Source organism: Malania oleifera, chromosome 2, assembly GCF_029873635.1.
Source record: "Malania oleifera isolate guangnan ecotype guangnan chromosome 2, ASM2987363v1, whole genome shotgun sequence".
NCBI lineage: Eukaryota > Viridiplantae > Streptophyta > Magnoliopsida > Santalales > Ximeniaceae > Malania > Malania oleifera.
Window position 1 is genome coordinate 109,539,760 of NC_080418.1, and position 72,089 is coordinate 109,611,848.

General features: G+C 34.8%; 1 protein-coding gene across 1 annotated transcript; it reads right to left on the minus strand.

Annotated features, from left to right (window-relative positions):
- Nucleotides 1-16,046: 16,046 nt before the first annotated feature.
- LOC131149616 (uncharacterized) lies at nt 16,047-55,276 on the minus strand. The gene is made up of 10 exons (XM_058100230.1): nt 54,978-55,276; nt 37,501-37,654; nt 36,350-36,524; nt 30,478-30,593; nt 30,291-30,350; nt 27,880-28,030; nt 26,956-27,022; nt 17,903-17,974; nt 17,677-17,742; nt 16,047-16,331 (listed from the first exon to the last, which is right to left on the minus strand). Exons 1-10 carry the CDS (start codon nt 55,173-55,175, stop codon nt 16,197-16,199), a joined length of 1,194 nt encoding a protein of 397 aa, XP_057956213.1. The 5' UTR covers nt 55,176-55,276; the 3' UTR covers nt 16,047-16,196.
- Nucleotides 55,277-72,089: the final 16,813 nt, after the last annotated feature.

A 72,089-nucleotide genomic window follows, 5' to 3' on the forward strand; every position in this document is an offset into this window, starting at 1 on the left:
GATCAAACTTGAAGCTCAATATGTATGTAACGATACAATCGTTAATGAATGAATATGCTTCAACACACAATTTCCCTTTTTATCAAAACTCCCAAGCAATGATATAATTAAAAGCTTTGGAGAAAATTAGGGTTCTAGTTCACTTTGTGAAAATGCACGAATATCTAATGTGAACTTATCAAAAGCTTTATCTTGAATATTATTTCAATTAAAATCAAAAAGCTTTCTTTCAAATATTCAATCACAACACGATCTTTGTAATATCCAAATATATATGTAATAGACCTATTCTTCCATTCAACTACACCATTCTTTTGTGGTGTTCCAGGAGCCGAAAAATTATGAGCTATTCCTAACAAATTGTATTAGTCTTCCATGCTCTGATTTTTAAATTTTCTACCCTTATCACTTCAAATTTTAGTAATAGTATATCCCTTTTCATTTTGGATTTTCTAGCACAGGTTTATGAATTGTTCACATGCTTCATCTTTGTGACCTAAGAATAGTACCCATGTATATCTTGAAAAATCATCAACTATGACAAATGCGTATGATTTTCCTCCTAAACTCTGAATTGCGTTTATACCAAATAAATCATAGTGTAGCATTTGAAGTGGCCTAGTAGTGGAGATTTCTTTCTTCTTCTTAAATCTTGTTCTTACTTGTTCTCCTAGTTGACAAGCCTCACAAATTTCATCTTTGACGAATTTTGTCTTAGGCAATCCCTTAACTAAGTCTCCCTTAACTAGTTTAGATATTAGGTCCATGTTTTCGTGTCCTAGTCTCCTATGCCAAATCCAACTAATTTCATTCATAGCAGAGAAGCACGTCACACTCTGTGAGGTTAAGCTATCAAAACTAGTGGTATACGTTTTCATGACGCTCAGTAGTGAATAGTATCTTATTATCAGTTTTGTATTCAACAATGCACTTGTCATGTTCAAAAGACACTTTGTAACCTTTATCACACAGTTGGCTTATACTCAATAAGTTGTATTTAAACCATCAACCAATAAAACATCATCTATAATTAGTGATGAATCATTACCAACTTTACCTACACCTGTGATCCTTCCCTTAGCATTATCTCCAAAAGTGACAAATCCTCCATCCTTGGGTGTGATGGATGTGAACTTTGCTTTATCCCCAGTCATGTGACGTGAACATCCTCTATCCATATACCATCTTTCTTTTGAGGAGGATGATCTTAAGCATATCTGCATGACACAATCAGATAACTACTTTGTGACCCTTTTCATTTTGGATTTTCTTGCATAGGTTTATGAATTGTTCACACCCCTCATCTTTGTGACCGAAGAATAGTACCCATGTATATCTTGAAAAATCATCAACTATGACGAATGCATATGATTTTCCTCCTAAACTCTGAATTGCGTTTGGACCAAATAAATCTAAGTGTAGCATTTGAAGTGGCCTAGTAGTGGAGATTTCTTTCTTCTTTTTAAAGTTTGTTCTTGTTTGTTTTCCTAGTTGACAAGCCTCACAAATTTTATCTTCGATGAATTTTGTCTTAGGCAATCCCTTAACTAAGTCTCCCTTAACTAGTTTAGATATTAGGTCCATGTTTGCGTGTCCTAATCTCCTATGCCAAATCCAACTAATTTCATTCATTGCAGAGAAGCATGTCACACTCTATGAGGTTAAGCTATCAAAACTGGTGGTATATACATTTTCATGATGTGTAGTAGTGAATAGTATCTTATTATTAGTTTTGTGTTCAACAATGCACTTGTCATGTTCAAAAGACACTTTGTAACTTTTATCACACAGTTGGCTTACACTCAATAAGTTGTGTTTTAAACCATCAACCAGTAAAACATCATCTATAATTAGTAATGAATCATTACCAATTTTACCTACTCCTGTGATCCTTCCCTTAGCATTATCCCCAAAAGTGACAAATCCTCCATCCTTGGGTGTGATAGACGTGAACTTTGCTTTATCCCCGGTCATGTGACATAAACATCCGCTATCCATATACCATCTATCTTTTAAGGAGGATGATCTTAAGCATATCTGCAAGACAAAATCACATAACTACTTTTGGTACCTAGATTTTCTTGGGTCCATAGGGGTTAGTACTAGATTCTCCTTTGACTTTCCAGACTTTCTTAATTTTGACATCTTTGTTTTTGAAAGGATAGTCAAATTTTAGGTGACCCAGCCTCTTACATTTAAAACATGTAATATTTCTATAATAGTCCTTAGTTGGAACATATGTTTTCGACTATCTTACAAAATATATCATGTAAAGATGTCTCTATTTTAGATTTTCCTTCCCATTAAAACCAAAACCTTCCTTTTCTAGGGAATTTCTTTGAGCTCCTAAGAGTTTTTTAAAATTATTTTGTCCTTCAGTAAATTTATAAATAATCTCAGATTTATCTTTCAATTTCTTTTCTAACTCCTCAATTGTCAAATCCTTGTCTTTCATGAGAGATGCATGAGGTTCATTTTGACGTTCAACTAACCTTGAAAGTTCTTTGACTTTATTTTTCAAATCAAATATTTTCTTAGTTTTATTCTCAAACATTTTAATAGTGTACAAATATTCTTGTTTCAGTTCATCATATGAAAGCATGTCATTCTTATTTTCAGAATCACTAGAATAATAAGAAGATGATGAGAATGAGGATTGTACCTCAAGGTCATCATGTGCCATTAGACACAAATTTGCAATTTCATCATCACTGGATTCAGATTCTGAACAACTTGTGTTGTGGGTATCCCAACCGAATTTTAGAGCCTTCTTCTTTTTCTTGGAGGCTATCATTAGTTTGGGACACTCAAGCTTGATGTGTCCAACTTCTTTGCAGTACTAGCAAGTTGGTGGATCTTCCTTCTTTTTCTTCATGCTTGAATCTCCTCTTTCTGATTTTGAGTTATGGAATTTTCTGTTGAACTTCTTATTCTTCTTCAAGAACTTCCCGAACTTCTTTGTTAGCAAGGCCATGTCATCTTCTGTATCGAAATCAATTCCTTCACTAGAGTTGTTTAACGATGCCTTAAGTGTTGTGGCTTTCTTTGCTTTGCTTTGCTCATTATTCCTCTCATTTATTGCAAGCTCATAGGTGATGAGCGATCCAATAAGTTCGTCAACAAACATCTCCTTGAGATTTCTCTCTTCTACTATTGTCGTAGCTTTCGCTTCCCAAACTGGAGGTAGTCCCCTTAGTATTTTCCTGATCAACTCATAGATAGGGTAAGTTTTTCCAAGTGCATTTAAAGAATTTTTTATGTGTGTGAATCTAGTGTACATGGATTGAATAGATTCATCAGCTGCCATTTTAAATGCTTTATATTCACTGGTGAGCATGTCTATCCTACTATATTTTACTTCCTTAGTGCCTTCATATGTAACTTCTAACTTTTCTTAAATTTCTTTAGCAGAGTTACATGTCATTACCCTATTAAATTCATTTACATCTAATGCACAGAAAAGCAAGTTCATCGCAGTAGCATTTATTTGTACCGATATCTAGTCCACTTTAGTATACTCATCTTTAGTTTTAGGTACATTTACCTTGTCTGATTTCCCTTAGTAACTATTTTCCACACCTTCCAATCTACATTTAACAGGTATATGCTCATCCTACATTTCCAATAGATGTAATTTACACCAAAGAAAATTGGTGGTCTAGTGGAAGAGTGTCCCTCACCGAATGGAGTTACACCGATGTGTGTCATGTGATATTTTTACAAATAAACTATTAAGTCTATGTAAACTCACTCTGATACCAAATGTTGATTTAGGTGTAATCCCAAGAGGGGGGTGAATTGAGTATTTTAAAATTCTTTAAAACCTATTTACCACTTAGTCCCTATTTCTAAATTTAACAAATTACTTATCAAGTTCATGTGAGGTTATTCAACATACATACAAGCAATATGAGTAATGAAGTGCGTTGCAGAAATTAAAAAGATAAGGGAAAAGAGAAGGCAAACACAATTTTACGAGATTCAGCCAACCCGGCCTACATCCTTGCCTTGAGCAACCCACTCAAGGATTCCACTATAATCCCTGCTCCTTAAATTGAGACGGAGCTTCCCTTAGATCCGCTGCTTACAAGAGGTACAACTTCCTCCTACTCCGCTACTTACAAGAGATATAGCTCTCTCCTCAAACCCGGTTTACAACCCGAACTGTGATTACAATATAATTTCCAATCTACAAAACACTCAATGTTGCTTCTAACAAAGCTAGTGAGTACAACTGAAATTCCTACAACATAATTATATGATCAAACTTGAAACTCAATATGTATGTAACGATACAATCGTTAATGAATGAATATGCTTCGACACACAATTTCCCTTTTTATCAAAACTCCCAAGTAATGATATAATTAAAAGCTTTGGAGAAAATTAGGGTTCTAGTTCACTTTGCAAAAATGCACGATTATCTAATGTGAATTTATCAAAAGCTTTATCTTGAATATTATATCAATCAAAATCAAAAAGCTTTCTTTCAAATATTCAATCACAACACGATCTTTGTAATATCCAAATCTATATATATAATATGATTTCCAAAGATCAAAAACTGAATATAAAGTTTTCCAAAAAAAAAAATCCCTCAATAAAATAAATATTTATGAACACCAAGGATATTTAAACAAGTGTTTTTAATATATCTAAAATATAGATCCTTTAATTGAATACACACTTGAATCAAAACTATCTAACCAATGACAAAATCCTTTATCAAGTAGTGATATTATCTAAATAATCTATATGAAAGTATACTCAAGATCAATCACTCAGCTTATTTCAACAATAGATTTTGAGATGATAAGTTCTTTGAAAAATATATATCAATCAAGCAAATCAATTTATATGAAGAACTCTATGAGAAGAAATATCAATGTGCAGATCGATTTACCAAACCTCAATACCAAAATGATTCCACAATGATAGCTAGATTGCCTTTTGAAAAACGAGATAGCCTTAGCTCATATTCAACGTAAGAACTTTGAAATCCCAGGCAAAGGTTTCAGCAGTGTGTTCAAAATTGTGTTAAATGTGCAATCTCTTCAATTGTATGCCAAAAGTTTGTTCTCTTCACTTCTCCTTGGGGCACTAGGGTTTAGATGTTCATTATATAGGTATCTTGCCCTTAGAATGAATCTTAGTTGTTGGATAAAAAATTAGCTCGCATATTCTTTCATTAAAAATTAAATTTTTTAAGCTTTCCCGCAGGTTCAAACGACTGAAGTTAAAGGCCCAGACAACTGAAGTTCCTTAGAGCTTCAAAAAAATTAACCTGGACACAAAGTCAGACGACTGAAGTTGTGGTTCAGTCTTCTAAAGTGTCGAGTTCAGATGACTGAAGTCTGAGTTTAGTCTTCTGAGGTGCTTTTGCCAGGTTCTGTGTTTCACCATAAATTCTTCAGACAACTGAACGTTGAGTTCGGTCTTCTGAAGTGAACATTTCCTGAATTTTTTCTTTTTAATCTCAAAAATTTGTTTTGCTTTCTTTCTTTGCCCTTTTATAAAAATATTTTCTGAGGTTTTGAAAATATATCTAAGTCCATAGATATCCCCTAATGATGTTCATGAAATGTATGAGTCCTAAGGTCATTCTAGGGTATATTTTGAGCCTCAAATTAAATCATATAAAATATGTGAGTATATTAGTTCTAAATACCCATTCCCATGACGATCTTGAACTTGTCGCTTGCATCTTCATTCTTCAACTCTTTTAGTTCCATGGATTTTGCCAAGATGTGTATGCTTTAATCTTCATGACTTCCATGACTTGTTATTTTTCCGTGCATGCTTAATATTGTTCCTATGCACAATCTCAATGCACTAATCAAATACCAAGTGATTTGTCATTATCAAAACCGGATTAGACTTATAGAGTCAACAACATGTACAGAAATTTAGTATGTTATATTATGTTATGTCAAATCATGTTTTATTCAAAAACTATACAAGCAGTTTTACATGTTATACAATTAACTACAGTCCATGTTTATGCCACAATAATACTCATGTTGTCACACATTGATATTAGTTTATCTCCCTTACTGAGAGGTGTCTCACCCCAGCATTACAAACATTTTAGGAAATCCAAGTAGGAGGGAGGATAAAGCCCCGCAGCAATAGAAGTTGACCGAGCTACCCTATCAGAAGGGTAAGTAGTTGAGCTAGGGTCAGATGAGTTTTTGGTTTGAGACCCTAGGATACTTTTTTGGTCTTCTTGTGGATGATTGTATATATATGACATACTTAGTAGAACTCTGGTATTGTGTTTGGTGTTGGATGGCATGTATGTAATTTATGTTATCCGTTGTTTAGGTATCAAGGATGTATAACAGGTATATTCCCGGTTCCCATGGGTCTGGATTGATCATGATTAGTTCAGTTTTAGCAGGTTATCAGGGTTATTTTAAATATTGTTACGTGGAAAAATAATATGTAGCAAAAATAGGTAGGTCGTTACACCGAGTCTCTATAGTGCGTCTCTACCCATTACCCATACCGGTGCAATTTCTCCTACCTCAAATATCCACTTATTAGATGTCTTGGTTGTTCCTCATCTCACCAAAAATCTATTGTCAATTAGTAAATTAATGTCTGATTTTCCTTTATCCGTTGCATTTACTAATAATCTTTTTACTATTCAGAATCGTAAAACAGAAAGGATGGTGGCAACCTGTAAATGAGATGGAGGCTTATATGTGTTAGAGCGCAAAAATTTCACTTTTATTTCTGTCCTTAAAAATAAATATCTTCATGCTTCATATGATCTATGGCATGCAAGACTTGGACATGTGAATCATTCTGTTATTTTCTTCTTGAATAAAAAAAGACATCTTTATCTTACAACTTTATTGTCCTCTCCTATATTATGTAGTACATGTCAACTTGCAAAAAATCAATGTTTGCCTTATTCTCGTAATGAACATAGGTTGTCTAATGTGCTAGATCTTATTCATTGCAATATATGAGACCTTTCCCTCATCAAATCAAATTTGGGTTTCACCTACTATGTCATATTCATTGATGATTATTCACGCTTCACTGGGCTTTACCCTTTGGAATTAAAATATGATTTTTATGATATTTTTATTATATTTCAAAAGTTTGTGGAAAATCAATATTCTGCTCATATCAAAATTTTCCAAAGTGACGGAGGTGCTAAATTTACTAGCACTTGTTTTAAAACTCATCTTCGTAATTCTGGCATTCACCATCAACTCTTTTGTCCTTATACACCTACCCAAAATGGTCGCATAGAAAGAAAACACTGTCATATGACTGAGATGGGATTGGTCCTTCTTTTCCATTCTCACATTTCTCCTCATTTTTTGGTTGACGCCTTCAGCACTGCAACTTACATCATCAATCTCTTGCCCATATCGCTTCTTGGAGGTAAATCACCTTCTGAGGTTTTGTATGGTAAATTATTGAATTATGAAAACTTTCATCCTTTTGGTTGTCGTGTCTACCTTTGTTTACATTATTATATGCCTAACAAAATTTTCACTCACAGTATTCCTTGCATTTTCTTGGGTTACAGTTCCTCCTATAAAGGGTTTCGTTGCCTTGACCCCTCCACCTCTAGGCTATACATCAGTAGACATGTTCAATTTGTTGAAAAACATTTTCCTTTCCTAGATACTTCCTAAGCTCAGCCCATCTCCTTAAAACAATTTTCCAATTTCCTAGAACCCAATCTTCTCCATACAGATCCACCCCGTTCCTCTAAGCCACGTTCCCCACATATTGCTCAATTCAGATCTAGCCTTTGTGTTATGTGTACTGACCTAGTGAATGAGTCCTTGCAGGCCCCTAATTCTCTTACATGCTCCTCTTTGCATCACACGGAGCCTAGCCCACCTCCTTCTAAGCCTAGTGTTGATTCCCATGCTGCTGATTCTACTCTTGCTACAATATTTCCATTGGGTTCTCATCCTATGCTAACAAGAGCTAAAACTGGTATTTTCAAGACTTTTCACCTGGCGAACCTTGGTTTCTTGGGATCCTTTGGTATGCTTCCTACTCTTCAAGCAATTACTGGGCCTAAAGGATTCAAATCTGCTATTAAGAATCCTACTTGGCTTGCAACCATGGATGAAGAAGTTTAAGCACCGCAAAATAATGGTACTTGGATTTTGGTCCCTCAACCCGCCAACACCAACATTGTAGGCTCCAAATGGGTTTTTCGGACCAAATATTTGCCCAATGGACCCATTGAGCGTTTGAAAGCTTGACTTGTTGCCAAGGGCTATACACAAAACCTGGTCTTGACTACACTAACACTTTCAGTCCTATTATCAAGGCTACTACTATCCCTATTGTACTTTCTCTTACTGTAACCAACAAATGGCCCCTTTTCCAACTTGATGTCAAAAATGCATTTCTCAATGGTAATATCACTGAACATGTTTATATGGAACAACCTCCTAGGTACATTGACCCTTGCTTCTCTAATCATGTCTAGCAGCTGAAGAAAGCTCTCTATGGTTTGAAGTAAGCACCTTGTGCCTAGTTTCAATGATTTAGTTCTTTCCTAATCCATCTTGGTTTTTATTGCAGCCGTGCTGACCCATCTCTCTTTATCTTTCATAAGAAGTCTATTATCATTTATTTGCTTCTTTATGTTGACGACATTATTATTACAAACAACAATTCATCTCTCCTTGATAGCTTCACTTGCAAACTCAATTCTAAGTTTGCCACTAAGGACTTGGGTCACCTCAGTTACTTCCTTGGTCTTAAAGCTTCACCCACTATTGATGGTCTCTTCATCAGTCAACTAAAATATGCATAAGATATTCTTACTCGAGCTCAGTTACTTGACAGCAAGCATGTTCACACTCCTATGGTTGTTTTAAGTATCTATCTACCGATGACTCTCCGTTTTATGATCCCACTCTCTATAGATCTCATGTTGGTGCACTTCAGTACTTTACCATCACGTGTCTAGATATTGCTTATGCTATCAACTCTATCAATTAATTTATGCACGCTCCAAATGAAGATCATTTTCTTGTTGTTAAGCATATCCTTTGCTATGTTAAGGGCATACTCCACTTTGGCTTAACATTTATCTGCTTCTCCTGGTTCCATCATTGCTTACTTTGGTGTTGATTGGCCTAGATGTGCGGAGTTTCGTCCTTCCACTTTTGGTTTTCTAATTATCTTGGTGAAATTTTGGTTTCCTAGAGCACCAAGAAGCAACCAAATGTCTTCTATTCCATTATGAATCTGAGTATCGTACTCTTGCCTTCATTGCCGCCGAAATTCTTTGGCTTACACATCTTCTTCGTGACCTCAGGGTTCCCTTTCCACAGCGACTTCTTCTCTAATGCGACAACAAAAGCATGATTTTTTTGAGCTCCAACCTAGTTTCTCATAAGTGGGCCATGCATGTCGAATTAGACTACCATTTCCTCCGCGAACTTGTTGTCATTAGCAAACTTAGCACACTGTCTGTGCCTTCTCACTTTCAGGTTGCCAACATCTTCACAAAAAGTGTCTCTAGACCTCTATTTGACTTGTTTCTATCCAAGCTCCATGTTTGATCCAATCTGATGTTTAGCTTGTGGGGGTGTTGTGGATACTTCACCTCAATCAAAGGCCTCGCATATGTGATATAGACCCTTAATTATAGGCCTTAATTCAAGGAGATTGTCCTCCCTTAATTCTAGGCCCTAATTCTAGGAGATTGTCCTCATTAAATTTTGTATATTCTTGCCATTTCTATTGTAATCACAATTAATGTATACAAACTATAAATCATTATAAATAGAAAATACTCACCACTCTAAAAGTGTGGTGGTTTCATAAAAAATTATAACCAAAGTCAAGTTTGAGAGTATAGTTGTGTGAGAGGAAGATACTAACATCTCCTGCACACCTATTTCTTGAACTGTTACCAAATTGACCTTGTATTGTTTCAAATTGAAGTGAGTAGCACAATTAACTTTCATTTACCATGATTTCCATCCTTAAGTATTGAATTCAATCATTTCCTATTTTGGATTCTATTCAAGGACATAAGCTTCATCTCAAGAAATCGAAAGAGACACAAATGTCCATCTTTAGGTTTCCACTTATGGACTCACTATAGGTTTTTCTTTATTAATTCTACAAGTCCTTCCACATCCCATATGGATTCCGTTCAAGGATGTGTACTTCCATTCATTTCAAGGAACTTGAGGAAACACAATTGTCCCTCCTCAGATATTACATTTTATGGCTTATTCATTATTACTTCTTTTGTCGCACTCATCCATACCTTATCTAGAATTTCATTCAAAGGCATGGACTTGATCTTTTCTAAAAAAATCCTAGAGAGACACAAGTGTCTCTCTTCAATTTTTATTTCAAGGTTTAATAATTGATATTCCTTTGTTGAATCCACTCGTATCTTGTATGGAATTTTGTTCGAAGATATGAGTTCATCTCGCCTAGAGTGTCTGAAGAGATACAATTGTCCCCCTTAGACTCATATCAAATCTCCTCACGTCCTATTTGGAATTCTATTCAAAGATGTGAGCTTCATCTTATAGAACTTGAAAAGACACAAGCATCCCTCTTTAGGCTTTGAATGAGGACTTATGCAACCTTTCTACTGAATTTATTACCCCAAAAGGGGAACTCACAGACCCACAAGCACATGCAACTCAAAATACATGCAAACGACCTATTGAGTTACCGTGCAATCTACTTAGACACACACAATAAAACAAAACATGTAAGAAAGACATATAAACTAAATTATGCGCTGAGAATTAGAAATTATAATATAATTACCTTCAAGTGAACTCAAAGTGGTTCCATTAAACCCTCCATCTCTCAGGAGGTGCTTAAGGATTACATAACCTGATATTATTGAATTTCTCCTTATAGGGTTCACTTAACCTTACGTGGCCATGAACGGGTGTGCTGTGAGCATTGTTGACATTCGGATTTGTCATCGTTAGGTCATGTGGTTAGCCAAATGCTTACCCAATGACACTTAACCATGCGTGGCCATCCGCAGGCATGCTGTGGCCATTGTTGACATTCGAATTTGTCATTGTTGGGTCATGCGGTTAACCAAATGCTTACTCGATGACACTTAACCATGCGTGGCCATGCACGGGCATGGTGTGGGCGTTGTTGACATTCGGATTAGTCTTCGTTGGGTCATGTGATTAGCCAAATGCATACGTGATGACACTTAACCACTCATGGCCATGCGTGGGCGTGGTGTTGGCATTGTTGACATTCGGATTTGTCATCGTTGGGTCATGCGATTAACCAAATGCTTAGCTGATGACATTTAACCATGCATGAGTAAGTTGTTGGCATTGTAAGCGCTCGGATATGTCATCATTGCAAGCCCACACACAAAAGCACGCACACATATAATAAAAGATGCAAATCAAGTAGGAAAAACACACATGCGCACATGCCACATAAACAAACACACATCATATACAAGACAAACATTCAAGCCAATGAACGGATGATTGAACATAAGTACATGACATGCGGAAGAACATGCAAACATGAAAATCACACATATCAAAATAAGAAAGATATGCAAATTAACAAATAAACAAGAAAGCACCAAAACTAAATCCAAACAAGGTGCAAAATGCATAAGGAGTCTTAAAGAGCTAAGAAACTATCAAGAATTTTCTTCTATTTTTCCAATTTTATTTATTTTTTTATAGATTTTTCTCTAATTTTAAGGATTTTCTTGCAAATTTATTCTATTTTTTATATTTTTATCTTTTATGAACAAGTTATTTTTATGAAAATTTTGACTATCTCATTTTTTAGAAATTTTGACACTTTTTTTTTTTTTACTTTTTATTTGAATTTTCTTTTAATTTCCTAGTACTTTTTTTTGGGCATTTTCAATAAAATTTACTTTTTTCTTTATATTAATTTCCCCTCTTTTATGGATGTTTCTACTTTCTAAAATTTTTCTATCATTTTTCTATATTTTTTTGGCCTTTTTCTTATTTTAATTGAATATTAGGCTTGCTTATTATTTACCTATTATTATTATTATTATTATTAGTAAAGAAAGGTTGGCGCCATCAGAACATGGTTGAGCAATCCACTTGGGTGATCAACCGGCCTAGTGTTTTTTTGAATTTTGAATTTTGATCTTATGATTGGTTGATTGTTTTGGTGATGCCATATGTCTCAATCAATGCCATATTTCAGGTAACGAGTGTGGACGTTGGTAGTTGGTTGTGAACAGTTATTTTAGTTTGAATTTGAATTTCAAAATTTAAAACTTAAACTCATTTTCCCTCCTAATTTGCATAGTCTATATAAATAGACCATGCACGAGCCAATTTGGGGTACACCTATAGAGGGGGAAAAGTGTACAATGACAGAGATTTAGAAGGTTTTCGTGCATACTTAAAGGAGATCTCTCATTCTCATCATTTTCATTATTTTCCCATCTTCCTACATTTTTAATCCATCTATCATTGTCAAAATCCATTTCAGTAAGACTTTTTTTCCTTTTGATCTACATTGTAAAGCAATCTTTAGGTCTACAATGGACCCATTTCTATTTTTCTCATCTTAAATATCAAAAGTCTCAATTAAAAAGTTGTAATTCATACACAAAATTCAAATCCCGTCATCTAGCCATAAAGAAAAAAAAAAAAAAATTCTCATAAACCTCGAGCGTAAACTCAATGACTTTTCAAGTCATATTCTTCTGCAATATTACAAAAACAACAATAATATACTTCCTTTTGCTTTATCTTATTCCATAGGATGAATGTAGTTTAAAAGTCTGAATATGAATTTTGAATTTTAATTTTAGGTATAGTAAAATATAATTTTATGTTTTAAATTTGAGATCCTAATTCCAAATACCTGAACACAGGTATCCTCAAGGCTCCTGTAGTAATTTCCAATTGATGGGAACGGGTTAAGAAGAATAAATTAAGAAGAATTTTGCATGATCAATCATTTTCTCTCTTAGCAATCAGCTCTAAGATTCTTTTTTCTTTTTTTCTTTATTTTCTCGAGAAAAGAATAGCATGATAGGTTTTTTTTATGTACAAGTCCTAAAACAACATGGAACATGGAATAACTTCATTAATTAGCATCCAAAAGACCACTTTCCACACCACCAAACAACCCATTATCATTTCATCATCACTCCCTACATTAATTACTCACTTTTTCTAAACAAATATTTCGGGGCGTTAACTTTTTGTAAGGACCAAAATGCCCTCGAATCAGCAGCAGTGACACTTTTGTGATTACCTCCAACTTCAGGGACTCTCTTGGTACTTCAGTTTTGCCAAGCCAACACTAGGGTGACAACTAATTTTGTTAAAAATTAAAAATTAAAAAATTACCAATCTTCATTTTTTAGTTGAATTTTGGTTCAAACTTTTTATAATTTTTTTTCTTACAATTTGATTTTAATTTAATCTTATTAGATTTGCATTTATTTGAATTCGCAAAATATGTAATATAAAATATTATTAAATTTTAGCTAAACGTACACAACTTTAAATTCGAGGTCTCAAATCCGTACTCCAAATACAATGTAAAATTTCTTTTCTCTAATTTGATCTAGGTTTTTCGTACTTATCCATCATATCATACTAAGGCACCCTTTGATTACTTTCGATTTAAAATTCAACTTAAAAGTAATTGTAATAAGGTATGGTCATTTAATTTTTTAAACTATCTCCATAACTACACTTAAACATTACACAAATACTTCTCAACTCCTTTTAATTTAAAGCTCACCTCTACCCACCCCCTAACTATCAATTTCACAATTCAAGCTTTGTTCTTTTATTTGTTTGTTCTGATAGTGTGCATCATAAAACCTTTTTTGCAATTAACATTTCTGATTTGTAATATAATTACTGTTGAACCTCTCTCTCTCTCTCTCTCTCTCTCTCTCTCTCACACACACACACACACATAATAGGGGTTATTAATGTTTCTCAATGCTTTAGGTGTTTCACAAAAGCAAAAACTGAAAAAGTGATTGTGCTTTGGCTTAGGGCCTTAGGCCTTTGGGAGATGGCAGCAATGTTCATTATTAATCATTAAAGGAAAAATTGAAGGGAGGTTGGGCTGGTGAGGCGTCCAGATTGGCGTCGGGAATGGTTTTGCTTTTGCTCCTGTGCCGTCGCCCTCTGTTATTGAATGGGCGGAGAAGCCCACTCTACAGTCTGATGCAGAGTCGCAGTCGGTCTTAAAAGGGTTTCAAGCAATGGAATTTAATGAGGAAACCAACTCACCTTTTGTTGCTCTGGTAGCCACACTCTGCATTTTGTTCTGACTAAAGGGTCCATGCAGTATCTATTCCATTCTTATGTTGCCCTTTTAGTTTTTGAATTTTAAATTTGGTTCTAAAAAAAGGAAGAAAACTGCCGTTACCACTAGTTAAATATTCTTAAGTTAATTTCCAAAATATAATTTTAAAAATTACTTTGAAATTTCTCGTGTCCATCAAAATTTTTTTAAAAAAAAAATGCATTATTTTTGTGAAGACCTAAATTCACCACTAATTAATTATTATTATTTTTTGAACGATGGTGTCTGAGGCCCGTTCGACACTCATCTAATCTACCGGAAATAATGGGCTCGCCCCTCTGCCTTTTTCACTTAAATATCAATGTATTATCTCAAATGGAACGAAATGAAAATTTTAAAATGGTGATCATGACGAAAATAAGTGAAAAATCAATTCCAATCTATTCTTATGTACTGAATGTATAATAATAGTATTATATGATTGGCAGTATTAACTTACATTTTAGTTTTTTTAATCTAACCATTCTTTGGCTAGAAAAAGAGTCGGTATTAATAAGGCAAACAACACAGTTAATCTTTAAAATTGCTTCATTGCACTTCAAATTCAAGACTTTATGACTTCACAATGAAACCAGAGCTTATCCCAGAGGCTTGCACCGAAGAGAGAGAGAAATAGTTCAAGGTGTGAAATTATAATACATTGTTTCCTTGTTACTAGAAGGGAAGTTTGTCAAGTTCATGCTTATTATTACGCATACATATTTCACTCCAGCAAAATTGTTTGAGAGCCTTTGATGGAACCAAATCAAGTTTAATGTACATGCTAGAGACGGTCGGATGTTTGCCCTAAAGACTTAGAAGTTATTATATACATATTGCCCCGGACAAGAGGGTTTTCCTGCAAATTTTGGAGTTTTAAGAAATGTTCCCTCCAGGAGATCTGGACTGGAGTTCAAATAAACCAACCCCATATGTGAAATACTACTTAATGCCTTTGTTTATATGTTTATTAGACCCCACTTGAATAAAAAACTTTTGTTTTTTGAAAATGAAAGGAAAAGAAAATAAGAAGTATACCCACTAATGTTGGAGAAACAAACGGTAGCAAAGGCATTATGTTCGAGAAGCAAATGGTGGCAGAGGTAATGCCGATGATAATGCCAGTTGCATGGTAATAATGTGTCGAAAGAAGTGCTCAACAATTACTCAATTAGTTGTGCATAATGTAAGGCTGTAATGCTCGACTTGTATGCATCATGAATTCGCCATTTGCATGCATTTGGGTTTGATTGAAATTATTTGAAATGTTGAACACTATTGGAATGTATAATGCTTTGTTCAATTGTTTATTTTGAATCTGAGAACTCTATTTAGAGCATTGAATGGTCTTGAACATACATTTGGGAGTTTAATCATTCTAGATTTATATGATTCTTGTGTGGAATCATGAATGGATTTGGAAACGGTTTCTAAAAATTGGTTTTGATCAACTATCAATGCGAGTGTCAAGTGAGCATTGTAAGAATGGGGAAGGAGGAACCAAGAGGCAACGTACTGCAACTGGGATTTTGACTAGGTGCTTGTAATGTGAATATAGGTTCACAAGTTGACGGATGTTGAGTAATCTTACTGAAATAACTTCGTTATGTAAATGCTATAATCTTATATTCTTGGAAATCTTCATGAGCAAACAAAAATAATATTCGGACGGTAAGATTCCTAGTTTCCTAGCTATAATGAAGAAAGTGATTCTGGAGGCATTAGGATAATCCAAAACAAATTGCCCTTAGGAGCAAGGTAAGCCACTGCATACAACTTGAAACTTCAAAAAAATCAAGGAGGATACAATACAACAAAGAACGGATGCACCAAATCAGGTGTGTGCCTCCAATGAAACAATGGGTTTCAGGTATCTGTCATTCTATCTCTTTATCAGATCCAAAGTACAGGGTGCTACATACTGAAATGAAAATAAGTAAACATCCAAAAAGCCTACCAAAAGATGGAGCTATCCTTGATGAACCAATGGTCCATAATTGTGAGATGGCAACCTGAAACAAGAAAATAAGGATGAAGATTTACACAAATTTTAATTGTTTAGAACAAGATTTATATCAGGAAACATATAAGACCACTCTTGCGATGTTCCGCACTTACAGTGGGTACATATCAAAATATGAGAAACTGGCAGATGACCATTCATAGGGAGTACCTGAGTTTGAAATTTTTTTTTTTTTTTTTTAAATCTCCTCCTAAAAAGTCCATCACAGAGGGATTTGTATAAATGCCGATAGCTTATAGAACATACCCATCCCAACAATCCACACCACATCCTTCCAAGGAAAGAAGGAAAAGAACACAAAAACAAAAAGTTGCATCAATATCTCCAGATGCAGCTGTCTGCTAGTGTGCCTGTAACCATGTGCATGAAACCATGAACATGAGCGCTTAGAGAGTTTTAAGCTTAACTCATCATTTCGGGTACTGCACTCGAAAGCCCCACATGTCCAACAATATTGAGCCGTTAGATATGACGTTTCCTTAGAATTAATTCAAACTTAAGCAAGATTATCAAGATCTTACAATCTGAAATATCGTTTAGACTGTACAGTCAAAAGGACTGGAGAAACAATTGTTACAGGGAACAATTTCCTAAAATGGAAACTTGTTCCAAAGTTTGATTGGAGATCTCTTGAAAATTTCATCAAGATCCCTTACAAAATTAGGATTTTAATAATCAAAGGGAATGTCTGATCCTATTTTGTTATATATCAGTTGAAGTAAAAAGTTAGCAACAAACTTTGCATGCCATTTGCCTTAAAATAACACCCTCTTGTTCTTCATAAACTCCTATATCCATATCCAACAGCCTTTCCATTCCCACTACCACATTCTGCAAATCAAATGTAGCTTTGTTTTTTGATTTATTAGGTTCTGATCCTATTTTGTTATATATCAGTTGGAATAAAAAGTTAGCAACAAACTTTGCATGTCATTTGCCTTAAAATAACACCCTCGTCCTTCATAAACTCCTATATCCACATCCAACAGCCTTTTCATTCCCACTACCACATTCCGCAAATCAAATGTAACTTTGTTCTTATATTTATTAGGTTTCCTAACATAATTTTGATTATTATTTGATTGCGTCCTAAAATCACAATCTATAATCTGGATCACCCTTTCTATTTTCAGTTCCATCATCCCCCAGCTTCCAGCTCCCAAACTGATACCTATTTACTTATTTATTTTTTGCTAGGACCAAACTGATGTCTATGGAGAAACTAAAATAGACAAAAATTAGTGCATGCAGGTACAACAATTATGCTTCTAGTTATTTCATTCTGTTAACAAGCGAAACAATAATTTTAAGGACAGTGCTCACAGGAAGAATACCTCAATGTACTGAACATTTGTGACTCTACTAGTTTTCTCAAGATGGAGTCCACGTGCTAAGAATACCTGCAATTCATTGCACACATGTTTAGAAATCCATACAAAACCTCTCCTGACAACGCATAGCTACAAAAAGCAAAAGAAAGTAATGCTCCAGTGCAATGGTTCTTGCATCTTTTTAGGATGTTGAAAAGCATGCAAATAAAATAATAGTTCAGAATAAGACCTCCGCGAAAAAGGCCAATACACCAAGTACAGTCATGAGAAGAAATGAATAAAAACCAGGCAACACAAATTCCTGCAAAAAAGAAGAAAAAACCTCTTAGGGCACAAAACATGTGACACCAAACTGAAGTAAAAGACTGATATTTTGACTCTCAGATTTGCATGCTTACTTGAATAAAAGTGTTCTATTTTAATTTCTTCTTCAAATGATTTTCAATTTAAGCTACCATTAGAGTTAGATATAGTTTTTCCTATTAATTATTTGTTTCCGAACATGCTTAAGAATTTACTAAATGCAATATCTCAAGCTCTACCCACTACCCACTACAGGCCTTGTGTTGGCTCAGTCCCATTCATGTGATGGGATCCACCCAGTTTCAAAATCAATAAAACAAAAATGTGGAAAATCATGTGAAGGAATTGAAAGTTCAGAACCAAAGCATCGCATTTTCCCATGCAAGGGCTATATAATGTCTTTTCCAACGTTTGGTCAATTAAGGCTTATGCTCATCCAAAAAACTAAAACTAAAAAAAATACTATAAATAAAAATAAAAATAAAAAAAAGGGCTTATGCTGCGTGGCTTTGCTAGTTGACCGATTATTGCATGGGTAATTCATGCTTGTTTTGGTTAATGCAGGTTGAATAAAAGCAGCCAACAAAGGGGGCTGAAGTTGGGGCTATTCAAGGAAGAGGTACCTCATGGCCATGTGTGTGCAAGTTGCAAGCAAAAAAAAAGCCAAAGGGTGAGAATCTTGTGAGGGGTTTGCCATAGTTTTTCCTCTTCCACTTCCAAGGATTCATTGGTTCACAACTTGGGAGATAAATGTTGAGCTCCCTCATTGTAATTTTTCTTCTCCATGATAGTAGATTTATTCTCACTCTGTTGCTCGTCGACATCAGCCCACCTGCCCGCCAGATGGGGGGGGGGGGGGGACCAAATAAATTTCTTGTATTTGTCATTGTGCTATTTTCTTTTATTTATTCTGGTTTTATCTCATGCTTTTTCAAATTGAATGAGCATAGCCTAGAGGCCCAACAACTTGGCATTAAAATTGAGGCTTCCATTCAGCAAAGTATTTGACAGAATTTCTTGAAAGGAAAAGATGAAAGCAATGTGGGTAATCAATTTGAGAAACTTGATAGTAAAAGAAACTTTCAACTATGGAAGCCAACGTCCTAAAAGACGAAGGCGTAAGGTGAGACGTTTTAACCCTTAAGAGGCAAAGCGTAAGCCTTAAGTCATTGGGGCATAAGCTTTTTGAGAATTTTATTTAAGATAAAAACATGTAAATAAGTTATATTTATTTTAAAAATAAGGAAAAACTACGAAAATCATAAATTTAATGTAAAAAATTAAAAATTTATACTTTGCAAACTACTTGTTGGTCATTTAAAAATTGCTAACTTGAATACATGAGATAAATCATGACAAAAGATAGCTATACTATTACAAAGTTCAAACTATTTCATGATCTAGGATACAACTCAGTTATTTTGGAAAGGTTAAAAGGTTCAAGAGTTTTAGAAATCAACTCATATTACGACATTCCTTTTAAAAAAACATGTAGTTAAACTTTTTTACCAATTCCAACTTGAGAATCACAAACCCAAAATGCGTAAACCTCAACTAGAAAGGCACAAAAGGCCTGCCTTTTGCAAAATGCGTAAGCCTCGGCCTGTAATGCATTAGCCTTTTTTTGTTGGTATTTTAGATTGATCCTCAAGGCGTTTTAGGCATGTCTTGCCTTAGGCATGCCTTGCCTTGAGGCCGGCCTTGATTGAGCCTTTTAAAAGGAAGCTAAAGGTCCATGGTACAACTTGGGGAGTAGAAAGCCATGCTCAGTAAGCAAAAACAATAGGAGAATATGTTTGATGATGATTGGGAAGAGATGCACATAAGAGCAGTTTCTACAAACTGTACAATAGGAGAATGTTTGACAATGATTGGGAAGAGATGCACATAAGAGCAGTTTCTACAATCTGTTAGTTTCTATTGGATAATATTGTGCCCAAGAAAAGAAAGAAGGCAATTGCCAATTTATAAGAAATATCGGTAAACTTGTATCAAGTTAAGTCTCTCCTCAATCAAGTTCTCAATAGTTTGTAGATGAAAAAAGGTCCCAAGGTTTTAGATCACTTGAATTCTTTCAATGACATCCTAGGTCAATAAGAGGGCATTGGCGCTAGGATGGAATATGAAGACAAGGCAGTGACTTTGCTATGTATGTTGCTGCATAGCTATGATAATCTAGTCATAACCTTGAGTTACTCCAGGGAAGAAAAACCCAAGTTGGATGATGTGACAACCACATTTTTGGCCAATGAACTTCAGAGAGTTTTGGGATCGGTGAAGATGAAACTCTTAACAATGAAAAGACAAACAGATGCGGGAACTGTATATTTTGTCATCTTTCTATACCGACAATGAAAGACAAGCGGATGCGGATCTCCTCAAGAATCTGTTAAAAAAATAAACTAGAATGATAGACCTGTTTGTTGGTGTTGTGGGAAGAGTCATGTGAGTGAGGATTGTTGGTATAGAAAGACGGCAAAATAAAAAGTTCTACTCATGAAACATTAATGACAGTCATCCAATCCATCATATATGATCACATAAATCATAATTTAATTGTTATGATCAGCGTGATAATAATTATGTGATGATGGAAACAGCTTAAATTCTGAAGCGGAGGGAGTTTGTAGTGTCTAGATAAATGTATGATGTAGAGAGAACTCTTAAAAATGCTATGCAGATATTAACCCCAAAAAAGCTCGATTCCACTCTCACAATTCAATTCAAGAGGGTACAACATAATCAGCTAACATGGAACTAAGAAACTTCAAAATGTGCACCAGTGGTGATGAAAGGATTCCAAGTTGGAAAGTGTACAGGTTAACTGGTACCAGGTGAAGAATAAGGATGGTTTTCAAGTGCATGAAGAAAAAGATACTTTATAAGGAGAAGTGAAAGGTAGTGTTGAGTAATAAATGAAAATTTCAATTCAGGAAAAGTATACAATATATTCAAATAGGGAAGGGAATGCCGCATAGAACTTCTCTCCATCTAAAGCCAAGGTAAATTTTTGTGGGCAAGACAATAAGCGGTTTATTTTTCATTTTCTATTATCAAGGTGGAATCTGGGGGCCTGGTGCATGAACATGAGGTGGAATTTGGTGGCACCACATGCGTGTGAGGTGGAGATCAGTTGGATTGACCCTGTCCATGTGGTGGGACTGACCCAGTTCTAATTTATTAAAAGATAAAAATAAAAACATGTGTGGAGGAGTTGAACAGTTGGTCCCATGCATGTTTCAATATCTTTTTCAATGATTGGTCAATTCCAGGGCTTAATGTTGCAAGGCTGGAGCCTGGAAGTACATAAGGCCTGTCTAGTTGGCTGTCTATTGCATGGGTAGTACCAATTTGGACTGTAGGCACCAAAATCAATTGAAGGTTTCAGTTATCCTCATATGTTCAAGTATGCAGAAATAAGGGTAGAAAAAGTGAAGATAAAAACATTATCAACAACACTCACCCACCCCCTCAAGTGAAAGAGTTGAGGAAGGAGTTAGAGCTTTTCCTTAAGAAGCAAGAATCAAATTGTGTAAACAGGGGCTTTGTTATGAAATCGATGAACTTATCCTTAGTAGAAATAAAATTAAAAACTAGATGTTCTTCGCAACATGGTCAACGAAATGAAAATCAACTTCAACGGTCACGGTGCGAACCTCCAAGACAGGACAGGGCAAATAAGCAGGGGGAGAAGAAAGTGAGAAACTGAGCTCGCGCAATAAGGAGGATGACCAAATAGTTTCAATTGTGCTATCAGCACTTGCAATACTCTGCCTCAGTGAATGAGCAAGCAGTCATCAGTTGTTAGTGGGGGTAGAGCAGATCAGGCAAAGAGATTGTTGCCAAAAAAAAAAAATGGCAGTCACTGGTGAAATAACAAGCATCTGGGCAACTGGTCCAATCGGCATCAAAGAAAGAAGTATGAGTAGAGAGTAATAATAAGACCACAAAAGAGAGTGCTTAGTGAAGCATACGCTTGATGGCCTGCCAATGCTCATTGGTTACAAATTGATAGAGCTTATTAACAGCAAAGGATAACTCTGAACAAGGATGGCATGTTGCAACACACCAACACTGTGGTATTGTTGAAAATCAAAGAAGGAACTTTGTGACTCAGGCAAAGGTGGAGTATAGGAATTTTGATAGGTTTGGCACTCTCCATGTTGGTGGGCAGCGAAGTCCGTCCTGGAGATATTTCTCTTGATATAGAAGAATCCCTTGAAAATGGGGAACCATAGAAGTCCAGGAGATAATTCTCGTGAGATGGAAGAATCCATCGAAAATGAGGAACCTCCTCCACAGCAAGGGAAAAAAATGAAATGGACCTAGAAATTATCAATAGCCAAGGAATCATTGCCCATGACAATGCCATCATCCAGATAAAGTGAAAGTAGCATGAATCAACAAATCATCAGGGTTGGGCCATGCAAACATCCTTAATGAGAAACTTATGAAGAATATCCAATTGCCAAAGTAACCAAAGCATATATATAGCGATAGCAAAAAGAGTGCAAACTGTGGTCGCCTAAATAACAAGACTGAGAGTAGCATGATGGTTATGTAAGGAAACCCAGGATTTATTATGGAGTAGGGATTGAGAAGTAGGAGGCCGAGCAAGGGGGACACTGTTAAGAATTAGGACACACAGTGGAAAAGTGCAAGGGGAAAAGATGACAGGATAAAGATGAAGGGAGCATGACGGTACGGAAGCACGGGCAATTGGAGAAGTCGAACTTGAACGCAGTGTTAAAGAAGAGCACACATAAGTAGGAGTATACATACATAAATATGATAAGGATATTTGGGGGATGAAGAAGTGGGAGTAGAGAAAGCATGCTGTGGACATTTTGGAAGGAGACGAAGCATATGGATGGGTAGAAAGAGGATGGAGACTAAATGAAAAAGACAAGGGGGGTGAGGAGAAGCAGCCAACCCAGTGGCAAGGATAATTGCGGAAACTGTGAGCCATGGCATTGCAGAGCAGTGATGCTACATTGAGCATCTGAACTAGAAGCCAACAGAGTCGAAAAAAGAAAACAGGTTTCATTAAACTGAAAATGCAAGGGAACAAAGAGACGACTGGAGGGTTTTTCAATGCTGATAGCCATGATGAGTAGAGTAACCAAGAAATATGCAACATGTGGTACAAAAAGACAACTTAATTACATGCACTTTCCGGACTTAGAAGAGGATAAACAGCACATTCAAAAATTTGCAAAAAAAAATAATCAAGATCAATATGAAGAAGATATCACGGACAACAATGGTCCAATGTCAGGGTGGGCATGCATGCAGCGTCAAAATCAAAGTGCTAATTCAAGAGAACATAACCATGTGGGAGTAAGGTCAAGCCAGAATCCACAAAATGACAAATTTTGCAGTCAGTAGTACCATTTGTTCGGATAAATTATGCCAACTTTCTTAAAATAGGAATTTAACTTTGCATATTCAACACCCTAATCAGACTGAAAGGCTTTGAATTTTAAATTAAAATGTTGCTCAACCATAGCTTGAAAGTTAAAAATGATGGGATAAACATATATTTTGCAGGCAACAGAAAACAACTAAGTAAAATTAGAAAAAATATCAATAAACAAAACTAAAATTAGAACAACCATCAATGAAAAGAACAAAGAAAAATATCCACTAGAAGAAAGCATGGGAACAGCACGTCATGGTGTATACTTTCCAAAGGTTGAGAGATAACATGTTTCTTAGTACAAAAAAAAAAAAACATGAGATAACTTTCCCAATAAACAAGCTTGACACCTATAACCAGGGACCTAGCAAATAGAAGACCAAGGTAGCTGATATTGGGAATCAATTTTATTACAGAATCGAGAATTTGCATGACCCACTCTGGCATGCTAATCTTCAATCTTAGTGACGCCAGCAACAAGAAAATTTGATGGTGGGAGTGCAGTTCCATTCATTTATACAAGTTGTGTTCAATTGGTCCATGAAGAATAGGGACTAGAGTGAAATCCAAAGAAGCAACTAGCATTGTTAGCAATGAACACAAAATAAGGGTTTGACAATCGATGTGACACGCAAAATAGCGGATAAATGAAAGATATTGGAATGACTGGAAAAAGAAGAACTGGGTGGGCAATAGGCAAGTTTTTATTTTTATTTTTCTAAGTGGGCAATAGGTAAACCTTGACCATTATCAATGCCAATGTGGACTTGATTGGAACCCTTGTCGTTTTTTGAAATGCTGAGACTGGAAAGATCAGGAGTTACAATAAGAAGTCCTGTATCTAGTTGCAAGTCAACAATGGATGGAGATATCAAGAAAGCAGCTACACACACAAACACACGCACACAGAGTGCCTAGAAGAAGCTGTATTTGCATAGGAGCAAATGAGTGAAAAAGAAAGGGTTCATAGCATCGTTGACATTTGTCAGCAGTGTGGTTAGTTGTTTAGTCCACAAATTTGGCACATCCCTCTGAGATTACTCCAGCAAGCGATGCTACTGTTACTGCAAGGGGATCAGCCATAGTTACTTTTGACAGATTTAACCATTTTTTATAGCAAAATAAATTTAATAGCAACAAGAGAGAAGAGAAACAAGCAGAAAGAGGATGAGAGGTCTGCAAAAGAAACCAAAACCAAGAAAGAAAAGATAAACCTACAAATTAATTCAAAAACAAACCCCTTCCCACTATAATTTATAGAACACTCCCAACTACCTAATTCATGTTGGCTTTTTTATTATCTTACTCGTCACTCCCTTTGACTAATTCTGAGTATGCTAGGAGAGATTGTCAATAGGAAGGCTTTTGTTTAGAGCACCTCGTAATTGGATTTCATGAACCATGAGTTGCGCATATAACCCAAGGAACAAAAAAGGTGTGGGGCGAATGCTTATAGCAACAACATTGTAAAACTCTTCACCCAAATTGCAATAGAAAATGGCATTAAATTTGGCCAAAGAGATGACTTGCTGAAAGCTACCAATCCATTTTCAGAAGTTTTAGCACATCGAAAATACAGAGTAAATGATTTGTCATCTTTGCATAGCCCTTGCAGCCCTATGTGCAATTCTAGTTGTTGAGCCTAGAAGCAGCTCCAGATGCAAAACTTCATACGAATATGTAGCCCAAGAGCATATGGAAAAGCTTCCTCAGTTGGAAAAAGATAATAACCAACTCATGAGCATCTGGTCTTTGCGAAACCACACAAAATCTTGCAGGTTGGATTCAAGTTGAGAATTTTCAAAGTTGGCAATTTCTTTTGCATGTTCTGGTTCAGACCAATAAATGAATCCTGAAGGCCATGGCAGTTGAAGAGGGGAAGAAATTGCATCTTCCAAGACAAATAATTCTTGGGAGTTAGCATGATGGGAAAAAAATAAAAATGGTGCGCTTGAGTCGAAAGGTTTGTGTAGGACAAATAGACAATGGAGTAAATGATGTCGGTAGAAAATAAGGTGCAAGGAATGCAATGGCTCCAGCAGCAGTAGAGGATGAAGATGGAGAGATTGGGCCACAGCCTGGCCTGGCAACAAAATTTGAATTATAAGCAGCAAAATCAGTTGGCGTGCACTTATCCTTTGGAGTTCAGTGTTTCCGAGCACGTAGAAATATATACAATGAGTGACATGGATTTCAAATTTCAAAGAAGAAATATCAATAAGGACTGAAAACTGAAGATAAGAACAGTGTCCCCAACACTGCCAAGCTTGATTTGATTAACATGATTTGAAAAAAATGGAGCCAAGATGTGATGAAACGTGTGGCTGGTCATTGCGTGCTAATGGGTTTACAAAAGAGAGAGGTGTGTTATGGCTACATGTGTGTGGATGCAAGGAAAAAGCCAGAAAGTGTGCGTCTTGCAAAGGGTTCACCTTTGGTTCTTCCTCCTATACTTTTGTTTCTTGGTTTAGAAAGAGTTTGTCAATTCACAACTTATGGGGAGACAAGATAAGTGTTAAATGCTCTTGTTGTAGTTTTTCTCTACCATGATGGTAGATTTGCTCTGGCTGGATTGCCCATCAACTGAGGCCAACTATTAAACCATGGTAATTGTCTTCTGCTTATGCTATTTTCTTTAATTTCTTACAATTGTGTCTTGTGTTTTATTCAATTGATTGTAGGTGGCCTTGAGGCCTAACACCTTGGTCAACTTACTTTCTATAATTATGTGAAAGAAACATTCCGACTAATTATAATTGCATTATAATTGGCCCAGTTCCTAACATCTTAAGGTCTTGGTATATTTTGTGATATAACATGGTGCCAAAGCTCTGGCTTTGGAAGCTCCTGGTTTCAAGTCTTGTGACCAGTGCCTGTTTCCCCATTACTTTTGTTATAGTGCACTTTGTTTTGTGTATATTTGTGCAATTATTTAAGTTCAATTTGTTCACATCTCTGCATCCTATATGGAGATGTGTAAGGGGAGTATTAGATAGCTTGCTATCCATTGTTCAGTCCAATTCCTCATAGCTTACTGCTTTAGGATAATTGGAGATCTAACTTTATGTAAGCAAGTTACATGGCTCAGGCTTCCAGGATAATGACAAAGGTAGAATATCATGAGAACATTTGAAACTTGATAAATCAAATATGCCAATCTCAGGTGTAAATTTGTACACATAATCTTTCCAATGCACATATATAATAATATATCCTTCACTGAGTCTAAACTAGAGTTCTAGATCGTCAAGTCGATTATTAAATTTACATCTTGCTTATCTTCGATGAAAAAAAAATAAAAAATGACATTCAATATTCAGGTTATTATTATTATTATAGAGAGAGAGAGAGAGAGAGAGAGAGTGGTAAATCATTACACTAAACGCACTCACACACAAACTCCCCTTTGGGAAGTGAAACCATGGCTGTCTTTGTGGGGTTGAAGAGACGAAGCACTGAGCCAAAGTGCCATGCTGATATAAATTTCTTGGAGGAAGTATAAAATACTTTCTGATATTAGAACAACTAATCAGAATACTTTGACCATACTAAGAACTTACTTGGAAGGCAAATGTACATAATGCTGCTGCAGGGCTGGCTAGTATGCTAAATGAAAGCACAGTAAGCCTGAAATAAAGAGAGAATTTAGAAAGGTAATCATTTCTTTTATCTAAAAAGGTTTATTCTTTTGAAGAACAAAAAAAAAAAAAGCATTCCAAGACAAAACAAATGTGTAAACACAGACAGCTGCAAAATTTGTATCTTTCACTCATTTACATGGGACTGATAATTATATCAGCATTTGTGCTCTATTCAATATTACTATCCATATGATGTGTCTATTTAATTTTTCATAAAAGCTAAAACACCATAACAGAACATAAGATGTTCCAAGAGATATTGATGCCAACTTCCTAGATATAGGTTGGTTTCTTCATCCCAAATTATCCAAATTACTCCAATGTGAGCTAATCATGAGGGTTTACAGCCTAAGCACCAGCAAGCTAAAATTTCTCTTCATTTTATTTGCCATGAAATAGATAAGTAATTGAGAATTCAAAATGAAGCTATTACAAACCATGGATGTAATGGTAGTATTTCAATTTCAGTAGTTCCACTAGAACTTGTCAACATATAACAATAAAAATTGTATCGAAGGCTGATTATTAAAAAAGAATGCAACAACCAGCACATAAGGCTCCCATACCATATCAAGGTCTAGGGAGAAATACACGTGGACACTTACCTATAGATTTAGAGAGGTTACTTTCATTGCGACCTTATGGCTTGGGTGTAACACCCTTGCCATTAGGTCAAAGCTTGTTCTCTGACTCTTGATAATTGTAAAATAACAATTCTAGAAGAAAAATTACATTAAATTATTGAGGCGGTAATAGGATTAATGATAAAATATTTGTATCTTTTTTCCTTCTTTAAACAACAAAACTATATTTTAGATCTAAGAAGCAAGTCAATGATCTTACACGGGTTGATCAGATGCCTTTGCACCAGCCCTTATCAGACAATAGCTGATTCCACCAGTTATCGACGAAAATAAGCCACCTAAGACTGCATACGTGTGGTGGCTTCCTGTGACATATGAGCTGCTTTCTTCCCCAGCTCTAGCTAATTCTCCTGCATTAGTTCATAACTAGTGATGCACAATTTGAAGCCATGCTTAAAACAAGGAAAGATAAAAGGTGATTAGCAGTCATAAATTTGTGGCAGTACAACAACAACATGAAGTCAAGCCTAAAGTACCACCCTAGGTGGGTCAACTACATGAATCCTTCTCCGCCAATTCACATGATCATGGGCGATTTCCTCCAATAAATTAGTGGCAATCTTGACACTAAATAATAATTTTAATGTTTAAAAAACACTAAGTCAAGCTGCTTTAACTCTGATTTCTGTCACAGACACATCCAACTTCCTATATATTTATATAAAAACGAGTCCCACACCAAATTGCTGTACTTAATTTCCATTTTTTGTCTACTCTGGGTGTAGTGCCATCATTCTTCGTACACATGGAGGAGATGCCCTGCTGGATAGAAATTCAATTTGATCCTGCACCTTTCTCACTTTTCTATTGTGCAGTATCTCTATATAAATAAAGACATCATAGGAGTGATGAGGAAGCTAGAAGACAATTTGATTAATATAGCAGATCAAATATTGGTAATTCATGATGTGAATGAATGAAAAGAAACTTAACCTGTCATCTGAGGATAATTTTGTTAACGTGAGATTTCCAACTGATCACACAACACACATACGTGCAAACACACGATCTCACAGAGAGAGAGAGAGAGAGAGAGAGAGAGAGCATGATAGTACACATAGATTATTGTTAAATCTAACTTCTTTTGTAGCAATTTAGTTACTTTCTAATAAAACAATAGCATAAGAATACCCAAAACACATGAATGTCTTGATATGAACACATTGTAGGCTGGGGAGTCCATAATGCACAGGCTATATTTACACCAATGGCCTACCCATTTGACCCAAAACCTTAAGTACCAGTTCTTAGGCCCATCTATGTACATTAGTCACTCTTCCCCATCTCTCTTATTCGATGTAAAAATCAAAATAGGAATTTCAAACGATCTCCCAACTTGTGAATATTCTTGCACTCCTCCTTGGGTGGAAGCCATCTCCCTCTTGGAAGCAAGCCTAGTTCTCCAGAAATTGCTGAAGTGGATCTTACCAATGTATGTTACATGCCTTAGATTGCATTCCAGATGCCTCTCAAACGAACCCATCTAACCAGCCTAGATTATCCTTCTTAGTTTACACACTTGGTCCTCCAACTATTAGCATGTTGTGGCACCCCCATTTACGTTGTTAATCGCCTAATCATGAACCATTGGCTGTGAATTTTGATACAATTTTTAGACTAGGAAGTAGGTAGATGAATAGGCTACTAACTTCATCCAAAAGCTTACACCGTTAGGTTTTTGCCCATCCATGTATATCAACCACTTCTTTCCCTCTCTTATTCGCTGTGGGACATCCCCACAATCTCCCATCGCATGTGAGTTTCCTCGCACAGCCCTTCTAAGCGAAAACCATCTTGCAAGGAGGAGCAAGCCTAGTTCTCCAACAGTTGCTCAAGTAATCCTTGCCACCAAATCTTACATGCCTCATTTTCCGTGGATCACTCACCTAGTTAACTATTAGGACATTCCAAGAATAAGCTCTTAGACGCCCATTTAGGCTGCTACTCACCCAATCATGAACCATGAGCTCTAATATACTTGTTACCCCAAGGAGTCATCATGCATGAGCTATATGTACACATGAATGGGCTACCAACTTGACCCAAAACTTAAACCATTCATGTATATTAGTCAGTCCGCCCCTCCTCTTTTATCCAATTTGGAACAACTGAGAAGTGGAATTCGAAACGATCTCCCCCTTACAAGCCATCTACTACTAAGGAGCAAGCCCAATTTTCCAACAGTTGCTCAAGGGCCTTACTATCACACCTTACGTTACTCAAATTACTTCAGTCACACACTTGGTCTTCAAACTATTAGCATGTTAGTAGAATTAGTTTTCACACCCCCATTTACATTGCCAGGAACCATCAGCTTTGATATCATTCGGGGAGTCATTATGCACAAGCTACATGAAAATGAATGGGGCTTTTAGGTTTTGCACTCATACATGCACATTAGCCACTCTTCCCCCTCATCCAATGTTGGACAACTCATAAGTAGAATTCCCGACAACATAAGCAAAAGATTGCCATTGGAAAATATGTATACATGGAATAATTTTACAACATGATTGATGATAAAAATTAAATCAAAGAGAATATTGTAAAATGTCCAAGACATCTATTCCAAACATTTATATAAAAGGATTAATTAACTCACTTCTATACCTTGCGCAGTGAGCAATGGTCGAAAAATAAAGAGCACACCGAAGAAACTGCACGCAAGACCTGAAAAGTGAATGATGGTCAACAAGTATCCATGCTAACAAAAAACATACTCTTATATATAAAGTATGACAACTATAAGGGAAAGTAGAGCAAATATAAGAAATGTTTACCCCATGCATTGCCATACCTCCTATATCAGCAACATTCAACCTCTCATGTAAAATAATTCTTGCCACAATTGAAGCCATAATTGGAGTTGTGAAGCTCAATACAATAGTTTGGGATAGAGGTAGCCTCTGGATGCTGAAAAGAAGAATGATACAATCAGTGGTTTTATAGCGCCAGGACATACTCTAAAGGAAACTTACGAACCATTGGAAATTATTCAAAGCATGGCATGGCAATATCTATGGGGAGTGAAGAGACAAACATGGAGTGCAGATCAACAAGCTAAAAGTTTCAGAGTATCATAGATGGGTGTAGCAACAGCAAAAGCCTCCACTGAAGATGACACATAGACACAGAACAACCACCAATGGTCTCACTTGAAGCCAACATATTCTAGGGTACTGAACAGATAAATTACAAAATGAAACTTCATTCAATTTGTGCCTATGAAAGCTCATGTAACTACTTGACACGTGCAATACATCTCTCACTGCGTGTTCCAAAAATATTACAATGGCAAATGTCATTATAGATCTGCCACGCAATACAGGTACTATTTAACCCATGTCATAGATTTCACATGCATCATTTAGTGAAAATGTCTTATGAACAACTAAGAAAGAGCAAATGAACCTAGCAACAAATGGACTGCTAAGTGTATATTGCATGGCATTCCTTTGAGGGTAAGGTCAACCCTTGAGCAGGAGAAGGCTTTCCTTTTCTCTTGTTGGCCAAAGCTTTAGATGGGCTTCTACCATTGGAGGATGGCCTCACTCTCAACATTATAAATATTCCATCCTAGTCTTATTAGACAAGCTTTTTACCATCAATTTTCACTCAAGACTTTCTCTCACCAGTGCCTCGCTCTAAACCTTAGATCAACCACTGCACTTGCACCTCGAGGACTTTGTAACTCCATCCCTACATCAGCTGACATCCCTCCGCATGCCACCCAACACTCGAGCTCCTAAAGATTTTGGTTGCTTCACCTCTCTAGACCCTATACTTCTTTCCTACTACCTGTACGCCATACCACCTCAAACCTAGGGTCAAGCACCTGAATCTAAATTTTAGGGACAATAGTGATTAGATAGGGTAACAACCTCAAGGATGTTACACTGTTTTATCTGATAAGTTCTTTCTGAATTAGATCTTGACTATAGCATATTCATGACTAAGAAGGAAATATTGAGTATATAGTTAACCTCCATAGCACCAAATTAACTCCAATTGCCACTGGCTAGAACTCATTATGAAAGTTTTGTATGCAAGCATTTTATCCTATTCAAGATGTCGATGCATCCCTGGGGGGAACCGTTCCACCCCCAATGGCACCCAAGCAAGTTGGGGGAGGGGGTGTAAGATTATGAGTTTTCAATATTCAACAAAGTTGTCACTAACCTATCATTTTCCTAGTTGTGGTTCAATCACCTAATTTCAACCAGTTTTTGTCTATAAGCTAAACTTAAGTCTTAGGAAACAATAATCTTGGCCTACCAAACTAAAGTAGGGCTCAGGAGTATGGTTATGTGAGGGGAAGTTACTAACACCCACTATACACCCATTCCATACCTGATTAGCCAATGATTAACCTTCTTGAACTTAATTAATCAAGATTTTTTACTCTTCCATGTTTATTTAATTACTGAACTTTTAACTTTAAATAGCCCCACCATTGCAGAAACTACTCTCACCTCAATAGTCTCAAAAGGATGCCATTGCTCCATTTTCGAGCTATGTCATTGGATTAATTATGCAACAGTAGTTTAACACAGGAAAATGCAAAGAATCATGCAAATGGAAGAGGAAGATGTGGAAATCTTGCAGAAGTACCACATTGTCTAATACAATCACTGAGATGACTAAAGTGATTGAACTAGACAAAAAATTCCCCACATAACTAAATAGGTGAAGCCTAAAATGCCGCATCCATGGTTTTCCATCACCAATGTGTTCACACATGCAAAAAAGTCATAAAATGACAGAAAATGTCACATGAATTCATTTAAATCTGGTTTAAAAGCTAAGTCTATTTTTGTGAGTTTTTCTTCAAATTTTTGAACATGACAATGAAAATAACAGCACTTGAAGACATGAAAACACCTTATAGTATTTTCATTATAATTACAACAAAAATGATGTTAAAAATGTTAAAAACCATGATGTCAGTCAAAAATACATATGCACATTAATACTCATACATGCAAACTCATGCTAACACACCCATGCATGCAAACACACATGCATGCAAGCACACTCAAATGCATACATGCATCTCAACACATGCACTCATGTTTATGCATACATTTAAACATGCAAAATCATATATATGACCACATAAATATGGGCATGCATGCATTCTTACCTAGATACACACCTACACTATATGCATGGACATCCATATACTCATGCACACATATGAACTCAGCTGCATGCATATATATAGTCTATATCACCCATCCATGCTTACATTAATGCATACGAAACTACATGCATGCACTCATTTATCCATGCATATGAACACGCACATGTATGCATGCTAAAAAACTCATGCACATGCATACATGCATGCCACCTACACTCACACACATGCATGTATATATACACACCAAGAGTGCATTTATTCAAATAGACTCATGCATACAAGCACAGATGCAAAATCACATCTTTACTCATATTCACATGCATGCATGCACTTTCATACACTCGCACATCTAGACTCATATGTACATGCATGCATTCACACCTTAGTACATACAAGCACTAACTCCTAAGCACACACATGCATGCACTAACACATGCAGAAATGCACATCCATATCATGCATGCATGCATGCCTATTCACTTATACATTCCCACATGCATTATGCACATATATTCCCCTACATCCATGCATATGGGCGCACACATGCAATCATTCATATATGCAATCTCATGCATACTCGAGCATACACACGTGCACACATGTTCACACGTGCACATTCAAGCATCCCCCTACCATGTACACATACCCATGCATGCCCATATGCATTTACACAATATGTGTTCAAGCATCCACATACAACCATACTTTCTAACATGCTACCATGCTCTCATTCACTCACATGCATTCACATTAACACACTCACATGCATGAATGCATTCACATGTCTATATGCCTACATGTACATTTATCTCCTAACACCCCTACACTGATGCATACATTTCATTCACTTCGATATATGTGTGTATGCCATTATTCATACACATAAAGACACACCCACACGCTTTATGTGATGCATATGCTCACAAGCATGCATTTATATATAACTACACATGCACATAAACTCAATGAAGCCACACACATCGTGAATATTGTATTCGCATGCACAGAAGTTGTGTGTGTGTGTGTGTGTGTGAGAGAGAGAGAGAGAGAGAGACAGACAAACAGACAGACAGACAGAGAGAGAGAGAGTTACAATGGGGGGAGCTCCAATACTAGGGTAGGAGATTCAGAGTAAGAAGGAATAGAAAGAGATGGGAGGAGGGAGAGATAGAGAGGGTAATCTAGATGAGCGACCACAGCTAAGAGAGTCCAGCCCAAGTGCAGCCGAGAGGGTCCACAAATTGAAGGTGTTCGGCCCCTTTTATAAGCAAGAAAGACCAAAGAAGAACAAATAAAGATAAAACTAAAAAAAATGATGGTCAACACTAAAAAAAAAAGGTGGTCAAAAGGGTTGGGTGAAGGATGGGATGGGAGAGGATGGCACGCAACAGGGCTGGCCAAAACAGGGTATAGACCATCAGGAAGGAGGAGAGGGGCTCCCGAATAGAGGGTTGATTGGGCCTTTACATGGATCTGGTGTGCTTGGGAAAAGATGGCAAAAGGGGAGGGAAGATTTTGGCATAAAAATGGAAGGGTGCAACTGCAGACAGTCAAGGGAGGTGTGGGGAGCAGCATGCCATGAGGAGAAAAGACCAGATGGCTGCCAGCAAGAGGAAGAAGAAAGGGGACCAAAATGATATCATTTTGGTCTCCATATATATATATATATATATTAATTTTAAAATAATAAGTGGAATGGTGGCATTTTGGTGTCCAGGCAGGTGCAAGCAAGTGCCTAGCCTTTTTTTTTAAATATATATTTTTTTTCTATGAAAAGGCAATGTTTTTAGGTAGGTTGTGCGCATGTCCGCACACACGTGCACATGGGCAGCCACACATGGGCACATGTGAACATGCGCTAGTCAATTAATTTACCATAATTTTTTTTAGAAAAAATTAATTTACCAAAATGAAGAAAACACAAATTGGGCCGAAGAAAAATACCCAAAAAATCTTGTTTACGCTTGATATACATTGTTGGCCCACAACCTAATAGCTTAAGCTTCTAGGTAAAGTGGTATTCTAACATGGCATCAAAGTTTGGTTGCCAAAATGTTGCGGGCTCTAGTCTTGTTGCCCGCATTTTTTGTCTATTTGTTAAGAACTATCTCTTCCCTGTGATAGGTGTTGTTTATCATTTATTTATCTCTTCACTTGTTGTTAGGCTGCACATGTGGGGGAGTATCAGGGCTTGATATACATTATTGACCCACAACTTAATAGCTTAAGCTTTTAGGTGAAGTGGTATTCTACAATTCTTAAACAATCCAAAGAGGCTAAAAATAGCAAGAAAATGAGAAAAACACTGAAAGATAGGGGTTTTCCCAATATTCATGCAAAAAACCTAAGACTATTCCAAACCATTTAGGACCATTCTAAACCACCTAAGATAGTCAAAAAACTAAATGAGGGTAAAAATGCCTCGGGTAAAAATGCCTCGAAATGAACAAAAAATGGGCATAGGGGGGATCAAGGTTTGTCCTGTCCCAACTTTTTGACGCAATGTTCAGGATTAGCCTGGACAGAATTCAGTGCTGACGTAAGAATTCCTATGTCAGCAGGTAAGAACATGAATTAGCTGCCTTCCTTAAGAATGGAAAGAATTTCACTCATCTTGCTAATGGAAAATCAGCAAGTTACATGAAGTAACTGTCTTCCTTAAGAATGGAGAGAATATCACTCATCTTGCTAAGGGGGTAGAGAGAGAAAAAGAAAAGAGGATAAAATGGTTTAACTTTTACAATGAACATGTAACTATATAGAAGATTGGGGCGTTTGAGAAGGGTTGTGTCCATGAGAAGATTAGTTAGAGGATGTGTTTTGACTTCTAATGTCCCCTTGGTAAGAACTTAAGAAGTAAATACATGGAACATGAGACACAACCAGACACAGACAGACAGAGACAGCAACATAGCAAAATCCATAAAATCATGGTCACGACATAGGATTTACGCAATACTAAAAAATTACATAACTGCATAAATTCAATGCATCGACTATACATGAAATATGTTAATGCTGTAACAAACAATAAAATCAACCTTCAAATTACAAAGACTGTAGAACTAAAAGTGAAAAATAAAATTTAAAGTAGTAGCCTTTCTAGATGAGAAGTGCCAGATTCATGCAAAAAGCCTTCCTAGAGAGTGGAGAAGCTTCCTCCAGAAGCTCTCCTCTCCATAATATATTAAATTTTTAATTTTTTTTTTCCTTTTAACTCACATGTTGTCACTAGAAAAAAAAAAAAGAACCAAACATAACAATTTGTAAGTTGCCAGAGTGTTGAGGACCAGAAATTTATTTTCCCTGACATGAATAGGCATGTGCCAAGGGCCTGTCCATCTTCATCATGCCAGTCAACTGTTGTCAGTGCGTCATTGGTAAGGACAGGTATTACAGTACAAAGAAATATTTAAACATGAAAAGCCAGTGAAGGGGAAATATTCTCAACCTTATACAATTATGTGCTAATAATAAAATAGTCTGTTGCAATAGACAAAATGGTTGCATGTTAAGCACCACTCACCAATACACAAAACTGAATAATGAAAGATACCCAAATAAGGCTCTTGAAACCAACAATTTCCTGACATGCATTGGCCCAAACATTGGTTGTGCGCTCCTTCTCAGCCAAAAATATGACAATATCAAGATAATTGTGCATCTTGCAAATGCTGTCTCAAATAAAGGAATTGACTGAGCTGGCATCACAAAACCAAAAGATGTTACTTGGTGTGGCACAATCTGCAAACTACATTACTAAAATATATAACAGGACAGAAGTCAACATATTTGGACATGGATTGTGGGCTACAATTAAAAGATTTCAAAAAAAAAAATTCTAAATTCTGAAAAAAAAAATAGATAACTTATAAAAACTGAACTAAAAACATAAATACAAAATGAAACATAAAATAATTTGAACATACAGCAGAGCTATGTTATCAATATACTTGAGACTAGAGTAACATAACCCAGCATGAAGATTCAATACTTTACAAGTTATGCAGTTAATGGCCAATAACTCATGATTATTCTTTGCTGCTACAATCTAATTCAACAAAAAGCTCAAGTTATTTCCGTTGGCCATAAAACGCTAGAACTCCATCAGCAATAAGATGCAGTTGGATGTCTAGTAGGGTGAGCAAAAAGATACAGCTATCCCTAATTGATGATTTTTTCGGTATCTAAAAAGTTGGGACATACATCCCACCCATAATTTGTGCAAATTCCATTCCTTTACACTAGCACACGTCTTATGTTCAAATGAGAAGAAAACATTGAGAAGTAAGAAGTGAAAAGTTCAAGTAAATTCTACCATCCATACTGCCAGGGGAAAACTGAAAAAAAATAAAAATAAATAAATAAATGCTATGAATGCATTTCTATCATTTGTTGATGGCCTTCCAGTTAATTACAGTGTTGCTATCCATGAAGAAGCATATCTTCACAAAATCGAGCACAAAAATTATTCAGCATCAAGTATTGAGCCATATTTGCAGCTTTTTAGATATGTACTTTTTAAGTTCTAACTCTAAAAACATACAGTCCAGTCATATCCATATAAATGAATCTCAAAATGTGTTACAGCCTTTTATTTATGGTATGGTATTTCTTTTCAAAAATAGAGTAAGGACATATTTTTAACAAGATAAATAGAGTTAAGAACCCACTAACCAGAGAAAATGTCTGAAATGACTTCCATGATAAAGTAAATAGTGGATGACAAGGCCATGCAGATCAGACCAGAGTACCTGGATCCACTCCACGCCCACAAAATAAACTGGGTGAATGGTGATATCTCCGTTTCAGCTGATCTTGCCGCTTGCTCCTGGACATACAAACATGGCAGGTAAAATTCTATGCTCAAATGGGTCTTAACAGTTAGAACTCAAATTATAATAATTGGAGAACATGGTTAAAAATGAAAAAGGAAATTTTCAGTAGGCATTGAGTTGGCCTCCCTCATTTCAAACTGTTGAATCTATGAGTTAATTTAACCTGTAATGCACTTAATAATACAGCTTGATAGACTTTGATAACATATGCGGAGTTACACTTAGAAGCACTTTAATCTAATGTATTTGCATATTCATATCTTTAGTGATTTAAACATAGTTCTTTTTTCTTTTTTGAGAAAAAGAAAGGAATACAACAAAAAGATCAAAAAGAAAAAATCAGGGAGAATAAATATCCTCCCAATACACAAGGAAAACAAAAAAAAAAAAAAAATACAGCTCTAGTAGAGCAAAGCAATGTACTCCCTCTGTAAATCTGCCATAGGTACATGCCAAAAGCCGCCATTTGCCAAACACCATAACAAAGCAAGAAACACCACTCTACTCCAAAAAGAATTAAGCCTCCATTTGGGAGCACTTAAAAAAAATGCTTATAGCACTAATCACTTAAAATAAGCACTTTTACATAAAAGTACCGTTTGACTTATGCTACAATAAACACTTATAGCAAAAAGTGTTTTTACAAGCCCCCATGGGCATGGCACAGTGATAATGCAGGCGGGTGTAAATTGAGCATCGGAGGTTCGAATCCTGGCGGAGGCAAAGTCTGGGTGCTCTTTGTCGCCCCTCCGGGGGTCCCGTATGCACTTTCTAGGGGGGTCCACAGGAGGAGAGCCACTGCCCGAAAGTCAGCCCAAGAGTGTATAAACTGTGACCGCATCCGGAATTAACCCGGGTGACAAGACCAAGGAGGAGGACGCTACCCCGGGGGTTTGATGCCACACCGGGGGGTCTGAAGGGCTCGTCGATGGCTAGAGTTCCCCATCATTAAAAAAAAAAAGTGCTTTTACAAAATCACTTTTTTGACAACTATTTAAGTGAATTTTGAGAAGCAACCTATGATAATTTTTTAGCCACTTATAAGTGGCACTGTTCATAGGCAAGGTCAATTTTGTGAATATAAGCAAATTTAGTGGCTACTTTATAATTAAAAAATACATTAGAAGATAATCATATATTATTTTACTATGTATTATAATATATTAATTATTAATGAAACATAATTCAATTCTAAAATGAAGAAGAAGAACCATCTATTAATTGAAATTAATATTAAAAATTAAAAATACTAATTTAATTAATAATATTATTTTAACATAAATTAATATGATAATCATTAGTTATAAGTATAAATTAAGAATAATATTATTGTTAATCAAAAAATAATATTATAAGATTTTTATTTAATAAAATTATTTAAATTTTAATTAAAAATAACAGTAAACATAACAATTAGTTAAATTGTTAATTAAAAACTAATCAGACATTATGTTATTATGCATTATAACCTATTAATAATTAATAAAATATAATTAAATTCTGGAATGAATAAAAAGAACCATCTATGAATTTAAATTAACATCAAATAAACTAAAAAATTTAATTTAGTTATCAATACTATTTTTAACATAAATTAATAAGGTTATCATATGTTATAAATATACATTAATAACAAGATTACTTTTAATTAATAAATAATTATTTTATTTTATTTTATTTAACATAAAATATTAATTTTAATTAGAAAATTAATATGATTATCATTTATATTTTTAATTATAAAAATATTAATATTTTTATTTAAAAAGTATATTTAAAAATACGCATTAGTTATTATAATTCAGTTCTAGCTGGAACAAGAACTATTTATTAATTTAAATTAACATTAAATAAATTAAAATCTTAATTTTAATTAATAATATTAGTTTTATCATAATTTAATATGATAGTCATATGTTATAAATATACATTGATAACAAGATTATTATTAATTAAAATAATAAGATTATATTATTTTTTTAATAGAAAATATTTAAACTTTAATTATAAATAATTAAAATAATTATTAATGAAGTTGTTAATTAAAAAATATTAATATTTGTAATTTAAAAAACATTTAAAAATAATCATATAGTGCCCTATAATAAAAGTAAGTATCCAAATACCACTTATTTTAAACACAGCCAAACACCACTCATAACTTATAACAATTTTCCAATTCAGCCCTTATTATCAGTATTGATTAAATTCAGCATTTTTTTTTTTTTGAAAAGCACTTCTGCATAAGTGGTTCCAAACAATCCCTAAGAGAAGTAGCCACACTCATAAAAATTCTGACATTTCTCACCATCCAAATACACCAAATGATAACCATAATCAAGCACTGCCACAAAGCTTCTTTCTCCTTCGTCTTCCCAAATTCTCTACACATTATAGTGCAGAAAGGCCTCCAAAGAGTAGGGCAAACACATTTCTCACCAAAAATATCAAAAAAATTACTCCTAGGAGCCTAGTGGCTTTTTATTATGTGTTTGGAGGTGAATGAGGCTACTGGCCACTTGTTTTTTCATTGTTGAGTGCCACTTGTTTCTTCATTGTTGAGTGTCTAAACAGCTATGGGCTTATTTAATCTTGTTTTTTTAGGAGTCTTTGGTGATGCCATGGACTGTTGATGATTTTTTGTTGGTGCAGCAACAGATATGGGGAGGAGTGAGAAAGGATAGTCTGCCAATGGAGAATCAGAGAGGTGCAGCTTTTGTCTGCTTCAAGGATTTTTAATGAGAAAACAAATATCTTACATGTTCTTTGGGATAGTTTTTTTTTTATTTTTTTTATTTTTTGCTTTTTCAAGGAATTTCATTATTACATCTTCCACAATTGGAAAGGGGCTCTAATGTGATTGTTGTTTTTCTTTTCTTTTCTTTTTATAATAAAAAAGCGTATTAGATGAGAAGGAGAAGTTACAATGTAAGAGGACAATAAATCAGCCCAAAAAATAAACAACAGCAACAGAAAATACAAGAAAGAAATAAAAAAGATAAAACAATAAAAATAAAGATAAAAAAATAAAGCAAAAGGAGCAATTAACCAAGAAAACCCCTTTTCAATCCCTTCCCCTCATAATTCACCAAGCACTTAAGATTTGCTAGCTCCTTTTCACCCTTCTTCGCTTTGTACTTGCACCCAACGAAATGCACTTTCGTTCCTCCAGCATCACAAATTTTCACTTCCAATATCTCTTGGGCTTCTAAATCCTTCCTAGGAATCACCTCCACTAGTGTAGGTAAAACTCCATCATTACACTGCAATTTATTACCCAATCAATTGTTTTCAAAAATAGAAACCCCCTCCAATTGTCCTTTTTATTTCTGCTTTTTTTTTTTTTTTTTTTTACGATGATTAATTATCCTCCACTCTTTGTAATTTTCTCTCTTTTCTATTAACAAAATTTATTTTTCTATCCAAAAAAAAAAAAATACAACTTCAAAGAGCCCAAAAGAAATGCCAGAATTTTTAAGAACATTTTGATTAATTACAAAGGAAGTTAACATGGAATTCACTTAAAATTTGATGATTAAGTGATCCATTCATCCATACCTTGATTAATTTGCATTTATGTCTGTTAATCTTAGATGTAAGTACTTTATTCTGCCAAGCTATTTTTAATAAAGTGGAAATTTGATTATTTTGGAACAATCTCGGCTTTAATGAAGTTTGACAAAACAGGACAAGCTCATATTCTAGAACCTTGCTGGCCATGTGAAATTGAAATTCAAAGTTAAAGTTTGGCATAACATTGTTTATTTGACCAATCTTGATTAGTCAGTTGAAAGTTACAATATCTGAGATTATCTATTAGATTGTAACCTCTTTTTTCTCTCTTAATATACATCCTTTTATTATCTTTAAAAATATTTGGAGTTAATATTGGTTTACCCTTGCTTTATTTGTAAAGAGAACTTGATTATATCTGAAAAATCCTATGAAATATATTTGGTTTAGATATTTATTTGACTTTTGCATTTTGTTAGGAGATTGGGTAGATTTTTTAATGAAGTGAATGTAGATGACACACTCTCTCTCTCTAACAGCTACACTTTGGAGCATATATACGTATACACCTTGTTCAAATTTGAAAATAAGGAAACTGAGCCATGCACAAAAGAGCCTTCCAGCAATTTTTAGCTTATTTGTTTCACTGTGCTTTGGGTATGTGAACTATTGTTCTCAGGTGAAATAATAGGTAAGGATGGGCAGCCTTTGTTTCATTGTACTTTGGGTATGTGAAATATTGTTCTCAGGTGAAATAATGGGTAAGAATGGGTAGCCCTTTTGAGTGCAAGGATGGGCTCCTCATGCAAAGAGGGATTCCTCAGTTGTTTACGATTGGTTTGGTTTTGACCATGAAAAAGATGGTGTTACTTGAATTCTCAAAAAGGTAACTTCAGGAGTGGACATATATTGTCACTCTCCTTTATCTTTAAAATTTTGCATTGTTTATATTGTGCTTACATTGTTTATATTGTGCTTATTGGTGTGGCACAAATCGCATAAATTGGATGCAAACATATTTTGAATGAATCTGCTCATTCTATCCAACGCCATTACACATAATTTAATGCTCTGTGTCTTTGCAAAGAAGGTGAAGGAAAAATGGAGAATCAAAGAAAAGGGAAAGTCAAAACACTATTTCTTCTATTGATTCTATTCTAAGGAAATTGAAGAATTGTATAATATGTCAATAACTTGGCTGAGGTACATCAAATTTTCTGTTATATTCCAAACTCCATTTTGGAATTACAGAACATGCAGAGCTGAGTTGACAAGCAGCATTGAGGAAATATGAAGAAAGGAGAACAAGAGAGAAGATTAATCAAAGTCCTCGTCCCATCACCTATTTATTCTACTTCAGAAGTCTTTCACAAAATATTTAACAGAATTCAACAACTTAACCACCTAACCACATTGAATCTAACAGCTATATAAGACTTCATAATAATAACAAACCCTCCCCCTCCCCCCAAAAAAAAGTAAATAAATAAATAATCAAACAAATAAATAAAACCCTGTCCTCAAGATTTGAAAGAAGGGAACTGCAAATGAAGAAATGTCCAGTCTTCCCACATCACTCTTCCAGTACAGCATCTGGCCACCGGATACACCTAAGGAAACTGCAAATGAAGAAATGTCCAGTCTTCCCACATGACTGTTCAAGTACAGCATCTGGCCACTGGATACACCTAAGTAACAGTGTGATTGCAGAAATGGACCGCAGGCCGTTGCAAAATAGCAATGTGCTCAATCTTGAATTGACCATCATAGTCGACCAAATGCAACGTAGTGCTAGGAACAACCTATCATCCACCCTCCGTTTCAGCAGAAAGACATGAAACATGGTGAACAAGTGAACCTGATGGTACACATAAACAACAGGAGATAGATCCACTCAAGCTACAACGCAGAAGGGCATATTATTTGGAAGAAATCTTTAAATGGCATCGGATAGATACTGATTTCTACTTATAAGGCTATAACTTCATATACACCCATCCTCTGACCTGAAATTGCCTCTCAGAGCTCCCCTTCAACTCCTTCATGCTGTTCTGGGAACACTGCAAATCGTTGCACAGATGTAAAATCAAATGATGATGCTGAGATAGCCAATTGTCCACTGATTCCACCAATACTGGAAATAAGGCCCCAGTGACAACCATTTATGCCACTGGATAGGCAGAGAACTGCACATACATGACAGCTTGCTTTCCAAGATTCAAATTTTCAGCTGACTGTTCGTCTGTGGATGATATGAAGAACTCTTGTAGAGTAGTGCCTTCAGCTTTGAAGAGCTCTTACCAAAACAGACTAAGGAAGATTCTTATTTTGGTCCAACACTTGCCTCTGATTTGGAAAGATCCACTACAGAATCCAAAGAATTATTGCTCCAAGTTCAAGAAGGAATAAAGAAGGTCTGAAGCAACCACAACATATTCAACCTTTTTATTTGGAAAACATCAAACTCTACAACAAATTTATGAACATCAGTAGAAAAGTGGGCCAAAAAGACCATTTGCACATTTTTGAGAATACCCTGTACATCAGAGTGTCCTCCAAGGCCAACGAATGAACTACCTCAACCAAACTGAGTCTTAAATTCTGGTTAGGGCCAACATAAAGCTTGCCTTTGTACCTGACAACTCCTTGCTTGATACTAATATAGGGGATAAGAAGTAGAATTAATCAACAGACCTGCAACAATCTACAGAGCTGAATCATATCCTTCATAGCTGTTATAGATCTCAATGATCCACAGATGCTAGCCTGCTGTAATAGCCAACAACCTGGGTGAATTGTCAGGGATTTTCGAGAGAGCATCTGTGACTTTATTCTCAGAGCCTTTCCTGTATCCAATTGAGTAATCAAAGTCTAGCAGATTGGGGAGCCACTTTGGCAGCAACATGGTTGGGACTTTGTTCCAGCGAGTAATTCAAGCTTTACTGATCTGTACAGATCACAAAATCATGTCCAAGAAGCATAGGATCTCTACTTAGTTACAGCCATGATAACAACTACAAACTCCTTTTAATTGATAAGCTCAGATTTTTAGGACCAAGAAAGTTGCTAAAGAATGCTATAGGTCTGTCCTGGTGCTTAAGAACAGTCCTAATCCCTATATGCTAGCACCTGTTGCAAGTTGCAACTACTAAAGGCTTGGAAAACTCTGGAAAAGCCAATAAAGAATAGGTAATCCTTGCTTCCTCAGACTCTTTTAAAAGCACATCCAGCATCAGAGGTCCTGTCAAAACTATTTTTCTTCAATAAACTTGCTAGAGGCTTAACAATGGAACCAAAACCTAGGGCATATCTTCTTCAATTGCTTTTGAGGCCAAGAAAAACCTGCTCAAGGACTTAACACAAATAGGAATAGGCTGGTTAGGCATTCAATCTATCTTAGAAGGTTCAGCTTTTACTCTTTCCCCACTAATAATATGGCCCAAAAAGTCGATTGGATTCTATCCCAAGGAAAATTTAGATTTCTTTGCTACAACTGATTGGATCTCAAAACCTGCAGGACCTCCCTTTAAGTGCTGCACATGCATCTTCAAAGTAATACTGTAAACTATCACAACTCCTGAGAAATTTTTAAAAACATCATTCCTAAGAGTCAAGAGTTTGAAAGGTTGCAGGGGCACTAGTTAGGCTGAGAAGGCATGACCTTAGGTTCATAATGCCTTAAATGAGTTTTGGATTCATTTTTCGGATTTCCTCTTCCTTCACCCTGATCTGGTGATAACCAGCCCTGATATCTATTTTGGGGAACGCTGAAGCCACATTTAATTAATCCAATAATGCCACTCACCAGAATTGGAGACTTATGTTGAACAAAAACCTGGTTGAGTTGCTGTAATCAACATAAAAATGCCAACAACCATCTCTCTTTTTTTACCAGCAGCACAGTGACGCAAAGTGGGGAGTATTGGGTCTTGTAATACCAAAGTCTAACATATATTCATCCATTGTATTAGCTGTTCTATTTCACTCTTCTGGAAGTACAGATATCAATAAGGACTTTGATTTAAAGGATTACAATTTGGATTATGAAGAAATGGTATATGATGGTCCCTCCACCTAGATAGTCTCTTACATAGCTTCTACTATCTGCTACGAGAGGAGAAAATTTATGAGAGAGAGAAGAATAGCACACTAGGACTTGGTCCTCCTTTACTTAATATCATGGTCTTAAATTTCCACGAAACTGTCAAAATTTCTGATTTCCGTCACCTTCAAAATCAAAATGACAGTCGATTTCCGTCTTGCATAATTTCCTTCAAAATCTCAACGAATCATCCGAAATTTATCGAAACCTCAAAATTTGTCGAAATTTATTACAACCTCGAGAGTGAAGTGAAATTTCTCTTATAATTTATTTTATTTATTTTATTGAAACAAAAGGTTATCACAAGTGCATTTGAAATTATATGAAAAAATGAACTTATAGTAATATTTTATTTAACCATTCATGTCTAAATTATCAAAATTGGTATAATAAATAATATTTAATTGATTTATGAATTTCATTTGCATTAACTAAACATTTTTAATGTACATTATCTTACAAACATGTTTGATACACATACTATTTTACAACTTTTCCACCTCATACAAAGCATAGAAGTATTTAATTTGTAATATATTAGTCTTAAAACTTATATTTTTATGTTTGTTAACCATTTCTAAAGTTTCACAAAGAATTTCATGCTTTACTACTAGTTTCCGTTATTTTTTCAAATTGAAATCGAAATCGAAATTTCTGTACTTTTGGAGCTTCGAAATTTGAGTCGAAATCGAAATTTAAGACCTTGCTTAATATTAAACAAGAATAAAATGACAAGTATACCCTTAACTCACTTAAACACACTGCCTCGAGATACAGCATATATATCACACATCCCAGCTTGTTACAAATATAAATAATTCCCTAAAATTCCTCAAATGACTGGCAAACAAATCTAATCTCACTAACACTGAGTCACATTTTTTACGAGCTTCTCTTGAATTCAATAACCATCAACCTCAGTATTCTTTGTTTGCTCATGTAATTTGGTATCAGATGCAATGTAGACAGTTGCCTAATTATCACACATAAGATTCATGGGTTTGACTACCTAAAACCAAGTCTTCCTACCATATGCCTTGGCCCACTCAACTTACATTAGCGTGAGCTACAGCGTTGTACTCAAACTCAATACTTGATCTAGCAACAACGGTTTCTTTCCTACTTTTACATGACACCAAGTTGCCAGTAACCAACACAAAATACCGATGGTGGATCTTCTATCATCTTGAGATCCATCCCAATTTGTGTCAGTATAACCATCTACCTTAATATGATCACAATTTCCATAAAGCAAACCATGATGGAATGACACTCTTGAGATATCTCAAAATCCAGAAAACTACTTCCGAGTGACTAGTTCACATAGCATAAAGAAACTGACTAACACTTACTGCAAAGAAGAAATTGGCTAGGTAACTGTAAGTTAATTCCATTTTCCAACCAATCTTAATCTATATCATGTACAGTTAGATGACAATTCACCCTCAGAAACAAGAAGTTGGGTTATGATTCATCAGAGAATCTATGGCCATCGACCCCAACATCCTTGTTATCACTTATCAGACAGTAGATCAAAAATATTATTTCTTTGATAGAGAAATCCCATGACAAGATCTACCAACCAATGTCGAAGAAGTATCTCAAGTGACCAAAGCCGTTGGTTTGAAAGGAAAGAGAACAAAATGAGTTGACTAGCCATCATGAAAAGAAGAGTTTCACTGTTACAGATGGCAAGGTTGTATTTAATTTCTATTGACGCTAAGAAGCATGCATTTGCTACTTTTCACTACTACTTTTTTTTAAAAACCTTTCACTACTTTATTTGTTGTAAGTTAAGTTTAAATTAATTATATATAAAAGAGCATACAAGGGCCTCTCTATTGCCTCTAAAACCCTAATCCTAACTTCTTGTGATTTTGAATTAAATAATAAAATAAGATTGGAAGAACCAATAAAAGATTTTTTAAACAATTAAATAAATAAATAATATATTTATTACAATGCCTCACACAATCCAAAACATGCATTTATTGCACTTATTTTACATACACCTTGGACTCATTTTTATTATAAGGGTCCACACAATTTAAGACATGTATTTATTGGGATCTTTTCAAAGGGAAGAGCTATTGACTGACACTCCAAAAAATACCAATGTCACTAACTTTATTTTCTTTATATCAAATGACAATCTAACCCTTGATTTCCCAATGAAATGATGGTGTTGTCCTCTTTTTTCAACTTCATCACTTGCAAAGTGAAATGTCAAAGGATATTGCAAAGTAAAAAGGTTATTGACACTCCAAAAAAATACCATTAGCACTCCACATTTTTTATGTATCAAATGACAACCTTATCCTTGATTTCCCAATGAAACAACAAAATTGTCATTTTTTCTTTTCAATTGCAAAGTGAAAAGTCAAAAGGTAAAAATGTCATTTAATACATGGTGAAATAAACGTGGAGTGCAAGTGGTATTTTTTTGGAGTGCCAATAGTGCCTCTCTTTTGAAAACAAGCATATTCAATAAATACATGGGTAAATATATCAATTAATTGCATGTTTTGTTTTTAAAAAGTCCTAAATGAGTCGATTTAATTTTATATTCTTCATTCAAAATCACAAGTTTCCTAAGTTACAAAATATTAGTTGACACTTGACAGCATGATAACAATATATTTTAGTAATGGTGTTGTTAACATTCCCAACAACTTTACAACACGCATCCCAAGTTCAATATGATGCACTTTTGGGTACCACGCACTAGGATTGAGGGATTATTGAGTGGGACCCAAAAGATTATCACATTGGGTTCGTGATGCAATGTTTGTAAAGCTTTTGGGAAGGCTAGAATTTACCTTTTATCATTTATTTAAATACTGATTAATCAAATTGAATGAGCAAATCGAATAGGAATAATAAAAACAAATTATAAGCATTTACAATTTATTTTTGTTATGTTTTAAATCATATATTTTGTAATAACACATAAATATATATTGTGTAGTGCTTAACAAGTTAAATAGTCAAAATATCATAAGAAAATCATAAACTATATATATATATATATATAATAGAACTAAAGGCTCTATTCAGCTGAAATCGCAATGCTATATTCTGATAATTTTGAATTAAAAAATAAAACAAAATTATAAGAACCAATTTTAATATAATAATGGCCCATACAATTGAAGGTACATATTTATTGGGCTTCTTTCAAAAATAAAACAAATTTATTAAACGCATGGGTTGACACAGTCACATAGATTAACTGCATATTTTCCTGTTTATATTAATTGCATGATTTGGTTTGAAAGCTATCCTAAATTGGTCAATTGAATTTTTTTAATTCATCATTTACAATCCCATACCAAGGTACACATGCCATTAGTTGACATGACAAAAAAATATTTTTAGAAATTTATTAATCAAGTTGAATTTAGCAATTATCTCTTGAGATAGAATAACAGATAGCAAAAAAAAATAAGTTTACAATTTATTTTTGTTATGTTTTAAATTATAATTTCATAAAAATATTTTACTCATAAAGTTGTAAAACATGTATATTTTCCAATGCTTGAAAAATCATAGTCAAATATCCTGTGCATCACATAGGTCTTTTTTAGTATCAAGAAATACAAAATACAGAGTACTCATATGTTGAAAAAAAAAAAACAAAAATGTAAACCAGTATATCGTATTTTCATCTTCAAATTAGGTGACAAAAAATAAAATTAAATACATACTTAATATCAAAGAAATAAACCCAAAAAAGATTTTTTGCCTTTAAAAAAAGTACTAACTAGAGTTGGTAAGCTTCGAAGTAAGGTAAAGAGTGGAAAAAGTGCCAAAAAAAAAAAAGGCAAAAAAAACACAAAAAAAAAAAAAAAAAAAAGATTCAAAAAACCTATTTCAGTAATTCATAGCTAGTCTGACAATGTAACATGTAGAACCTTATGATACCACTTTGGTCAATACAGTTGTTGAGCCAAAGTATCTCCGGAATATCATGTTGTAATCATCCCAAAAGCCACCGATACAATTACATAACAGTTACATAATGGCTGTTACATACATTATGCACTGATTTTTATATCTCTGAAGTAAGCTGTTCTCGTATAATTATCCTCATGGATCATTTAAAAATTTCTCCAAGTATTAGGTTTCTAAGCAAGCTTCTCTTCCCATGCTTCCTTATTCCAAAATGGCATACCCACTGCATGGCTTTCTTCTAGTTCTTTCACTTCTTGGTCATAGGTTATTGATATGGCTGCCACTGATCATATTTCAGGTACAGCTAGCCACTTCTCGCATATTCATTCTTCCTAATCTTTACGTAGCTTTACTATGGTAGATGGTTCAAAAATTTGCCTCTGTTGGATTGGAACTTTGACAATCAACTCTTCCATTTAACCTTTATATATCTTTGTAATTTAACCTTTATGTTTGTTAGTCAACTCACTAAAAGCCTTAATTTTTATTTTTATTTTTATTTTTTATAAACCCAACACTCTTGTTATTTAGGAACATGGTTTTTTAGGTTGGGAAGCATGATTTCTGTGGAATTTGAGCCTTTTCAATTGAAAAGCATCATTTTGTCCCTAATGTCTCTAGAGTTGACAAATAGGCATTAGCCCTTTCAGGTATTCCATTACACCATTCTAATGGTTGGGGTCCACATCATTTTAGGCATTAGGCCCTTTCAGGTATTCCATTGCACTATTCTAATGTTTGGGGTCCATATCCTTTTACTCCCTATTTAGGTTTTATGGTATTCTTCTTCTGACACACAACTGAATTACTGTTCCATAGGCTATCAAAGTCTGCCAGATGGGATGACACGATATCAGCAAAACAACAAACACCACCATGCAAATTCCAATCACAGTTTTAAATTTCAATTCTCACTAAAATTTTGAAGCTTCAAAAGTACAAAAATTTAAAAGTAGATGTCAATTTCAATGTCAATTTTTTAAAAAATGATAGAAAATAGTAGTAAATTGTGGAATTGTTTTATGTAACTTCAGAAACTGTTAATAGGCATACTAATGCAAGATTTAGAACTAAAATATTAAAAAGTAAAATATATTAATGACAAGTATGTGGTGCATAAGGTGCAATATCTATAATACAATAATGATATTAGACAAATTCAATTAATGTAAATGACATTTACAAATCTGTTAAATATTAGTTATTATGCAAATATATCCTTTTTGACCTAAAATTTCAAACAAAATGTTATAAATAGTATCAAAGTTTAATTTTGCATAAAATTTCAAAAGTCTAGAGGTTATCATTCATATCCTCACTGCTAGTCTCTATTTCAAAAAAAGAAAAATAAAAAAGGTTTACTAATAGAAATTTAAATTCTGAGTTTCAAATCTCAATTTTCAATTTCAAGGAAATTTTATTCCATAGTCACACTCTGATGGAAATTTTGTAAAATGGAAATTGTCTATCAATTTCAATTTTGAGGGTGGTGGAAAGTGGAAATCCCAACAATTTCAGAAATTTTCTCAATTTCTTGAAAAGTTAGGACCATGATCCAAACAAGCCTCATGAGTTTGTCCTCCAATACCAAAATGAGTAAATTTGTGCTGGTTCTCGACTTCCATGTCCCCTTCTTCCACCATGATTACCTAAAGTGCAATTTTCGGAGCCACTACCACCATGGACCTTACCACCTAAGGAAGTATGAGAAACTGAGGTTGTCCTATCAACCAAAACACTACCAAAATGATAATTGTCTCGTGGAAAAGCATGCAAAACATGAGCGTGTTTTTTGCAAAAGAAGGGAATTACATAACCTTCCACAACTTGACTTCAAACTAGATAAAAACTTAAGAACAATTAGCCGCTTTCGTTGTTTTGCTCCAAAAATTGGAAGCAATCCGTTCAATGCTTCACATACCTTTTTAAATGCAAAATACTGAATGACAAGTCTTCTCATCTTGTTGTAACCAAAAGTATTCAAGAGATAAATCACACATCCAAGTCACATGACCCGATTCAGCAACCTAACATATTCCCTCCTTGCAAATATCAAGATGCACACATGTAACGGCAACAAAGTGTCTAGAGTATCACAACAAACTAAGTATTTGTACTGTACCCACTCAGCAAGCTTATTGTTCTCACTTTAGGAGCATCATCAGGTGATATTTAACCAGCCAACACATAATGTATACCATTGAGCTAATAAGTAGTATTTTTTTCCCAGTAAAAAGAACTAATAATGGGGCATCAAGGAGATGCACCCCAGAGTACAAGAAGTCAACCACGCTGCAGGGTGTTGCAGAAATAATGAGTAGTACCTTGTCAGAACCAAAAAAAAAACAAAGAAGAAGAAGAACAATAAATAGGTTTAAATTCCATCTTCACCAAACATAACAATTAATCACAAAATAATACCCACTACTGGAGGAACAGAACAATATAGCTGACTGCCACTACACAATCCTACAAGGAGTAATCAATCAACCACAAACATCCACCAAAATCAAGCTGTCCAAAGTCCAAACAATCAATGTATACAGTTCACAAACATGCCAAACACGCCACACACTGCCACAGACAACCACAAATATAAAAAGAAAACTCATCAAATAGCAAGGAGACTTAACAGGAACAGTAGTCATAGAGAATCATTTCTATCAGGAAAAAACAAATCTGGAAAATTATCAACCAACCAATAAAACAAACAACAACTTCTGCTGCAGTAAATTGCCCCTAGTAATCATGAGAATCAAGGCCCAAATCCTCTGACCAGATTCAGACAAAACTTAAATCACGCAAAATTGACATACTGCTGAAAAATCGAGTAATTTGCTAAACAGCTTCAAGCCCGAAACAAACTGCAGATTCTCTTTCTCTGCAGAAACCTGTTCCTGATATCAGCAACCTGTGGTTGTGAGTTTGTTCAGCAACCTGCATTTTGTTCTTCATCTAGATTTCCTTTGATTTTCTGTAGTTTGATGATGATTTAGAAGAGAAAGAATACGGAGGAAAAAGCTAGAGTTTCAGAGAACTAGGATTTTCGTCATTTAATCCACCTTACGTACCATGTTAGTAGAAGAGAGGAAGAGAAATAGAGAGAAAAAAAAGTTTCTCTATTTTGGAGAGAGAGAAATCTGCATAGAACACGAGGGCTGGCTTCTGTTTTATTTATTAAACAAGATTATCCAGATTCCAAATACGCCCTTACGCCTTAACTCACTTAGCAAGACACATCTTGAAATTCAACCAACAATGCATCAATAAAAGGACAAATACTACACAAGTTTCCTGTAACTCAGAATATTGGCACACAAAGTCCATTCTTTGTAGAACTTCCCAATTGATCATATGACAAACAACTTCTGTAGGTTCTTTAGTAAATTAATTTATTGTCCATATTTATTTAAGGTGAATATATAATTATTGAAGTCAAACAACACAAGACTGTACAAGGACATCCCATTTACTCAAAGCATTGTGCCACAACCTCCAAGTTCTATAATCCTCACCGCAAATTCTATACCCTGCATTGTCCACTTGAAATAAACTTTGCACAACTGTTAATCTTATATCCATCTTCCTAGGAGATTTTATTTATTCATCCATTTATTTATTTATTCATTTTCTTTTTAAGATAAGGACACCACTCCCCCAATTCCCAACCCCCCTCCCTTCTAAAACTAGGAGGAATGATAACCCACGGGATCGAACCCTGGACCTTCCCACTGGGAGCCAAGTGATGAACCACTGGGCTCAAGGCTCAGGTTCCATGGAGACTTTAATTGGTTCAGCAGATATAACAGCCAAGTATACTGCTATAACAATTGAGGTTCCAAAAAACTATACATACTTACACTATCAATCAATACAGAAATAATCTGTGTCTTTATAAAACCCCTAACTTTGAAAGTTTTACCAATCATGTTGCCTGTAATAGCATCTAAAGAAATCTCAATGCAATCCACTAACTTCTTCCTTATTATTTCCCTCTGACTGAAGCCCATTTTCCTCTGCAATATATCATTATTCCTCTGCTATTAAACAATTGAACCATCTAACTTTGGATGCATGTTTAGGCATATCAATACACTTAAGCATAACTCTTTTATCTTCTAACTTGGGCATCATATGGACCACTTTTTTTGAATTTACTGGAGGTAGAACTGTAGAAGAGAAGGTTTCAGCACTTCAACTGCTTTTTAAGAAAAATTGATGCTTGAGGAGTTGTTCTAATATGAAGGAGACTTAGTCAGAAAATTAGAGTCAGATTTCTTCCAGCTTGATATTGCAGAAGAAAGATTAAACGTGATAGCTGAAATTTTATTGATAATACCAATATATTTCTTACACAATGCTTCAGTAACTTCATTCTGTAACCTCGCAAATTCAATAGCCCTCGACAATGTAGTGGGTTAACATCCCTATCATAGATCTGATCTCTTCTCTGAGACTACAAAGAAACGCAAAATTCAGAAAGATTCAGACAATCCCCAGGACAGTTGCAGCCACCAGAGACTTCAATTCTTCAAATTTCTCTTCAAAATCTGCTACTGTCCCTGCAGTCTATTAAATTCCTCAACCTCAACCCCATAACATGGATAATCAAATTTTCTACTTACATCTTTGGAAAATCCATACTATGAACAGTTATTTATTGGTGCTCTGCAACCCTTGAAACCATGAATTTGCGATCCCTTCGATATAAAATGACACCAACTCAACCTTCTGCATTTTTTGCACTTGATTGATATGTAAAAATTTCTAACTCCTTTCTTACCCAATACCATGCAATAGTTCCATCAGAAGATGGAAAATCTATTTTTGGGGGTTTGGCAAGCAGTAGCTCATTCTCTCACTTAGTCACACTACAGTCAACCAAAACTCCTCTATGTTTTCTACAAGCTCCATCAATATCTCATCCTCCCTTGAGAATTTCATATAGTTCTTCCAGTTTCAGACATCCAGCTGAGTTTCATCAAACTTCCAACAAGTTTCTTGCATGAATTCCCACATTTCCAAATGCCATGTGATGATAGCTGGTTGGATCTCAGCAAAGTCCTGTAACTTTTTATCTCTATTGATCCTTCATAACCTTGAATTGAATTCCTTCCACCATTTCTTCTTCGCCACCCCAAGGCTCATTAGCTCTGTTACCAAAATTTATGTTCACAACTCTTATTTTGAAATACAGAAAATTTGAACGGGATTGAAAAGAAGAAGAGGAACAAGAAGAGGAAATGTGAGAAAGAAAAAATTCAGAATCAATTGATCTGATTAGGGTCCTGTTCGCATCTCCTATTTATTCTCCTTCACCACAGTATGCTATACAAGCAACCAACAAAATTCAACAACTACCTAACTATTGTGCTGAATTCTAATTCATGGAAGTTTCTTATGATGATTTCATTCTCCAAAATATGGTCAAGAAAGCCTCCTTCAATAAATCCGCAAGCTGCGTCAGGTTTTCTTCCAAAGAACAAGAAAGAAATGAAAGCTTAAATTTTATTTTCTTAATTATTCAAGTAGCCAAACAACCTTAAATGCGTATTTAAGAGAACATTTCACACAAACTGAAAAAACAATAAATTGATACTCTGTTTGGCAGCTGAGACGTCCCGGAAAAGAGAAACAAAGCTCGGAATCTCAGAACCGCGTCAATTATAAAATTTCCTTTTGTTTCCTACAATTTCTCAACAACCAAACAGACCATCACAGGATGATAGAAAGTGCACGGTTCATACCCGAGGCTTTCTTCGAGGATAGGACACAGAGAAGATGTTGATCTTGGGCTTCACATTGTCAGTCAACAGAGGCGTGATCTCATCTGAAGCAGCCGCAGCGACAGCGACAGCGGCATCTGCAGTCGACGCTGTTGCGTTGGTGGGAATCATCTCCACCGCGTGTTCTCCTTCGCCGTCGATCGTCTCCGCAGAGGCCATTGTTGCGTCGAAACACAGCTTCCGCACAACGCAGAGAGAGATACTGAGCTGCAGGCAAGACTACCATAGCACTCATCGTGAGAGAGGAGAGGAGAAGGATCTATTCTCATTGCACTCGTTGAAAGTGACAGCTAAACGGTCAAACTAATAAAAAAAAAAAAAAATAGGTCCAAAAAACCTAACCTCATATGTTGGAGAAATTTGAATTTCTGAATTTGTTTGAAATTCCTATTATTAAAAAAAAAAAAAATCTCCTTTTCTTCATCTGATTTTTAATATTTTTAAAATATTTTATAATCCCCAAATAATATTTTAATTTTTATTTCTTAACTACTCATAAATATTAAAAAAATATCCCACAATCACTTACAAACTACTCAAATAAAAGGCATCTTCTTCTTCCTCTACCCTCCAAGTTAATGCCCTCTACTTCTACTCCTGTCAGTTAACTTTGGGGCTCCTCTCTTGGGATTTTCTTTTGTATTTGTGGTATCTAGTTAGGAGGCATAAGAGTTTTTTATGAAAAATATTAAAAATAAAATAAAATAAAAAATATAAATATGGAGAAAATGGAGAAAAAAATACTAAAATATACCCAACCAACTTTTCAAAAGTCGATTTGAACTTTAAAAAAATAAAAAATTCAGCATCAATCGTCAGTTTGTCAAAAATTTTAAAAAAATGTCAATTGTCAATCAGCCGCAATTAAAAGAAAAAAAAAAAACAAGGGGGCTAGGGGACACACGTCAGCGCTTGCTAGCAGGAGAGAGGGGAGATAGGGTGGAGCCCACATTAAATGAAAAGCAGAAAATGATGGGACAAAAGATGAGAGAGGAGAGAGCACTCGGTAGGAGAGAGAGAGAGAGAGAGAAAGAGAGAAGAGAGGGAGAAAAAATAATGGCTCATAGAAATTTTTTTTTTTTTTTTTTTTAAGGGGTTGGGATGCCTGCACGCATGTGTACGTGAACCATGTGCGTGAATAGTGTCCAAACCGACTTTTGAAAAGTCGGTTTGGTTTTATAAAATTATTTTTGCCTGCTCCTGCATGCATGTGCGTGCGTATACGTAAAAAGATTAAAATTGACTTTCCCAAAGTTGGTTTGGTCACACCAATTCCCTATGCATTCATTAATCAATCCCCCACTATCACTCACTATCACTCATCCTTTCTCTTCTTTCATTTCATTCTTCTTCCTTCATCCTCCAACCTCCTTCACCACCTTGCAGATAAACTCTTGTTGGCCTTATAAGGTTTAAAATCTTATTTTGATGATAACAAATCAAAGGAACTTAACACATTTGGTTAAGTGATGATATTTTAGGATTCAAGTGTGTGAATACAAGATCAAAAACTCACAAGAATCATTGAAAGCTTATACTCCACAAAAAAGATTATCAAATGAAGCTTAAAGAATATTAAGGCATGGATTCAAAGATAATCTAATAAAGCTTAAAGATCATAAGATCATGAATATTAAAGAGAACTTGCTAACAGCTTAAAGTATATTGAAGCTTGAAGACAAGATAAAGTCAAAGAAAGGCAAGCATGAAGGCTTAGGTGCTTAGAATGTCAAAGTTTTAAGAAGTTTTTATGTAAGTACTTCAAACAATTTCAATATAGATACATGAAACTCTTTAGGGGTCATTGTGGACTTAGAAACTTTATTTTACAAAACCCCGGATAAAGTTTTTATAAATCAAAGCAAGAGAGCAAATAGTTTTTGAAAACTAAAACTGAAAAACAAGAATTTTAACTGCCCAGACGACTGAAGTTTATCCTCAGAAAACTGAAGAATTTCCTCAAAAGACTGAAGATTAAGTTCAGTCTACTGAAGAATTTCCTGACGAAATCTTGAAGAGGCAGTATAGCATTAGAAGATTGAACAATGTCAGCCCAGTCGACTGACCCTGTTTCTAGTTAGTTTTTAGTATTTTAAAGAACTTCAGAAAACTGAACCCGATACTTCAATCTTCTAAACATTGTTAACGGCTATATTTCTTTAAAAGTTTTTAAATTCAAATTCTTATTTATTGTGCTTCAAACTTTCTATAAACTTGGGAAACACTCCAAGTCACTTGAGGATCACGAAATAGACTTGATTTTTCATCTATAAATAAACCCCTAAGGCTAAGGATTAAACACACCAAGAAAATACAGCAATCAAGCTTTCTTGCTCTCAAATCTCTCAATTCTCTCAAAGCTCTCATGTGCAATCAATTTCTAAATTTCACTACTGAGATTTTGTTGATTTAAAGGTCACGGTTTTTGTGTTCTTAACTGAGTTTTACAACTAAGAAAGAACCCTAGTGATATCTTCTTGAGTATCTTTCCATATTGTGATTTTGATTGAAGTATATAGATTTCAATTGTACTAATTTACTCTTTTGGAGAGTGTCTTTGTACACCAATATTTGTTTCTTATTTTGTAGACGGTCCAAGTTCATGAATCATTGTTAGACCGAGTTAGGGTATCTCTTGGAGAGGGGGCTCCACCTTGAAGGAGAGATTTGTAAAGGTTTGCTCTGTCCGGAAAGGAGTGGTATAGTGGAAACCTTAGGTGGTATTGGCCTAAGGCAAGGACGTAAGCTGGGTATAAACCGAACCTTGTAAAAAATCTCGGTCTCAGTCTCTTCCCTACTCTCATTTATTTCTTGTTTATATTAACTGCGTGGTTGGATTTTAATTCTTGATCATATATACTATGTGGATTGAAAATTAAATAAACCAAGGTTTAATTTGTTTTTGGGATTGTGGAAACCGAAAGGGAGTACGTTGGTTGATCAATATAAATTGCGAAAACCTCAAAGGGAGTACGTTGATTGGTTAACACTCAAGACAAATTAACCAAAAGTTTATTTAAAGTTTGACGTTTTTGAAGTTTGGGTTGTGGTTTGTGTTGAGGAAACACAATCCATTTATACAGGGCTTGAATCAAATTCATATATATAGGGTGACAAACAAACTCTATTTTGAGATCTTGTAAAAGATGAAAATTGCAAAAGTATTACATATTAAATCTTGATTGAGATATTGTGGTTGAATGGTTTAATGTTTGTTTAATTGATATTGTTGAGAATTATTGGATTGTGTTGATATTTAAGTTGTGGCTAATCTAACTAAGCATTAGAAGTTAAAACAAACTTGTGTGTTCACTAAATTAACAAAAAGGTTGCAAATTTATAATAAGAGTCAAAAGAAAATTTTAATAACCCAATTCACCCCCCTCTTGGGACTACACCTTAACTTTCAATTGGTATCAGAGTCGTGTTGTAACAAATATTAAAAAGTAGTTATATAAAGATCTACATGGCACATGTAGGAGTAGCTCCCTTTGGGGAGGGTCAATCCTCAACTAGACCACCTATCTTTTGTGGACTTAATTACACCTTTTGGAAACAATGAATGATGATTTATCATCAAACTATGGATTGGAAAGGTTGGAAGGTTGTCACAAATGGTGACTTAATTCCTACCAAACTAGTAGACAGCAAAGAGGTTCCTAAGAAAGAAAAAGAGATGACTGAAATGGATCATAAAATGCTGCAAGTCAACTCTAGTGGTATAAAACGTCCTATATTGTGCACTTGACATTAATGAATTCAATAGAGTTATGGCTTGTAAAACAGCAAAGGAAATTTGGAATAAACTTGAAGTAACCTATAAAGGTACCATAGATAACAACAACAACAACAAAATCGAGCCTTAGTCCCACTAAGTGGGGTCGGTTATATGAATCCTTTTCCGCCAATTTATGCGATCATAGACCATTTATTTTGATAGATTCAAAGATATTAAATCCTTACTCACTATCTCCTCCCAAGTTATTTTAGGTCTACCCCTACCCCTTCTACTGCCCCCCACAGTAACTAAGTCACTCTTCCTCATAGGTGCACTATAAGGCCTACGTTGCAAGTGTCCATACCATCTGAGTCGTCCTTCCCTTATCTTATCTTCTATAGGAGCTACATCTAACTTACCACGAATATGTTCATTCCTTAATTTATCTTTCAATGTTATACCACTCATCCATCTAAGCATCCTCATCTCGGCAACTTTTACTTTTTGGATATTATGTTTTTTCGTCGCCCAACATTCTGATCCATATAGTATAGCTGGTCTTATAGCTGTCCTATAAAACTTCCCTTTCAATTTTAAGGGTATTCTACGATCACATAGAACACTTGAAGAACTTCTCTATTTTACCCAACCTGCTTTAACTTTATGCATTGCATCATCTTCAATTTCTCCTTCAGCTTGCATAATAGATCCAAGGTATCGAAATCTACAAGTGCTATTTATTTCTTTATCATCAAGTTTAACTTTGTCTCCAATATTCCTCCTATTATTACTACAATTACATTTCATATATTCTGTTTTATTTCTACTTATCTTAAAGCCTCTAGATTCCAAAGCTTCTCTCCATAATTCTAATTCAACCTCTACTCCATCCCTAGTTTCGTCAATTAATACAATATCATCTACAAACAACATACACCATGGAACCTCCTTTTGAATACTTTTAGTCAATTGGTCCATCACTAAAGTAAAAAGATAAGGACTCAAAGCAGATCCTTGATGTACACCTATGGTAATTGGAAATTCTCTAATTTCTCTATCTATAGTCTTTACACTAGTCAATACTCCATCGTACATATCCTTAATGACATCAGTATACCTACAACATACACCCTTTTTTTCTAAAACCCACCATAGAACTTCCCTAAGTATCCTATCATATGCTTTCTCAAAGTCAATAAATATCATATGCAAGTCCCTCTTCTTTTCCCTAAACTTTTCCATTAATCTTCTTAAAAGATAAATAGCTTCTGTGGTAGATCTCCCAAGCATAAAACCAAATTGATTTTCTGAGATCTTCGTTTCTAACCTTAATCTTTGTTCAACTACTCTTTCCCATAGTTTTATCGTATGACTCATAAGTTTGATTCCACGATAGTTATTACAATTTTAAATATCTCCTTTATTTTTGTATATAGGTATTAAAGTGCTTTTCCTCCATTCATCTGACATTTTCTTAGTTTTTACAATTGTATTAAATAAATTAGTTAACCATATAATTCCTTTATCACCCAAGCATTTCCAAACTTCAATTGGGATGTTATCTGGCCTTATAGCTTTCCCATTTTTCATCTTTTTTAGTGCAAACTTAACTTCGTTAACTCTAATTTTTTGAATAAATCTTATATTTTTAGTCTTTTCCTCATTTGACAATTCTAAATTTAAGCCTTCTATTTGGTTTTCGTTAAACAACTTACTAAAGTAACTTCGCCATCTTTCTTTAATATCTTCGTCCTTAACCAAGACAATATCATCTTAACTTTTTATACATTTTACATTTCCTAAGTCCTTGTTCTTCCTTTCTTTAGTTTTAGCAAGTTTAAATATATCTCTTTCCCCTTCTTTTGTACCTAATCTATCATACAAACTATTAAATGATCTATATTTAGCTTCACTAACGGCCCTTTTTGCATCTTTTCTTGCCTCCTTATATTTTTCAAAGTTATCGCTGTTTCTACATTTTTGCCACTTTTTATACCAAATTCTTTTTGTCTTTATGATTTTTTGTACATCTTTATCCCACCACCAATTTTCTTTGCTATTTGAGAATCTTCCCCTTGATTCGCCTAAAATCTCTTTTGCTATCTTTTTAATAGAGCTAGCTAATCTATTCCAAAGAGTATTTGAATCTATCCCATCCTCTAAGGTCCAATCCCAATCTTTGATTATTTTATCTTTAAATTTTATTATATTTTCTCCTTGTAGGTTCCACCATCTAGTTCTCCTACACTGATTTATTTTATCCTTTTTCTTCCATTTTTTAATGCATATATCTAATACTAAGACTCTATGTTGTGTGGTTAGACTTTCACCTGGAATAACTTTACAATCCTTGCATAATACACGATCTACCCTCCTAGTTAAAAAAAAATCTATTTGACTTCTATTTTGTCCACTTTTAAAGGTTATTAAGTGTTCTTCTCTCTTCTTAAAGCAAGTATTCATTATACTAAAATCATATGACATTGCAAAGTCTAAGATCATCTCCCCAGACTCATTTTTGTCGCCATATCCATATCCTATATGTATCCTTTCATAATTTTTATTATCTCTTCTAACGTATCCATTCAGATCTCCTCTTATAAATATTTTCTCAGTCCCTGGTATGCCTTGTATAATTCTATCCATATCTTCCCAAGATTGTCTCTTAAGATTTTCTGCTAAGCCAACGTGAGGAGCATAAAGGTACCATAGATGTTAGAGACAATAGAATCGATATGTTGACTAGTGAATACGAAGCCTTTAGGATTAATCCTGATGAATCCATCACAAACATGTACACTAGGTTTACACATATCATAAACTCATTAAACGCTTTGGGGAAAACATATTCCACCTATGAGATGATACGTAAAATCCTTAGATGACTTCCCCTCGTATGGAAACCAAAAGTTACAACCATAACAGGAGGTAGAAACCTTAAGACTACTGTAACGCCCTGAACCCTTAAACTCGGATCCGGTGCGTTATACCTGATAATCCATAAATCAATGTATACGTAGGGAAAAACATAAACATAATCTCCATATAACATAATACCAGAGTTTATTAATTCTAACTATAATTTATAATAAATCATCCATCACCTGCATTTCCACAAATCTACACAACTTCCAAAACATTTCAGTATTTTCACAATCATTCCTTACTTACTTTAATAACCAGGAAAAAAAAATTTAAAAGAAAATAATAATAATTAATTAATTGGTTAAACACTATTAAATTAATGTATTAAATAAACAAATAAAAATAAATAGTAAAAAAATTATTATTATTATTATTAATTAGTTAATGAATTAATTAAATGTTATTAAATTGAATAAATAAATAGTAAAAAAATGGAATAAAGATATATATATATGTTAAGTAAAGTTAAGTTAAGGTAAGTTAAAGAAAGAAAAAAAAAAAAACAAACAAGATAAAGAAGCTTACTGAAGCGTCTTCTTGTAGATTGGAATTTGCAGAGAGCCTCTGTGCTTCGTCGCCACTCCTCCGTCTTCTCTCCCTCTCCCCTCATTTCTCGAAGAATACTTAACCAATCGAAAAACGAAAGGTGTCGTTGGGTTCCTAGCTCCGCCACCGACATTTCTACTAGGGCAGATTTGTCGTGGGAACGACTTAGACCCTATTCCTGGGGAAAGGTATATTTTCCCTAATTTCTTAATTTCTAATTAAATCTGTTGTTGAATCGACGATCAGGCACCACCACAGGGTCCTAATCATTGTTGTCGTCATTTTGACATAGGTAATTTTTCAATTGGGGTTTTCTAGACCCTACTCCAAAGCGAGAGTGGGATTTGAAAATTTTGGTAATTTGGCTAAATTTAAGGGTATATTTATTTATTTAGGAATTATAGCTCTAGGAAAAATTTAAATAATATTTTATTCAGGAATAATATATTGGAGTTAGGAATTTTTGATTCAGGGTCTAGGTGAATGCCGCAGGTATTTTTTGGAGTCTCTATTGGCGTAATTCAAGAAACCAGGTAATGGAAAAAATATATATTAAATCAGAATTTTTACGAATTAAATGAAAATTAAATTGTGTTATATGTACGTGTATATGTTTCAGTATGAGTAAAATGTCAACTGTTTAAATTATATTTTTTTCGAGTTTATGGCTGTTTATTAGATATGTATATGCGAAAATGAACTGATGAAAGTGAGAAATATTTTCAGAATAATTAAGTAAGAAATGAAAGGTATTTTCAGTATATAAACATTAAATGTTGGTTGACTTATTTTACATGCAATGTATGAGTTTTATTGCTAAATTGTGTGGCATGAGAATCTATGCAAATTATATGTTAAATGTATGAGATGCAGGCTAAGTAAGTAAAGCAATGAAAATAAAATATGATATGGACAATATTGTCTGTGTATGTTAAATGCAACCATGTAAATGTAAGACAACTAAAAGACAACCATGTTAGCAGATATAGCACACTTCTGTGTAAACTAACTGATGACAGCTAAAATGAGCTGTGTTAGCAGATCTAGCACGTTTCTACGTAGACTAACTGATGATAGCTAAAGACCAGCTGTAGTACGAAGTAATAAAATGAAATTTTATACAATGAAATGAAATGACAAAGGTAAATGATGTAAATGGGAAAGAGTCACTTAAAGTGAAACGAAATGCAAAGTTAAGTTATGAGCAGGAATGAATGTGCATGAATGTATAATGACAGAAAAGAATGATGCATTATGATAATAGAAGTATGTATGTATGTAGAACATGTTACGATTGGGCGAGGCATACCTTTCACCTGAGGGCTTGCTGAGTAAGGCGAGTGCACTAGTAGCTTCAAATGTGGTACTAGGTACATAACGCACTAGGGCAGAGGGAATCTACTTGTATGGACGGGTAGAATTCTCTATCCTTAGGGCCTTTGCCAGTAAACTACTGTTGAACGCATAAGTATGAGATCGGTTTAACACTTGAGGGCTTACTGAGTAAGGTGAGTGCCCTGGAATGCTTAAATCGTGACCTTCGGGTTGCTAAATGTATCAAAGCAGAGGGGTGCTACTTGTATAGGCAGGTAATCACCCCTATCCCAGGTAATCTCGTGGGTTAAATATTTGCATGTGATTGTTTAGGTTCAGAAATGATTTTAATGTTATATGATGATTTGCAAATAAAATAAAAATGATATCGATCTATCTCAAGTTGGCCACACGCTGAGTTTAATATATTGTTTCTTCTCTTACTGAGATGTGTCTCACCCGAATATGAATTCATTTTTTTCAGGATTTCTTAGGATCGAGCTTTGAGAGCTCGAGATTTTATAACATTTTTGAAAGATATTAGAAAAAGGGTATATTTTTATGTTAATTCTGATATGTATATTTTATGTTGTATGTCTTTATGTTTAAATCAGTTATGAAAAGATAGTTGTGAAACTTACTGGTATTAGTGGATAATGTTTTGGAGACATATATATATTTGAATACTGGTGAATAATTAATTTATTATAGTTGGTAGTTAGAATTAGTAAACTCTGGTATTATGTTATGTGGAGACTATGGTTATGTTTTCTGCTGCGTATATTATGGATTATGGATTATCAGGGATTTTATTAGGTATAGCGCGCCGGACCCGGGGGAAAGGGTCGGGGGGTTACACTTACCATCCTTAAAACATAAGACATAAAATATAAAATATTTACATTCCCTAAAGTTAGCATAGAAATATAATATTTCTTTTTTCTATTTCCCAATAATGTTATAAAAACCTCGAGCTCTAGGAAATCCTGAAAAAGACAAATTCATATTCAGGTGAGACATATCTCACTAAAGGAAAAAACAATATATTAAAATAGTGTGTGGCCAACATGAGTTTATATATGACATATTATTTAACATTTGAAAATCGTTAACATAATTTCTGAAATCATTCCCTAAACCTAATCAAACACATGCAAATGTTTAACCCATGAGATTACCCGAGGATAGGGGTGATTACCCTCCCATACAAGTAGCACTCCTCTGCTCTCATATTTAGGCAACCCAAAGGTCGCAGTTAAAGCATACCAGGGCACTCACCTTACTTAGTAAGCCCTCAAGTGATAAATTGATCTCGTACTAACACAGTTTATACAAAAGTTTATCGGCAAAGTCTATAAGGATAGGGAAATCTACCAGCCCATACAAGTAGGTTCCCTCTGCCCTAGTACGTTATGCGACTACTGCCACATCTGTAGCTACTAGTGCACTCGCCTTACTCAGCAAGCCCTTAGGCGAAAGGTACGCCTCGCCCAATCGTAACATGTTCTACGTACATACATACTTCTAATATCATAATACATCATTCTTTCTATCATTATTCAATCATACACATCTGTTCATATTCATGGCTTAACATTGCATTGCATTTCACTTTAAGTGACTCTTTCCCATTTTACATTGTTCACATTTCACATTTCATTTCCATTTCATTCATTTCCCTTTTCATTTCATTTCATTTCATACCCAGCATCTTTCAGCTGTTTTACCCAGCATATTTCAGCTGTCATACATTTACCCAACATCTTTTAGCTATTTTACCCAGCATATTTCAGCTGTTTTACCCAGCATATTTCAGTTGTTTACCCATCATATTTAAGCTATTTTACCCAGTATATTTCAACTATTTATCCAGGATATTTCAGCTGTTTACATGGTTGTATTAACACACACAAGCAGTATAGTTCATATCATATTTCATTCACAATGCATTACTTACTTAACCTGCATCTCATACATTTAACATATATTTGCACAGAATCTCATGTCACACAGTTTAGGAATAAAATTCATACATTGTTCACGTTCTACGTACATGTTCTACGTACATACATACTTCTAATATCATAATACATCATTCTTTCTATCATTATTCAATCACACACATATGTTCATATTCATGGCTTAACATTGCATTGCATTTCACTTTAAGTGACTCTTTCCTATTTTACATTGTTCACATTTCACATATCATTTCCATTTTATTCATTTCCCTTTTCATTTCATTTCATTTCATTTCACATCCAGCATCTTTTAACTGTTTTACCCAGCATCTTTCAACTGTTTTACCCAATATTTTTCAGCTATCATACATTTACCCAGCATCTTTCAACTCTCATACATTTGCCCAGCATCTTTCAACTGTTTTACCAAGCATATTTCAGTTGTTTACTCAACATATTTCAGCTGTTTTACCCAGCATATTTTAGTTGTTTACCTAACATATTTCAACTGTTTACATGGTTTCATTAACACACACAAGCAGCACAGTTCATATCATATTTCATTCACAATGCATTACTTACTTAACCTGCATCTCATACATTTAACATATATTTGCACATAATCTCAAGTCACACAGTTTAACAATAAAATTTATACATTGCCTGTAAAATAAGCCAACCAACATTTAACTTTTATATACTGAAAACACCTTTCATTCCTTACATGATTACTTTGAAAATATTTTTTCACTTTCATCAATTCATTTTGCACAGACATATCTAATAAACAACCCTAAATTTGGAAAAAATATAATTTAAATGGTAGGCATTTTAAACCCATACCGAAACATATACATGTATATATAACATAATTTATTTTTCATTAAATTCATAAAAATTCTGATTTAATATATATTTTTCCTCTTACTTGGTTTCTTGAACTACGCCAACAGGGACTCTGAAAATACCTGCGGTGCTCACTGGGATCCTAAATCAAAAATCCTAATTCCATGTAATTAATCCTCAATAAAATATTATTTTAATATTTCCTAAACCTATAAATTATAAATAAATAAATATACCCTTAAATATAGTCAAATTACCAAAATTTCTAAATTAATTAATTTATTTCCCTAAAATACTACCCATCTAGCCTTCCCTAGGCTCCACGCACCTCAAATTAACATTTAAACTAATATTTAACACTCCCATTTAATTTTCTAAATTATGCCTGCGGGGCCCAAAATTACACCCGCGGCGCTCACCCGAGCCCTAAATTTCAAAAATTTTACTTCAACTCAAGATGTTCAACATTTTAGCATTTCTAAATTAATCCTAATTAATTAAAAATAAGTCACTTAATAACCTCCGTACCCCAAATTTGAGGTTTTGCCCATGACGACCCTACGGGAATTCCATCCCGCTAGACTTGTAAAGAACCATCCCTAGATTCTCGTGGCGGTCTCCATTCCTCAATCAGGCTTATAATTTGCAAGAAATTAAAGAAAAAGGGAAAATTGACTTACCCTAGGGGATACACTTACGCCGCTCCTACCGCCGATCCACTTTAATAGAAATGACGGCAGCGGAGAATGGAGTCTAGCAGTATCTTCTGATTCTCGATCGGGCGAAAATCTGCCACGAAATCGAGGAGAGAGGGAGAGAGAACGAGAGTAGAGAGAGTTTAGTGGGGTGGGGGGGTGTCCTGGCGCAGGAGTCTTCCTGTAGAAGGAAATAAAATTTCCTTCCTTCCTTCAGGAATGATCCTGAAGGAAGTAGATAATAATAATAATAATAATAATTTTTTCTTTTTTTTAAATCTAATTAATTAATAAATTAATTCAATTTTTTATTATTTTTTTATTTTTTTATTTATTTTTGGTTATTACATTCTCCCCTCCTTATAAAAATTTCATCCTCGAAATTTTACTAACTAATCAATCATTTCCTCATTTCAAAAATTCCACACATTTCCATATACTCTAATTTAAATATCAAACACTAACTTGAACACAAATCCTTTGATCACATCACCTAAATTATTCTCCTTCAAAGATTTTCCTCTACAAATCAAGCAACCTAACCTTTGAGTTCAAATTCCAAGTTCTTATTTCTCTGCTCAGAAACATCACCATCGATGGATTTGCCATGATTTTTAGAAACTAGCTACTTCTTCAGAAAAACACAGAAGACCATCAAGGAATTTTTGCCCCCAAACTTATGAAACACAACTCAGAATTCCTATTGATATCTTAATCTAGCCATCACTATCCTTATCGCAACTCAATCCTATACTCTGATATAAATCATCCTTAACCTAATACTCTAATATTTCCATATCTAAGCGATGTGAAATTAATCACACTTCCGGCTGGACATTGCTCTGATACCATAATGTAACGCCCCGAACTCTTAAATCCGGGTTCGGTGCTTTATACCTAATAATCCATAAATCAATGTATACGCAGTGGAAAACATAAACATAATTTCCATATAACATAATACCAGAGTTTACTAATTCTAACTATAATTCATAATAAATCATCCATCACCTGCATTTTTATAAATCTATATAACTCCCAAAACATTTCAGTATTTTCACAATCATTCCCTACTTACCATCCTTAAAACATAAGATATAAAATATAAAATATTTACATTCCCTAAAGTTAGCATAGAAATATACCATTTTCTTTTTTCTCTTTCCCAATAATGCTATAAAAACCTCGAGCTCTAGGAAATCCTGAAAAAGACAAATTCATATTCGGGTGAGACACATCTCAGTAAGGAAAAAAAATAATATATTAAAACAGTGTGTGACCAACATGAGTTTATATATGACACATTATTTAACATTTGAAAATCGTTAACATAATTTTTGAAACCATTCCTTGAACCTAATCAAACACATGCAAATGTTTAACCTATGAGATTACCCGAGGATAGGGGTGATTACCCGCCCATACAAGTAACACCCCTCTGCTCTGACATTTAGGCAACTCAAAGGTCGCAGCTAAAGCATACCAGGGCACTCACCTTATTCAGTAAGCCCTCAAGTGATAAATTGATCTCGTACTCACACAGTTTATACAAAAGTTTATCAGCAAAGGCCTTAAAGATAGGGAAATCTACCCGCCCATACAAGTAGGTTCCCTCTGCCCTAGTATGTTATGCGGCTACTGCCACATCTGTAACTACTAATGCACTCGCCTTACTCAGCAAGCCCTCAGGCGAAAGGAATGTCTCGCCCAATCGTAACATGTTCTACGTACATACATACTTCTAATATCATAATACATCATTCTTTCTATCATTATTCAATCACACACATATGTTCATATTCGTGGCTTAACATTGCATTGTATTTTACTTTAAGTGACTCTTTCCCATTTTACATTGTTCACATTTCACATTTCAATTCCATTTTATTCATTTCCCTTTTCATTTCATTTCATTTCATACCCAACATCTTTTAACTGTTTTACCCAGCATCTTTCAGCTGTTTTACCCAGCATTTTTCAGCTGTCATACATTTACTCAGCATTTTTCAACTCTTTTACCCAGCATATTTTAGCTCTCATATATTTACCCAGCATCTTTCAGCTATTTTACCCAACATATTTTAATTGTTTTACCCAGCATATTTCAGCTGTTTTACCCAGCATATTTCAACTGTTTACCCAGTATATTTCAGCTGTTTACATGGTTTCATTAACACACACAAGCAGCACAGTTCATATCATATTTCATTCACAATGCATTACTTACTTAACCTGCATCTCATATGTAGTGACCCGAAGAATAATAGCATTTTAATAATAAGAGAGAAAAAATAGATACGAAAACAGAAGGAGGCCGTAGACTTCGTCGACGACATTGCATTTTGGAGATAATATTAAATAATCAAAATTTCAGGAAATTACCCAGCTTCGTAGACGAACACAGGGTCTCGTCGACGAAGGTCTTCAGAATTTCGTCGACGAACACAGGGCTTCGTTGACAAGAAAATACCGAGAGAGGCTTCTGGATGCTCTGAATTTCGTCGATGAACACAGGGCTTCGTCGACGAATTTTATAAAAGACTCGTCGACGAGGTGACGTGTCTCGTCGAAAAATCTGGCAGTATATAAGGAGGAAAATTGGGATATTTCTCATTTCTCTCACCGCTCTCTCTCTCCTACGACTCTCTCTCCCTTCTCTCTTGGTTTCCAGCCCCACCAGTCAACGGATCGACGATCCAAAGCCACCACGACGCTCCTGGCGGAGTTCTCTGCAAGAATGCCGGAGCGGATCATCTAGAAAACGAAGTTGGATTTCATTCCAAATTCAGGGTAAGGCTTTTTAGCTAGTTTTTGGTTTTCTGGCAATTATAGGAAATGATATAGACAGAAAAATGCTGATATTTTGTTCTGGCATATGTTGGTTTTAGGGTGTTTTGTAGGAGGCCCTGTGGGTGTTAGGCTTGTTTTCCCTAGGGGCTTTTTAAAGTTAAGGTAAGGGAAATATGCTATACTAGGAAATTTCTAAATATTATACAGTGTATTTATTTATGAAAATTATGTATTAAGGTATGGTGTGGCTTGTGAATATGTATGTAGTACGGGGATATGTTTTACGAATTGTAGTTTCATGATTTTTATGAATTTCAGTACTATGATTTTACGGATTTAAGTACTATGATTATGTAAACCTCAGTACCATGATTTTACGGATTTTAGTACCATGATTATACGAATCTTAGTACCATGATTATACGAATTCCAGTATTACGAATATGCAGTTCCATGTTATGATTATTCAGATTTCAGTATGTTTTGCAGCATCATGGCTATTATGATTACTTTAGAATCATGGTAAATCAGATAAATATGTATAGAAATATATTATATGATATCAGACCCTGTTGGACTTGTAGCTATAGAGTACGGTACCGTTGCTACAGATACTATGTTACTTATTTAGTGCAACCACCTATTTAGATAATATGTGGTAAGGTCGACCACCTAGGCCCTTGAAGAGGTTAGGCTCCCCATCCAGATATGGGTTGAGGTGGGCAGGTCGACTGATAGAGTTTAGTGATTTATTCCTGGTTAGCCAGCCAGGGTAAATCCAGCCTACGGGCCGCACAACCCTGTCATGAGGGGGGCAAGTCATGACACACAGATAGCCACAAGGAACAGTTTCAGTTACTATTACTTACCTACGAATTTACAGAAACAGAGACCATATTTATGTACACTAGAAGTACTTTGAATTATAACCATAATACTGTTATGTTAAGCAACAGGGAAAAGGGGTGGTGTATTTTATTATTTGTACGGTACTTTCATATTCAGTTATTCAGGTTTATATGAAAACAGATTTCATGATATATAGTAGCTCATTTGCCACACACTAGTAATAGCATATTTCTTCTTACTGAGCATTGGCTCACCCTAGTGTTGAAACATTTTTCAGGTGATCCAGGTAGGTGAGCAGATCAGGCGCGCAAATAGAGGGACATCTGTAGTGCCCTGTCAGAGAGTGAGTATCATTTTTGGGAACGCTTTTGTATAGCCCTCACCAGTTGAGGATATTTTGGGAATACAGTTATATTTGTATATATTGGAAAACATTTCAGAACTCTGGTATTGTGTGTAATGATTTATGGTTATGTTACATGATTTCCGCTTCTTGCTGCTTAGGTTTTGGTTGGGTTTACCCCTAGCATGGTATCAGAGCATGTAGAATATTAGTGTAAAAAAAAAACCCATTTAATTAAGTAGGTCGTTACATCATACATTTAACATATATTTGCACATAATCTCAAGCCACACAGTTTAGCAATAAAATTTATACATTACCTGTAAAATAAGCCAACCAACATTTAACTTTTATATACTGAAAATACCTTTCATTCCTTACATAATTACCTTGAAAATATTTTTCCACTTTCATCAATTCATTTTCGCATATACATATCTAATAAACAGCCCTAAATTCAGAAAAATATAATTTAAATGGTTGACACTTTAAACCCATACCGAAACATATACACGTATATATAACACAATTTATTTTTCATTAAATTCATAAAAATTTTGATTTAATATATATTTTTCCCCTTACCTAGTTTCTTGAACTACGCCAACAGGGACTCCGAAAATACTTGCGGCGCTCACCCGGTCTTTGAATCGAAAATCTTAATTCCATGTAATTAATCCTGAATAAAATATTATTTTAATATTTCCTAAACCAATAAATTCTAAATAAATAAATATACCCTTAAATATAGCCAAATTACCAAAATTTTCAAATTAATTAATTCATTTCCCCAAAATACTACCCATCTAGCCTTGCCTAGGCTCCACACACCGCAAATTAACATTTAAACTAATATTTAACACTCCCACTTAATTTTCTAAATTATGCCTGCGGGACCCAAAATTACACTCGTGGCACTCACCCGAGCCCTAAATTCCAAAAATTCTACTTCAACTCCAGATACTTAACATTTTAGCATTTCTAAATTAATCCTAATTAATTAAAAATAAGCCGCTTAATAACCCCCGTACCCCAAATTTGGGGTTTTTCCCGCGACGACCCCATGGGAATTTCGTCCCGTTAGAC

Bases quoted from the DNA above. Each gene is read 5' to 3' on its own strand.
- LOC131149616 (XM_058100230.1), bottom strand. From the start codon at position 55,175: ATGGCCTCTGCGGAGACGATCGACGGCGAAGGAGAACACGCGGTGGAG. The intron at 30,351-30,477 runs GTATGGCAATGC...TTCACTTTTCAG, and splicing joins GAATGTTGCTGATATAGGAG to GTCTTGCGTGCAGTTTCTTC. The intron at 28,031-30,290 runs GTATAGAAGTGA...GAACTAATGCAG, and splicing joins ACCATTGCTCACTGCGCAAG to GAGAATTAGCTAGAGCTGGG.